The 72,089-nt window shown below is 38.1% G+C and overlaps 1 protein-coding gene across 4 annotated transcripts; it reads left to right on the forward strand.

Annotated features, from left to right (window-relative positions):
* The first annotated feature begins 26,469 nt into the window (after positions 1–26,469).
* Positions 26,470–48,572, forward strand: MGST1 (microsomal glutathione S-transferase 1). 4 transcript variants are annotated; one of them, XM_068561200.1, is made up of 4 exons: positions 26,470–26,622; positions 33,047–33,194; positions 35,395–35,489; positions 47,989–48,572. In XM_068561200.1, exons 2-4 carry the CDS (start codon positions 33,069–33,071, stop codon positions 48,233–48,235), a joined length of 468 nt encoding a protein of 155 aa, XP_068417301.1. In that variant the 5' UTR covers positions 26,470–26,622; positions 33,047–33,068; the 3' UTR covers positions 48,236–48,572. The 4 variants fall into 4 exon arrangements, with proteins under 4 accessions (XP_068417301.1, XP_068417300.1, XP_068417298.1 ...); XM_068561199.1 differs by lacking the exon at positions 26,470–26,622 and adding an exon at positions 27,039–27,107; XM_068561197.1 differs by lacking the exon at positions 26,470–26,622 and adding an exon at positions 27,061–27,139 and having other exon boundaries at positions 47,989–48,571.
* Positions 48,573–72,089: the final 23,517 nt, after the last annotated feature.

Raw genomic sequence — 72,089 nt, forward strand, 5'->3', positions numbered from 1 at the left:
CTTGAGGTGCTGGGGGACATCCAGGTGTTGAAGTCTAAGAGAAAGTTGGAAATGCGTTCTCGCAGCTAAGGTGGTGGCTTTAGTAAATGAAAGGTGGAGGTCAGCTCGCTACAGTGTGAAATTTTTATACACATAGATTTTTTATGGCCACATTTCTGGCAGACATGGAGGTGTGTTTCAGCAGTGAATATAACACCTTTTGGAAAATAAATCATCCAATAGCATTTATTTGAATGTCCCCTGCCCTAAAACATTTTAACACTCCTGTCCTTTATTTCTTCCAAATCATCTATCATTTATCCTTTCCTTGCTAAGGCCACATTTATCCACAGGGCTGGCTATGATGTGCTATCAGAGGTCCCAGTAAGGCTGCTCTGTTTCAGGAAGTATCTCTTCTACTGCCTTGCTCAAGCTTGATTTTCACAATTAGTGGTTCTACTATTGAAATGAAAGATGTAATTTATCAAAACTCGGTAAGTCATTAGTGGATTTGGAGAGACTGAAAGTAATAGATTCTCTCTGAGGGAAGAGAGAGAGAGAGAGAGAGAGAGAGAGTGTGTGTGTGTGTGTGTGTGTGTGTGACAGAAAAAGAGAGTGAGAAAGAGAGTTAGGTGATGTCATCAAGGTTGTAAAATAGTGGTTCAATTAAGATTCTTGTGTCAGTCACTTGGGTTTAATCCTAACTGTCTTGTGTCTGGCTCAATCATCTTGGAAAAGTTACTTCACTGAGATTCAATTTTACTACATCTATAAAATTGGTCATAATAATAGTAAATGCCTAAAGGGCTGTTATGTGAATTAAATGGAAAAATGAATAAAAGGCATTTCATTTATACTAAGCTCTCAAAAACTATTAACAATATTTTTAGAAGTATGAATTGTAAAGCCAAAGACAAACATTACCTACTTTATAATTCTGTCCAGAAAAAGGCTTTTGGATCATGTGCAGTCATTTGTTAGTAAATTTAGATTTGGGATACATTTTTGGTCTTAATTTGTATTCTTTATAATTTAAATAAACAGAATGATTCCAAATGACCCCTGGCCCCCCCGTGGAAGTGCCATCTACCTGCCCCGCTTCTTCTCTTCCTAAGAAAGTGGTTTCTCAGTGTTAAGGTCTCACCCATTTACTTGGCAGGTGGATGGTCTGCTTTACCTCCAAAATACACCTTAAATTGTCCATCTCTCACCATCTACATGGCCTTGACAATGGCAGGGACCTCCTGATGGGACTCCAGTTTGCATTTTTTCCCCCTACAATCTGTTCTACCCTCAACACAGAGATCGTAAATCAACTATACTCTAATTTAAAAAAAAGAACCTTTCAATTGATTTTTGTTTTGATTAGAGTAAAATCCAAACTCCTAACCGTGGTTTCCAACGTCTCCCATTAGTAGATTTCTGTCACGTCTCCCACATCATTAACAGCCACAGGATCTTATTTTACTTCTCAAAATATCAAGGCTTTTTTGCTTCTTTCTTGGTTGTTTTCTTTCTTGGGCCTTTTCACTGGTCTCATTAGCCTGAAATGCTCTCTCCCTGCTCATGATGAGTCACAAATTTGTGTTCACAAATAATCACCCCTTTCATTTTCTTTATAGCCTTTATATCACAATTTTCTTGTTTCTTTTTTATTTCACCTGTATAAGCCTCTCTCTTCTATAAGAGCTTCATGAGGTCAGATGGCTTATTCCTATCTTGTTTATTGTTGTATCTCCGAAGTTAAATGAGCCTGGCATAGAACAAGTACTCAATAAATATTTTTTAGTGAGCAAATGACTGAACAAATGAACGCGAGGAAGTATTATTGACCATCCATGCCTCCATGACTAACAGAGTCAGAAAATGAGGTGACAGTGAAGACCACCCACATGATGATAATATACTAGATGTCTCTGTGCCTACGGGTAGTTGAAAAGAAGTAAATATGAAGGTTTTAACCGTTGAGAAAGTAGTGCATAATAATTGCAAACACATTGTTTTTGTTTGTGTGTTTTGTTTGCCAAGGATTGTTCTAAGAAATGTAAGCACTTTAATTCATTTAACTCTCACTATAACCTCACCAAGTAGAAGCTGTTATTAAAATTCCTATTTTATAGATGAGGAAACAGTCACAAAGGATTTCAGTAAATTGATCCTCAAGATCACACAGTTAACAAATGTTAGGGCAGTATGTGAATCCAGCAACCTGGTGCCCATGGCTACCCTACTCTCTGATTCTCTAAAGTAGTGTAACAGGCCCGTCAATGTGACACTGATACTGAATGATGAAAGCCAGGACCATATCTCACAAATGTTCATATCCACTTAGCAGTTAATTCACTGCCTTACATGTGATGGTCGTGTATCAGACTGAATCAGAATATCAGCAGGGTAGGTGAAGAAAGAAAGGTCTTAAGCTAGACCTTAAAAATCAACAAGTTAGCTGGGAGAATATTCTAGAGATAGGCAGGAAAAAATGACGGTTAAACAAAAATGGGCAACATGGTGATAATAAATACAAACGATAAGATTTTTATAGCATCCAGAAAAAAAAGTAGGGTAAATGAATGTGTTTCCAGGGAAAGAACGACATTCAAAAGAAAGAGGGTAACTTGACTAGAGAACACAAATATATGAGAAAATTGGCAAAAAGAACCCTTCAGTGGAGAGGAATGACTCATGAGTCTTCATAGCTTGATGAAAATATCATCTCTTGGGAATACACAATTTCCATTTCTCTGATGCCAAGCAGTCATTCCTTGGTATCCATGGGAGACTGGTTCCGGGACAGCCTCCACGCCCAGCAATACCAAAAATTCCCACATGTTCAAGGCCCTTATATAAAATGGTGAAATATTAACACATAATACGCATATACTCCTGTATACATTAAATCATCTCTACTTATAAAACCTAATACAATGTAAATGCTACGTAAATAGTAGTCAATACAATGTAAATGCCATGTGAATAGTTGCCAGCATGCAGCAAATTCAAATTTTGCTTTTTAAAACTTTCTGGAGTTTTTTCCAATTATTTTCAACCTGCAGTTAGTTGAATCTGTGGATGTGGAGCCTGTGGGTACAGAGGGCCAACTGTATTTACCAAGCAACCTTTGAATTTAAATTCAATTCCTCAATGTTTCCTGACCTGGATAAGAAAGGTCTAAGATCACAGACATAGAGAACAGACTTGTGGTTGCCAAGGGGGAGGGGGTTGGGGGAGGGGGTGGGGGAGGGACGGACTGGGAGTTTGGGATTAGCAGATTCAAACTATTATGTATAGAATAGATAAACAATGAGGTCTTACTGTACAGCACAGGGAACTCTATTCAGTATCCTATAATAAACCATAATGGAAAAGAACAAGAAAATTTATATATATGTATAACTGAATCACTTTGCTGTGCAGCAGAAACTAATACAGCATTGTAAATCAACTACACTTCAATAAAATAAACTTTTTAAAAAAGGTCTAAGAAACTAAAAACACAGACAACTTGTCTGCTTTAAAGCAAAATTTTTCACAGAAAATTATTAAATTTTCCCTTGATTATCATTTCAAGCAATGCTGCTTAAGCACTTCGTTTATGCAAGGAACTCTTCCAGGCTGTGGGTGTGTTCTAAACATGGCTAGAATATCCTCCCTGTTCTCAGCTAGCTTACAAACTTGTGAGGGTGTTTGTTTGTGGCATAAATGTGAGTCTTATCAAGTAGAGGAGCTGACCATTAAATTCCTTGATGTGTAGTCGTGGAGGATCAAATTCTGGCTCCACGCTGCCTCGGGGTAATATGTGTCCACCTTAAATGCCCCTATTTCAAGGGAGGGCATCAACTTTTGCTATCAGTTTGCTCACTTGGCCCTGTTCAACCTTAATTTCTCCTCCTCCTCTACCCTGGGAACCTGTACTGACCTAGTGAACCAGCAATGAACATTCCTCAGCTAAAGACTAAGATAATGCCTGGCCTTCCGTGATAGTGACATCACAATATTGGTGCCATGATCCCCGTTTTAGATGTGGCCGGGGCGGGGGGATACTTGGGAGACAAAAGTTGTGTGATCTTGGCAATAGCTTGAAAGATTTTTATTATTTACTTGCATCAGAAAGCTATAGATGAATAAAGCATTCAAGCCGGTTTTAAGAGTTTGTATTCAATCAAAAATTATGTAACCTGATCTCTCTCTCTCTCTCTCTCTCTCTCCCGCTCTCGTACAGACACACACAAACATGCATGTGTGCACGCACACACACTGCCTTCTCCCAGCATACAATTATATAATATTCTAATGTTATCATTCCCTTGACACAGACTCAAACCACATGCATCACACAGGGTGAGTACTGGGGAAAGGAGCATGGGGGTAACAGTATTGAAAGACTTGAATGAATTTGTTTACCACTGTGACCTTCACCCTTTATCCTACTTGTCAGCTTCCAACATTGTATGATTTTCAGCATTATCCCAAGAGCTTTGGTGCATGGGTCCCTCCCAAGCTAATGTTAATAAGTTGACATAAATATACTCATAATTACCTAGATGTTAAATAAAAACTAGGATACAGATAAAACACATTCTAAGACAAAGGGAGCGGAGCTCATCACAGAATGGCTCTGTTTACTGGATAAGAAACACAGGCTGGGTGTCTGTAGCATTACTTTGTCCTCTTGCAACTGTGACCTTGACTCCCATGCATATGTGGCAAGGCCTCAAATCCTTCTCCAGTCTTGATTGAAATCAGTCTAAACTAAATACGAGGCTTTTTCTTCCCTCCCCCTTGTCTCCTTCATTCCATTACTTTTTCATAGTTAATGTCTATGTGGAACTAACTGGCTGCACTGTTTTTCAATTCGTACTCCCCAAAGCCTCCTCTGGAGCCATAAAACCATGAATAAGAGGAATTAGCAAACAGAAAGCCTATGATTTTAGAGTATCTGGGGTAAATGGAAATATAATTAGTCTGGTGCTGGTTTACAATTAGGAGAGGGATTATATCTGCCTTTGCTCACTATCTATGAAGGTAACCTGGAGAAATATGACTAATTTGGAGGAGAATTATCACTTTAGCCCATAGCTCTAGTTCGGCGTCTCTCTCCGCTAGCTGTGGTAACCCTACCAGCCCCTTCTTACAGAGAAAGCCCCGGCTACCACCCCTGCTGCTTTATAAATGCTCTCTTCAACCCGAAGGGATTGTGCTCACAGCGCAGTGCAATTTTCATTTAGAAATGGGCTTCCAGTTCTGTTGACACACCTCATTAGCTAAGCCCTACCTCTTAAGTCAGGAACTTCTATACAGGTGTTAAGTACTGGAGGAAAAAAAAAAACCTAACAAGTAAACGAAGAAAAGCTTTATTCTTCACCCAAATAAATAAGGGAAGACAGGGTTCCTTATTCCAAGTCCCTTGTACCATGTAATTTTAAGCTTTATTATTGTTGTTGTTGCTATTGTTTTATTTTATTTCATTTTTCTTCACTCTAGGGTGGAAAGTTACATTATTTGTAGATGATGAGGGTGCAGTTAGATATGGGTTCAGCTTTCTAGAATTATAGAAAAATGGCTCAATATTGTTTTTCTCTCCATGGCTTTCACCACCGTGCATTCTCCTCATTGCCGGATGTGCCGTTTGGAAGTAGTCAGTTAAATTTATTTACATGTTTTATTTTATCAGCCTCTGCTATGGGTACATTTTGCACTTTATTTTACTTATTGGTTTATCCAATGAGCTGTCTCTCAGTTGTCTAAGGGAGTTTGTGGACTGTTAACTGTGGCAGGTGTTTAAGCGTTTGGCAGGGTTTGTCACTTGGAAGGGAACCAACCCAGCTTGGGCCATGTCCTGTGGTAGTAAATTTCAGCTCCACTGTAGGTTTCTCCTACTCATCGATGATTTACATGTCAGGAAGAGCATCTAGGAGGTTCTATTGAGTTAGATGACTCTGCCGTCCTCAGAAATATTTAATGAATCAGTTCCCATTATAAGAGAAGACTGGAGACAAGCGCTCATCTGTTTTGCTCTTTTTCTTCCTGTTTCTTCCTAAGCCTTTCCCTGAGAAAGAGAATTGCATCCTAATCCTGCCGTGTGCAATTAATATGTGATTCTTGCCTTTTCTCTGGACATCTTTATATGTTTCACAATGAGCTTTTGCTAACAGCAGAAATGGGAGACAGGATGTCAGGAGGGAGAAGCTACTGGAAAGGGTTTATGTGACAAACCACATTGTCAGACATTATCGGAAAAAACATGGCTACAGAACATGGCTACAGACAAACACGGGGGGAAACACCAATGGCCACCACAGATAAACACATGCATTTAAGTTCCTTGAAGTTCTTTATTCACGGGTGAATGCGGAGCAGATTCTGGAATGCTACTGGGGTAAATTGATAGTTTTTAGAACCAGGATGTTTTTCTTAGTAAACTCAGTGTCCCCTCTCCGGTTTTCACGGAATCTTTTTTGTTTTAGCTCTCCTTCTATGTCCTTTTCACTTGACCTATTTGTAAACTGTAATATATATATATATTTTTTGGATTTTTTTAAATAAGAAATGTGTGTTCTGAGACCAGAGCACACGCTCCGCGTTCTCAGCACTAACTGCTTGGGAGAAGCTAAACTGTAATCTTGCTTCATTCTGATCCTTGGTTATCTCTAATGATGTTTCCAGAGATGACAAAGAATGACTGTACCTTTGGATTGCACCACCTCACCTAAAACAAGCAGCGACTAGCCTGCTACCTGAAACACATATCCTGTTCTGTTCAAAAACATTTTCTATGATTCAGGAATGGTGTTAAAGGCTTTATGTGTTCACTTAAGACATACAGATATCACCATAATTCTAGTCAGTCTCAAGTTGTATTCTGGAAAAAATTCTCTAGTGCAGTGTTACCAAAGCTTGAATAGCCATAAGAATCACCTTGAAAATGTAGATTCGAGCCCGACACTAGGTTGATTTGGATCAGAATCTCCAAAGGGAAGAGCCCAGGAATCTATAACTTTGACAAAAGCTTACTTTTACTATCAGACAAGTTGGAGAATCATCTCTCTGTGTCTACGAGCTACTGGGGGGAAGAAAATGGTCTATGAAGGCAGAGAGACATGGACTTGAGTCTCTGCTTTCTCATTTCCTTATTGTGTGGCCTTGGCAAGTAAACTTCTCTGAGCCTCATTTTTCTAATTTGTAGATTAAGGACAATACCTACAGGGACTGATATTAAAAATATTTGGCAGCCAGGATGGCATGGCAGCCACCAATGAGAGTCAACACTGGCCAGAGCACTGTGCCAGGCATCGACTTTTTAATTCCCATTCATGCAGAGGGCAGTTGATGGCAAGAGAACCTGGGAGCTGGGGAGTCCGATGGGGGGGGCACTTGGAAGACTGAGGCCATGGCTATTTACTAACCCATGAGAAAGTATTACAGTGTTTCCGTAATTGGGAAAGAGATGTCCTTATGCCTATCAGCAGGCTAGCAGCTCTGTATAAATTAAAAGATGGTTGCGAATATTAAAATAATACTTAACATCACAGTGCTAAGTACCTTGTAAGTAATTCAACAAATAGAAGTTACTATTAGCATTCATGCTTTTTATTACTTATTACATGTATTATACCTGTGGAACTGAACCAGGCCAGAGAAGGTCAGGTCCAAGAGTCCACAGACACTCCCAGATCTTCTATAGGCTTGTAACCAAATTATTGATCTAGCTTTGGGAGGGCAACGATGTGAATATAGAAAGGGAATCTGAAACTGGGAGATGACTCCAAGTGGGAAAAACAGCTTCGATATGAACCAAGGTTAGAGGGAACCTCATGTGTCACCTTAAGCAGAGACAGAGCAGGTAGTTATAGAGTCTCCAGAGACCCCATCCCTGTAGAGAGAGCTGGCAACAATCTAAAGAGACAGGTATTCAGATATTCAGTAGTGAATGTCAAGAACCTAGTTGCAGGGATGGGCCACAAATTAGGTGAAGGACTAGTGATAAAGATGGCTCAGAGACCGAAACCCAGCCTTGGGGAGACTTGGCTGCACTAGTCACAGGGTCATGATAGCAAACAAATTGATTTAACACCAAGCTGAAACTTAAATATGAATGCTTAAAATCCCTCTGCCTAAGGACTGGGCTGATTTCACTGTAGGAGGCAAGTCTTAGCCTACAGATGAAGGCTAAGTGGACAGTTTTCCAAGCAATAACTCTGATCTATGTGGCAAGAGATAAGCACAGTATTGCAGACTCCAGAGAGATTCTGAGAAAGGAGTGGGTGAGAGACAGTGGCGATGATTTGCGGCGGGAGGTGGGGGGCGAGAAGAGGAGAACTCAGCAGGCAAGGAGATGTCCTTCAGAGACCTGTCAGTCTTTTTCCTCCCATGCTCACCAGCTCTCTCTGCCTTTAGCCCATTTTTCTCTCATCCATTGACATTTGCTCCCCAAATAATGTAACTGTGGAAGCCAATCGCTATTGCTCTAGGAAAGTAGTATATACATTTATTAAATGGAAACAGAGCTATTTGTAGAAAGCTTAACTTTTTAAAAAAAATTGAAAATACTACTCTTCAGGTAGTAACAGCATTGTAGCCTGCAACCCTGTCATTGAACCACTGCTGGAAGGAAGAATCCAGCTGTGGGCACTTCTGTGGGGCTGGGAGAGCCATTGAAGCCAAAATTGAGAAAACTTCGTGTTTTGTAACCCACAGCAGTATTGATTCTTCTCTGCTGCCTTCTGTGGGTGGGAACCAGAAATGATTGCAGCAAGAAGGCTGACCGGGGGCAAATAGCAAAAGGGGTTTCCAAGTAGTTCAGGAAGCACCAGGGAGGGAACGTCTACCAAATGGGACCTCTGGGTCCCCTGCTGCCTTTCGCAACTGCCTCTTCCTCTATTTACCTCTGGCCAGTGTTGCTGTGGAGTAATTGGGAACATTTTTTTATTCCACTATTAGCAAACTCCAAAGGGAAGACTTATCAAACTGCCTCTCATTTCTAAATTTTGAGCTGGTGACTAGAGTGACTTACAAGGTGGGTACCTTGTCCTCAATGACTAAATAATTCATATTATTTATATCTTTAAATAAGTTTCTTTAGGCACCTGCTGTTCTTAGAACTGTCACAGTTAAGCTGAAGGGGGTGAGTTCGGGCTGGAAAGACAGTTTCTTTCTCTCGAGTTTAAATTAAATCCTTGACATTATAAAACATTACAGATACATTACCATTGTCGGTTGTGTACTGTTCCTATGTTTTTCCTATTGCATTATTCAGAATTAAGTTAAAAATTCTTTCTATTGTGTCTTAATGTTTCTGGGATGTGGACAGATCAGTATTTCCAGCCTGTGCACACACTCTACCTAAGGGCTGTGAGTCATATTTGCTTTGAAAGAAATAGCACTTAAGGACTGTCAGTCAAGTCAGTTGCAAGAAACATAGAACTCTTTAAGAATTACTCTGCCTCTTCCTCACATCTAAATGTAGCCAACCGGTTGGAGTATCTAAGGCAGATAGCTAAGCTGTATTTTAAAAATGGTGCAATTGCAATTAATCTATGCAAATAAAAAGCTCTGTGTCTTAGCACCTATACATAGCAAATATATAATCTTTGTTAAACTAAAAATTATATAACAATATGAGTAAGGAATATGTGTAAGAAAAAGACCCAGTTTCCTAAAGTCATTTGGATGTCAATATTACAGTATTTTGCTATACTAGGTCTCTATGCCCAGGTTGGGAAAGCACTGGGTAGGGTGTGTAAAATGGGATTTCTAGTCTCTGTTTGGCCACTGCTTAACTGCATGACCTTTAAAAACTACTGCCTTCATCTCTTGCTTCCCAAGGTCCGAGTCTCCTTTCAGACTGCAGGTTAAGGACTACATGTTACGAATTAACTGTATATTTTCAGATTTACTCCCTATGTCTGTGAGAAGTTGGAGTTCATATCAATTCAGCTTGATATAGAAGAAATCCACCTTTAGCATTAAAACTGGCTTGCCTCATTAGGATCTGTTTACTGTTCCTGAAAGCAAATAAAAGCAAAATTGTTCCTCTGGTATCTAATATACTAATAATGTATATTAGTACTATTATTTATCCAGTGACTACTTACCTTAGGCTCATCGTGGTGTTAGGTGTGTAGATATTTAATCTTCTCCCTGTATGAACTTCCATTTACCTACCACATAATTTATATATGCAAAGTGATATTTGGATTCTTCTGGCACGTTATTGCCAAGAGTGCCAATAAAGGAATCATACTGTGCCCTAATATCCCTGATTATATTTGTATCAGTGTCGTAGAGGTTGTATCAGCAGACGGAACAACGGACTGTACCATTAAATTAGCACAATTTTGCAGCACCGCCTGGCAGAAGCTCTCAGTTAATCCAAGAGGTTATTCAACCCTATCCAATATGATTACTCTATAAATATTTGCCCAAGCTCAGCATCAGCCGTTATATCACTAATCACACACAGGTTTGTTATAGTGAAGACCGCCAGTGTCAGCAATTTGAAAAACAAAGCTAATTAGTTTTGATTTAGGGATGGGAAGACTTGTTAAGTTGAAAGTGGAGAGTTCGCATAGTATAGCGGCTATTTAGAGCACACAGGGATATGAAGGAGATTTAGTATTTTTTGCATAGGATTTTGAGAAGGAATGGGAGGGCTGCCAGGCTAAGAATACAGGCGTGTGTGACAATGAGTGGCAACAACCAGTGATGGCTGGGGTGGGGGTGGAACAATAGAAAACCCCCCTTAAAATACGACCCCAAATAAACACACATTAAGTAAACAGTGTGCTTTCTATATAACCAGCTTTAGGTCAAGTTCCTGGCTTCCCTTTCCAAACAGATTACTGTTCTTAGACTCTTCAATAGAGAATCCTGGTACCAACAACAGTGTTGACCCATGTGGGTTGATTTGGAGGGAGGGTAGCAAAGGAGCCCCTTACCCCTACATCCCTGAGCTACGAGTCTACTACGGTAGGTAGGTTTATTATTATTATTATTATAGTCTTTGCATCCTTTAAAAAATATTTTGAATTGGAAAATTTTTACTTAGTGACATTTATCTTTATTAGCAACAAATAATGCAGTGCTATTTATTCCAGTTTTTGAAAAGCACTATTGTTTTCCATAGAAATACCTCTACTCAGACACTAAAGGAGGAGAACTAACATTAATCAAGCCTTTAAATTGGACCAAGCACTGTACTACCCTCTTTAAATATGCTCTCATTTAACACTCATAACAATTTTCTTTGGTAGGGTTCATGATTTCCCCTTTAAAGATGAGGAAACTGAGATCCAGTGGGGTTAAGTAATTTAGCTCTGGGCATCCCACACTGTCTCCCATGAACAACCAGGTTTTTCTACTCACAGTTGAGATCTTGGGTAAGTTGTTCCATTCTCTGGGCTCACTTGCTTGCTCTGTGAAGTAAGAGGAATAGGTCAGATCACTGATCTCTCAACTTTTTTGATTATACTATTCTATTAGTTAAAAAAAAATCTTGGAGCATTTACAGCCTAATACATATTTATGGTAAGTCATATATATACTACTGTCAATCCATTCATTAGATAATGAGCTTATTTTTTTCTTAAATTTTACACTAAAAATATAAATCCGAATACTTTCACCTCAGGATTGAATCAAGATATTAAGGTTGTTGTGCACCCTACTTTGTAAACTATGGGACTAGGTGATCTCCATGAGTTCTAAAAATCTGTGATTCTAAGCTGTCTGTTCAACTTTGTAAATTATAGAAAGAATGCATTGATGAATATCTTCTTGGCATGAGTAAATTCTGATAGAAGAGCCAGAAAGAGCCTGAAAAAACTAAGCCAGGAAAGTTCAGTTGAGAGCCCTGTCCAATATAATACGGAAAAACTGAAACCCAGTGAATGGGGAGGAAGAAGTAGGGATCAAATGAGGTGATGATGATGATGATGAAGATAATAATAATATTTAGTAGCATACTAGAATAATTTCTATGTTCTTGGCCCTGTTTAAATCATTTAACATGTATTTATTTTTTTATCACTGCAACAATGCTATGAGGTAGATGCTATTATCTTTAAATAGGGAACAGAGAAGGAGAAAATAAGGAACAGAGGGGTCAGGTAACTTACTGGTTGTATAGCTAACAAAAAGCTGAACTGAGATTCAAAGCCAGTCACTTGATCTCAGAAATGAGACCAAAGGTCATAGAAAATTGCTAAGTCTCAGTGGATATTTGTTCATTGTCTTATAAGGAGACACTCAGTGGTTGTACTAGTCAGAGTTCTCTAGAGACACAGTAGGATAGATAGAGAGATGACAAATAGGTAGATAGATAGATAGATAGTTGATAGATGATAGATGATGTAGATAGATAGGTGATGTACATAGATAGATGATAGATAGGTGATGTAGATAGATAGATGATAGAAAGATGATGTAGATGATAGATAGATGATAGATAGATGGATAGATAGATAGATAGATGATAGATAGATAGAGTTATTATAAGTACCTGGCTCATGTGATGATGGAGGCTGGGAAGTCCAAAATCTTCAGTGTGGGCTGGCAGCTTGGAGACCCAGGAGACCGAAGGTACAGATGAAGACCAAAGGCAGTCAACTGAAGGAGTCTTTCTTGCTCTGGGAGGCCAATTTTTTTGTTCTATTCAGGTCTTCAACTGATTGGATGAGGCCAACCTACATTATGGAGGACAATCTGCTTCTTCAAGGTTCACCAATTTAAATGTTAATCGCATTCGAAAACATCTTCCAAGTTGACATAACCAGTGTAAGCCATTCAGTGTATTTCATCTACACAATTTCCGAGATGGATATTTGACTCGATTAAAACCAATTAGGGACAAGAACGTTTACCTTGTGACTTAATGTGTTTCCAGAGACAGGACTATCTTGAAAGCATGAGGGGAAATGTTGCCTGGAATTCAGCCAACAGCAAGGAAGCAGAGCAGAGTGAAAGAGAGACATCCCAATTTTGTTTTATGAAACTTGATCCAAGTTTCCTTATGGAAACTAGATATGCCTGTGGACTACCCAATTAAGTGAGTTAATAAATCCCTTTTAATTGGATTTGAGTTGGGCATTCTGATACTTGTAGCATAAAAAGTTCTAACAAATATATACACAGAAGTTAGGCAGGGAAGGAGCCCAAACTTTTTGAGATCAACCTCAGGCTGTAGGCAGCTACCATGATTTATCACAAAAGGACTGCGGCCACTATTAGATCCAGGAAAGCAATGCAGACATTTTCATGTATTTCTAGGTTCAAAGAAAAGCCTGGCTGACCTTTTCTGCCAGATAACTATTGCCTACTTCATGGTTTCACTTAAGACCACTTAATGATAACAAATAAAGAGAAGGATGTGGCCATACATCTAAACCAGAATTTTTTGAAGGATTGGTGACTAAAATTATTTTAATGTACTCTATAAAAGAATTCATCTTAATCTCCAGCAAAAATAACCTTTCACAAATCCCCTCTACAACATTTTTCTTTTTTTCTCAATCCTGGTCAATCTCGCTGTATTTCAGACTGTTCATTTGCTCACATTGTCCCCCTCCTAACTGTCTATCTAATGGAACCAAAAAGTGCTGTCTTCTTCAAAAGCATTTTCCTGTTTTAACCCAGATTGAACTTTCCTTTTCTAAACCAGCAAAGCTGGTATTGCCTGGTCTACTCATTTGAGCACTTAGTCATTTGTTGTCTTATGTCATTACCGTGTAGACTCATGTCCCTGAAAGAAAAAGAGAGAGAGATGTACTACTCCAATTTGTAAGACCAAGATAGAATGTACTGAAGGATTTGACGTATGGGTTGGGCAAGAAAGAGAAAACAGAATGGAGGAAGATCTAGATGTATTGCTCAGCCTGGAATGGTGAATTTAGAGATAGGCACGTGGAGACTGGAGTGCTTTCAACTGCAAAATCAGGCCAAATGTGGAATAGACAGAAAAGATGTCAATACTTTTAGGTTCAAACATATCATCAGTCTGTCAAAGGAGGAACAATGTAGTGATGAGCACATGGTCCGATAACAGACCAGGCATTGAGAAGAAGCCCTGGGAAGTCAGCAAATAGCTATTTGGTGAGAGAAGTTCTTGACAGGGAAGGCTTCCCTGGGGTCTGAAATGAAAACAGGACTTTAGACATTGAGACTAGGGTGTAAGCAGAGGGTAAGGACTCGCTTGGATGTACGTCACAATCTGGAGTTAGGTCAGATACATGTAATGCTCTAAAATAATCCCAAACAAGAATCAGGACCATATGATATAAGAGCCAGAACCTTAGACTTAGAAAATGTAGGCTCTAGTTACTAGCTGATTGATCTTGGATGGCATTATAACCTCTCTGTGCCTCAATTTCCTCTCTGGTAAAATGAGAGGGTTGCACTAGATGAACCCTAAGGTTCCAAGGGGTGATTCAGGGATTTTCTAACCAAGTAAGTGCATATTTGCTCCAATTACTAAAGACTTCAGACCATTTGAGAAACCTGCACCTTGCTGTCAATTATTTTAGATATTAAGGTTCTATGTAAGATTTCTTCTGAAAATAGAATTCTACTGAAAAAAATAGTTTGGAAACCACTTGAGCAGATGCTACTAGAGTCTGTTTTCATGATATGAACTAGGATTCTTCATCCTTCTGGCAAATAACCCTAGATGATAAGTGATTTGGGTTTTATTGATATCACTTTAGAGCGTCTTGTGAAATAAAGGGCCTAAAGTATCTTTGGCCAAAGGAACTAATCAAATATTTGGATTTCTGATCAAATATATTTATTATTGTATTTTACACTAAAAAGTAATACATGTTATGATGGACACTTTCAACAATAAAGAGAAGTATAAGGAAGAAAATGGAAATCATATGGATGACTTTAAGCCAGGGAAAATAACTATCACCATTTAGTTTATTTTCTTCTGGTCTTTTTGTGTTTGTGTGTGTGTGCGTGCACACAGGCACAATGTTTTTCAACAAACTTAGGGCTCTGTACATTTATATGCCGTACATTTAAAGGTGAGTAAGAGTAGACTAGTAGGAGTGTTAAAATACAAAAGTAATTAAATTACAAGATAATGTAAACATACTATAAAGGAGGTAAATATAATCTGCTGCAAGAGTTCAGCAGAAATGAAGTCACTTTTAACTAGGTAAAAGCTTCAAAAAAAGAGGCTCTATGGATTTCAGATAGACTGATGTGAGAGAGAAGATATTCTCAGATAAGACAACAGAGGAGAGGGTATTGCAATGGAAATGGGGGGAACCAGTGTCAATTGACGAACACCGGAGTAGACAATCCATCTAGACTCTCCCCCTAGTCTCTGCTTTCTCTGTGTGGCTTGGGATTTCATACATAGGCAGATCTCATTTTATTGCACTTCACAGACTCTGCGCTTTTTACAAGTTGAAGGTTTGTGGCAACCCTGCATCGAGAAAGGCTATCAGCGCCATTTTTCCACCGGCATTTGCTCACTTCATGCCTCTGTGTCACATTTTGATAATTCTCACAATATTTTAAAGCCTCCACCAGCAAAAAGATTACAACTCACTAAAGACTTTTATGATGGTTAGCATTTTTTAGCAATAAAGTATTTTTTAAAGGTATGTACATTATTTTTTTAGACATAATACTTTGCACATTGAAGAGACTACGTATAGTGCAAATATAACTTTTACTTGCCATGGGAAACCAAAAAATTTCTGTGACTTGCTTTACTGCGATATTCACTTTATTGTGGTGGTCTGGAACTGAACCTGGAATATCTGCAAAGTATGCCTGTACAGTTAAGATAGCAGCATTATTTACAATTGCCAACGTATGGAAGCAACCTAAGTGTCCATCAACAGATGAATGGATAAAGAATAAGTATATATATATATATGTATATACACACACACATACACACACACACACACACACAATGGAATACTACTCTGCCATAAAAAAGAATGAAATTTTGCCATTTGCAGCTACATGGATGGAGAACTAAGAGGGTATTATGCTAAGTGAAATAAGTCGAAAGACAAATACTGTATGATATCACTTATATGTGGAATTAAAAAAACAAAACAAACTGGTAAATATAACAAAAAAGAAACAGACTCACAGATACAGAGAACTAACCAGTGGTTACCAGTGGAGAGGAGGGAAGAGGGGAGGGGCAACGTAGGGGTAGGGGATTAAGAGGTACAAACTACTATGTATAAAATAAATAAGCTACAGGGTTATATAGTACAATACAGGGAATATAGCTAATATTTTATAATAACTATAACAGTACCCAAAAGAGTACTTATGTATAACTCAAGTTCCTCTCTGTGAAAAGAGTATGAAAATCACTAAACAGATATTTTGAAAATAAACAATACATCTTAGTACACAAATAAAAATTGTGAAATTCGTATTAGGAAAAGTTTGCTATTTTATGATTTCCAGACACCCTCAAAAAAAGTTGGCAAATAAAAAAGAGAGAGGGTTTAAATAGTTCTATGTGAGATAGAAGACACGTAAAAAGAAGAGAGGGTTACTAGAGCAGAAACCTTACAAACCAGGGCCAGTAGGTCAGCGGGAACAGTTAATTATTTTATAATAACTATATTAAAATTGTGAATCATTACGTTGTACATCTGAAATATACATAATATTGTACATCAACTATACCTCAGAGAGTTTGTATACTGGCCCCATAAGCTATTAAAGTAGTTTGGCGTTCCTAAACCACTGCTGACAGAGATTATGGGGGATGGAAACTTCATAGAGTTGACATAAAGTGTCCTGTCACTGCCAATGTAGAGCAATCTATTTTCAGATCTCATGTGAAGCAGGAAGCAACACTTTCATCTTAATAGGGGTTTAAACCCCGCCCCTATCTTTCCTATGCCGTGTGAGTAGCAGAATAGAAGGTCATTGATCTTACAAAGAGATGGCAGACATGGAGACCGTCATTGTCTGAAGCCAGTCAGCACTTTCTATAGACGTCATATACAGACTTCCATATATATAGACTGCGCTATGAGCAAGTGTCCAAGTAAAGACTGAGACTTCACAATAAGGTTTCCAAAACAAGATGCAGCATAGGTTTTACTGGACAAAAACAGAGTAGAAATGTAGGGGAAAAGTCCATTCTGAATCAAGTTATTGCCAGTTATTGAGCCATTGAATCCAATGATTGCCAGTTTCTTCCCAAGGGGGAACTGGCCCTGTGATCAGAGCCTGCTGTGTGTTCATTGCATATTAGTTGTTTGACCAAGACATGGCTGTGCTCAGGGGGTTTCTACATTCTCAACTTGTTTGTTGGAGCCCAGCTTAGCACCTCTCATGAGTTCCTGAAGAAAAACCAATTCCTTAAGTCTTTAGAGGGTTGGATACTTTACTGAAGACTGATGGGAAGAGAAGAGGAGGGTTACGTTACATACTATGCTTAGAATCCTCATTCGAAAATCTTCATTAGCTATGTCTCTTCTCCCTCTGAAGTTCCTCTTTTTCACTAGCCACTTCCTCTCTTTCTCCATCCTTCTCCTAACTGTTCCCACTGACCTTCTGGCCCTGGTTTGTAAGGTTTCTGCTCTCGTAAGCCTGTCTGCTTTTTATGTCTCTTCTATCTCACATAGAACTATTTAAACCCTCTCTCTTTTTTATTTGCCAACTTCTTCTGAGGGTGTCTGGAAATCATAAAATTGCAAACTTTCCCTAATACGAATTTCACAATTTTTATTTGTGTACTAAGATGTATTGTTTATTTTCAAAATATCTGTTTAGTGATTTTCATACTCTTTTCACAGAGAGAAACTTGAGTTACACGTACTTATTCTTCTGCGTACTGTTATAAGTGGGTGCACGTACAGTTGACCTCACTGTCACTGTCAAGATTTTGATGCCATAGAAGTTGACCAAACCAGGTAAGAAGACTCATCCCATTTTCCGAGTACTTTAACTGTCTTCCAGTCTGATGCATCTTACAGATGAGATTGGAAAGACAGATCAGTTGAAATCATTGTTTCTTTTTTTTTCCTTGTTTATTGATTGACTGATTGATTTTTATTTTTTACATCTTTATTGGAGTATAATTGCTTTACAATGTCGTGTTAGTTTCTGCTGTACAACAAAGTGAATCAACTATATATACATATAGTTGATACATATCCCCTCCTTCTTGAACATCCCTCCCACCCTCCCTATCCCACCCCTCTAGGTCGTCGCAAAGCACCGAGCTGATCTCCCTGTGCTATGAGGCTGCTTGCCACTAGCTATCTGTTTTACATTTGGTAGTGTATATATGTCAATGCTACTCGCTCACTTCATCCCAGCTTCCCCTTCCCCACCCCCCATGTCCTCAAGTCCATTCTCTATGTCTGCATCTTTATTCCTGCCCTGCCACTAGGTTCATCAGTACCATATTTTTTAGATTCCATATATATGCGTTAGCATATGGCATTTGTTTTTCCCTTTCTGACTTACTTCAGTCTGTATGACAGACTCTAGGTCCATCCACCTCACTACAAATAACTCAATTTCGTTTCTTTTTATGGCTGAGTAACATTTCATTGTATATATGTGCCATATCTTCTTTACCCACTCATCTGTCGATAGACATTTAAGTTGCTTCCATGTCCTGGCTATTGTAAATAGTGTTGCAATGAACATTGTGGTACATGTCTCTTTTCTGAATTATGGTCTTCTTAAATGCCCCAACCAAAAGACACAGACTGGCTGAATGGATACAAAAACAAGACCCATATATATGCTGTCTACAAGAGACCCACTTCAGACCTAGGGACACATACAGATTGAAAGTGAAGGGACGGAAAAAGATATTCCATGCAAATGGAAATCAAAAGAAAGCTGGAGTAGCAGTACTAGTATCAGGCAAAAAAGATATTAAAACAAAGACTGTTACAAGAGATAAGGAAGGGCCCTGTTGGTGGAAATCATTGTTTCTTAAGTTCTACTACAAGTTTCTAGGAGAAGAGTGGATTGATCACAGCTGTGCATCAACAGGCAGTGCTGGGTAGGCTATACTAGTAGGGAAAGGCTAAAATTGGAGAATCCAGTTGAAAAATTCTGGTGTTATTTCTGTGGTTACTGGAAAGGTATCCTCTGAAGGGAACCTAAGATAATTCTCCAATTCTACTATAGCCTGAATGAGGTGTTTCTTTTGTTCTGGACCATTTATTATTTCCCATTTGGTTTTCCACCTAGGAAGGGAGCATTTCGTAAAGAAGATATGACTATCTGATCAGTGGAAAGGAACAACTCTCCTTTTTTACCTAATAAATTGAATTCTGATTTATAAATCAGCAATAATAAATCTACTAGTATGAATTAATTTTGGAGAGACTGAACACTTGTCTGAGCCAATCAAAAGGAAATATTTCAAATATTTTAATATTAAGTTAAATGCTTAAATGTAAAATAAAGACAGAGGCATCTGTGTGGCATCTTAGCCATGTTCCCACCCTCCCCTTTATTTATTTATTTAATAAATAAATAAATTAATTAATTTATTTATTTATTTATGGCTGCATAGGGTCTTTGTTGCTGTGCGTGGGCTTTCTCTAGTTGTGGCGAGTGGGGGCTACTCTTCGTTGCGGTGCACGGGCTTCTCACTGCGGTGACTTCTCTTATTGTGGAGCACGGGCTCTAGGCACACGGGCTTCAGTAGTTGTGGCACGTGGGCTTCAGTAGTTGTGGCTCACCGGCTCTAGAGTGCAGGCTCAGTAGTTGTGGCGCACGGGCTTAGTTGCTCCGCGGCATGTGGGATCTTCCCAGACGAGGGCTTGAACCCATACCCCCTGCACTGGCAGGCGGATTCTTAACCACTGCGCCACCAAGGAAGTCCCTCCCCTTTATCTTTTAATTGCCATATGCCATTTCAAGGTCATTAATCTCTGTTCTTCGGTTTCCTAATCTATGCAAGGAAGCTAATACTTGTTCTAAAGTGTTCTTTTAAGAAGCAAATTATCAGTAGAAGAAAAGACAGAGAGAAAAAAATTGAGGTGTTATAAAAATTTAAAGGGATTAAAAGTTAACTTTATAAACAGAAATTGTTTGGCCCTATGTTCCTGATAGACCATACCTGGCTGTACTGAAAAGGTATAAGACATTTAATTTATATAAAATGTATGCCCCTGTCTATGAATGTTTACTGTCACAGGCTCCATTCTTGGGCTTTGTACAATGTCGAGAAATATTTGAATTAGGTTTATATTATTTCTAGGATAAAAAATTTTAGTAGGTATAAATTGGTAACTCCATAAAAGTTTTCTGGAATAATTGGAAAGATGTGCACCCAAGATGAACCAAATCAGATGTTCTCAGTTCGGGGTAAATTGTTTTCTGCTCACCCTAAAACCAGTCCTTCCTAAAAACATTTAATAATCTCAGTGCCTGGAGTCTCCCTTTCCTACCACTCGTGCCATACCTCAGCCCTGCTTGAAAATTTGTACTGTTGCTACCACTGATACATCTGTTCCAGAAAGAAACAGGCTTTCGTTTCCAGGACTGTCAAATCAGGAGCTTTCACGAGAACACAAAGATTCACTCTATTATTGCACATCATAGAACTCATGCCTGTAGCTTGAAAATAGAAGTCTTTGGTGTAGGCATTTGCTTGTTTGACAGTTCTGTTCTAAATTTTGAAACTAGTGGTACTGTAAAGTGCCTGTCTGACAATGGTGTACCAGAGCTTAGTCATGCAAAATAATTATTGTTCACGGTTCCTTAGCTGAAGTCAATAGCTCCGTGCAAAACACAACATAATGCAGAGATCTAAAGTTACTAAATCAAAACTGAGAAAAAGAAGAATTTTAAGCAGGCTTGGCAGAAAAAAATAGGTTCTACGAGATTTGCCAAGTGATTTCTCTCAGCATACGGAAGGCTCTAATATTTTTAAAAGAACCCCCATGGTAGAAACCATGGTAACTTTTATTAGTATGTCCTGGTAATTGTTGTCAGTTAACTTACATGATGTCAAAAACACGAAAGCAATTATGGAGATAGAAAATGGTGCCTACTGCCTGTTTTCTAAACTTGAAATAATATTTTCAGGTTTGCTTCTGTCAATTCAGTGTTTTAATATCTACATCCAATATATCATCTACACTGAACGGCTTGATTAAATTAACCTAAGTGTGTATAGGACTGAATTTTTGTGACTGGAGTCTTGGGATGCCTTCCCTGGACCCATAGTAGGGCCTATGAATCAGTATAGTGGTGCATGCAGGAAAAGTGAACATCAGTCCTACAAATGAAGAGTTATCTCTCCATGTTGCCTGAAATCTTTGCCAGAGAATCTTGGCAAGATTAGGTATTGCTGCTTGAATGAAAGGGGTGATGTCCTTCTTAACCCCCGGCAGACAATTGCACTTAAGAATATCCCTCTTCTGGGAATAACAAACAGCAATATCTATCGTTTCCTTAGAAGAGGGAGAAACACAGAAATAAACCAGGAATTTCACAGACTCTGCCATAATATATTTACCTTCAACACTTTCAATCCACTATTAAGACAGAATTGATAGAGGTGGATATGTAATTATTTTAGACTTAGCTCATGGCCACTTTCCATAGAGTTCATGAGTTTTTAAAGAATAATCTGTTATTGAGGTTTAATTACTATACAGTGAAGTGCACAGATTTTAAGTATACAGTTCAATGGTTTTGACAAATGTATACTTGCATGTAACTAATATCCTGAACATTTTCATCACTCCAGAAAGTTTTCTTATGCTCCTTTTCAGCTAATTATCACCCTTATCACTAGAAACAACCACGTTTCTCATTGCTGTTATCATAGATTAGTTTGCCTGTTTTTGAACTTCATATAAATGAATCATAGAGTATGTAGTCCTTTGTGTCTCGATTTTTTTTACTTAACATAGTGTTGAGACTTAGTCATGTTATTGTGCGTATCTGTAGTTTATTATTATTTTTAAATTGTGCTGTAGGTGGTGTTTTTATATGTATATACCACAATTTGTTTTCCCATTCTTCTGCTGATGGACATTTAGGTTTTCCCAGTTTTTGGCAATTGCATATAAAGCAGCAAAGAAATTCTTAAACAATCCTTTTTGTGTCTAAATGTCCTCATTTCTCTTGAGTTATTCTTCAGAGTGGAAATGTTGGATTATAGCCTAGGTCTAAGTTTATCTTTATAAGAAACTACAAGACAGTTTTCCTAGTGTGGGTATCCCATTTTTTTACTCTCACAGGCAACATGTGAGAATCCCATTTGCTCCACACCCTTGTCAGTATTTGATCTTGTCTGTGTTTTCAATTCTTGCCATCCTAATGTTTGGGAAGAAATATCTCATTGTGATTTTTTTGATGGATATTTATAACTTTAATTCAGTTATATTATGAGGAAGGAGCAAAAAGTAAAAATATCAATGAACAAAGTAACAAGTCAAAAAGAGAACTATGGAATAATACAAAGATATTTGAAGGAAGGAAGTAAAAGAGGGAAGCATAAACTAATGAAACATGAAATAAACATTTAATAGAAAGGATCACAAAGCCAAAAATTGATCAAGAAAGAAGAGACAGCACAAATAAATTCTATTATAAATAAAATGGGACCCTAACTACTGATGCAGCAAACATTGAAAAGATGAGAAAAACATTATAATAACCTCATAGTGATAAACTGCTTAGAAAATATGACTTTCCTAAACTGACCCACAAAGGAAAAGACTGAATTCTCTTCAATAACCATTTAAAAATCTGGACTGTTAGTTAAAAAAAAAAATCCTACCAAAAGGGAAACATGAGGTCTAGAGGGCTTTACAGGTAAACTCTATAGAATAGTCAAGAAACAGATTATCCAAACCTTTATACAAACTCTTTAAATAATAGAAAAATGGTGAACACTGCCCAACACACTCTGTAAGGCTGGTATAACTTGATACCAAAACTAGACAAGGACAGTATAAAAAACCAGAAAACTACAGGCTAATCTCATCCATGAATCAAGATGCAAACTCCAAACCAAAATTAACAGCAAAGTGAACCCAGCAATATATTAAAAAACTAAAACTTCATGGCTAACTTAGGTTTATCTCAAAATGTAATCAAAATCATGACCAGGAATTGTTCATGAAACTTCAACAAAAGGGCTAAGGATAGCCAAGACTCTCCTCAAAAACTAGCTGAAAAGACTTGTCTTACTAATTATGTAATTAATAATTTAGACAGTGCATTGGTTCAGTGATAGAAAAATAGAGCTAAGGAATAAAACAGTGAGCCCAGAAAGAGACCCATGTGAGTATCTCATTGTTATCTGACGGCATATCTCTGAAGACTAATGCCACTGGACACCTTTGAATATGCTTCTTAACCATTCAGATATGTTCTTTTGTGGAGTGTCTGTTCAAATCTTTTGCATATTTTTTTCTATTTTTAATTATATATTTTGTCTCCTAATTATTGTTATAGGTATTCTTTATATATTTTGCATACAAGTTCTTTGTTAGAGAAATGTATTGAGAATATTTTCTCCCAGACTGTAGTTTGCCTATTCATCTTCTTAATGATGTCTTTTGATGAGCAGAATTCTTAATTTTGATGAAGTCCAATTTATCATTTTTATTTCTCTTACAGATACTGCTTTTTGTGTCTGGTCTCAGAAATCTTTACCTACTCCAAGGTCATGAAGATATTTTCCTATGTTTTGTTGTAGAAGTTTTATAGTGTTAGCCTTTAGGTCTATGATCCATCTTGAATTATGTAATTAATTTTTTGTGTTTGTATAATAATTTGTAATTTTTTAATTTGTAATAATAATTTGTAATTTGTGTAATAATTTGTAATTACTTTTTGTGTATGGTGTGAGCTGGGGGTTGAAGTTCCTTTTTTTCCATATGGCTCTCCATTTGTTCCAGCTCCATTCACTGAAAACTTTCCTTCCTCTATTGCATTGCTTTGGAACCTTGGCTGAAAATCAATTGATCAACTGAGTGTGATTCTATTTCTGGATTCTATTCTGTTCTTTTTTTTTTTTTTTTTTTAATTTTTCTACTGTGTAGAGGTATTGGATTTTTGTTTTTAATTTTATTTATTTATTTATGGCTGTGTTGGGTCTTCGTTTCTGTGCGAGGGCTTTCTCTAGTTGCGGCAAGTGGGGGCCACTCTTCATCGCGGTGCGCGGGCCTCTCACTATCGAGGCCTCTCTTTGTTGCGGAGCACAGGCTCCAGACGCGCAGGCTCAGTAGTTGTGGCTCACGGGCCGAGTTGCTCCGCGGCATGTGGGATCTTCCCAGACCAGGGCACGAACCCGTGTCCCCTGCATTGGCAGGCAGATTCTCAACCACTGTGCCACCAGGGAAGCCCTATTCTGTTCTTTTGACCCACTTGTTCATCCTAAACTTTTACCACATTCTCTTGATTAGCTTCATGAGTTTTATCATTTTTTTTTACTCCTGTTCCTCTCATTGTGGCTTCTTTTAACTCCAGCAGGTATGAGGTTCATATTTTATTTCAGAAGTTAGTACAATTTCCAAACTCCTCTGGATCTCAGTATCTATAAAATAGGAAAAATAAGAACTCCCTTATAGGGTTTTTTGGGAGAGATAAACAATCTAGAATACCTTTAAAAAGTATACTATAATTCTAAAATAATATTTGTATGTTTAGAATGTTGCTTATTTTTATTTCACTTTTTGCTTCCCTTAATCTTAAGACACGTTCTCACATATGTTTACTGAAATCTCCAAGAAGGGTCTGAACCCTTAGTTTCAGATTTGTGGGGGCATCTATTCTATGGATTTAGAGAAAAAAACAAAGATCTAAGATAATTAAAAGGAGTGAGGGGCACCTGATTCCTTCCCACTTTACTGGAAACCTAGTCTAATGGTGATAGCAATCCTTTCTGACATTTCTCGTTTGTCTGTTTTTCACAAGGCAAGAACGACTAGATTTCTAATGCTTTGTTCTTCCAGATCTTTCTGATTTGATCTCCCTTTTCTTTGTTGTAGCAGCTACATTTTGCTGAATGACCTTTGCTCTCCCCACCCCAAATCAGTGACCTTTTAAACTGTTTTAATATTTGCTGTGGAATTACTTGTCTTGAACTTTGGCTCGGGTTTCCCTGAAAGATTTCATTATAGGCTTAAAATGGTGGTGAGCAGAAGAGTTCAAAGTTTGTACCCTTACCTTTACCCAAACTAAAACAAGCTGAAAAATAACTCTTTCTCTTCCTTACTCATCTAAGAGCATATAACAAAGGTGAGCAGAAATCTAAATTTTTTCACAACCTTTTTCCTGTTACTGCTCTAGATCATACCCCAATTATCATTCTCATTGCTAAATTGAAATCTTTTCATCCTTAAGTTTAGTGGCAACTTCTTTTTTTCGGCTTTTGTGTCTACTTGATTGTAAACTCCTTGAGCACAATTATTTGATGTTATTTATCTTAGTTTCGGATTTTAGCATCAAACCAAGTGCCTTGCATTCACATCATAACTGTCTACTAAATTCATTCATTATAGGCAAGTGCTGATTATTGTGCCAAAGACAGTTTCATATATATAACAGACAGGCAATAATTGTACGTGGTTTATTGAGAGCAGGAATCCAGTATTTGTTCATTGATTGATTAATAGTTTGAAGTCATTTTATAATTAGAGCATCAGATGAATCTGGTGCTCCTTTCTTTTCAAAAACCTGTTAGAACCGCTCAACTGGAATTCTGTATATCAATTATTTAAATAATAGCTCTCTGTACCTTTTTCTGTAAACTTATCCACAAGATTAGAGCTGTATTACCTCATAATAAATGAAGAGAGTCTTTTAAATACTTGTAGTACTAAAAACTCTTGGCAGGAATTCAGAATTATCTCACATTCTGCCCTATTCCAGTCAGTGTCACAGCCAGGTTCCAGTGTACATTACCAAGATAGGAGAATAAATATATGTAGTTTTCAAAAGACACGGACCATGAAAACGAAGCACTAACGTCTGCTGATGCTAGATTTTCCGATACTGCTACTGATACGCTTCTATAGAAACTGTTCTCAGGCCTGTGATTAATTGCCGTTTCCTAGAGCAAACTGGTAAATCTTACATCCTTTTTTGGTAGAATATGGATTTGTCCATCAAATCTTAGCTAGTCCTGGAGGCACCCTTTAAAGTCTAAAGGAGGTAAAATTAGGACAAAAAAAAAAAAAAAAAAAAGGAAGTACACCACACATAGCGGGTGGTAAATGGGTGAGAAGTATGACCAAGTGAGAAGTAACGTAGATGGAAAGCATAAATCCTTAAACATGTTTAGATAAAGCCATGGAAGTTAGATCCATAAATACTGTTGTGGGTACTAGGAAACTTGGAAATATCCTTAACCTAGATATTGGTGTTAGAATAACTACGCCTTCTAACCCTAACTCTCCTGAAAGTCCCTGCAAAAAAACCATGCTAAACTGATTGTGTAATGAATTGTGTAATGAACTGTAATGATCCAGTTTAAGCTCTTCCAGTTCCATTTTGGACTCTGAACAGGAGGGGACAGAATGAGGAAGCAAATTGTCTAGGATCACGGATTTGGAAGACTGCAAGACTATAGGTGACCTTCACCAAATGTTACATTGTGTCAGTGCCAGCCTTCCGAGGAAGCCTTGCCGCCAGAGCAGGGAAAGAGAAGTTCAACAGAAGGTAATTTTATCAATGACTTCTAATCAGCGTCCCCCCAGCCCCCGAGATCTGAATATTCTCTAAAGCTTTCAAAATTGGGATCTTTTAAACATGTTTGCGGCTACATAAAAGTCGGCCTCCTTTCCCTCCTTTCCCACGCCCAAACTTGAAGAGTTCCAGTACAATCGCTAACGTCCCGAGGCGCTGCAGAGGGGAAATGGCCTTTCGGGAGGAGACTTTCCGCCGGCGCCAAAAAGAAGGGTTCAGAGAGGAGAACCGGTGGGCAGGGGTTACTCCGGTGGGAGAAAAATCAGGCGACTTAGGGGAGGGCCTTGGCGAGGGTGGAAGTCGTGCTTTCGGCGCCCGAGAGCAAGTTCCGAGGAAATTAACCAGAAGGGGCGTGGCGCCTGCCTCCCACCCGCCCGCCCTCGCAATGAAAGTCACCGAGCGCCTGCGCGACCCGCCTCTGGGACCAGGTCGCGGTCTTTCTCCTGCTCGGATTCACAGTACGTGCCCGGGAGGGGTGTGTAAGCAGCGGGTAAGGAGAGGGAGGCGGCGGGAAGGGGACCGGGGTGGCAGGTGTAGGCTTGAGGGTCTCTGCCGACCTGAAGCGTCTTTGTTCCATGTAGCTGCTATGTGTTTGCTTTTCAATCCATCACTTTTAAAAGGGAGTTTCATTCCTGTCCCCCTTGCAGGTAAATTGTCAAGCTCCAGGACTAAAACTTGAGAGAATAAGTCTTTTTGTGTTTAAGTGATGATTGACCCACTTTGTATTCTCAGACCAAGGTAGCATCCACTTTGAAAGGGCCCCCTTGAACTTTTGGGGAATAAAAAGTACGTGCAAGTAATAGTAATCTAGAAAGTGGCTGCAGTTTAAGCAACTTCTGTTCATCCTAAGGGTGTAAAATCCTGCAGCGGCTCTGAGTTCAAGGACAAACTGGCCTTTGTACCTCCTGAAAGACAGGACTTGCTTCTCTTGGTTTGCTTTGATAAGCCGCAGAAACATTAGCAAGTTAAAAAATAATAATAATTAACAAAGTGGAGGAGGACATGAATTAGACCCTGTTAGATGAATTGGAGATTGTTAGAGTCTGCTCACTGGAACCCTGGGAGGATTCTCAGCCCCCCAGTCTGGAGGTGAAAGCCATGTGGAAGGAGTAAAGGAGAAAGGAAGCCTTCTTTGGGAGTTCAGGCCTCAGCTATTACTGCTATTGCTGGATTGGGGTGGTGGGGACCAGGGTGCATGCAGATTTCATCTCCCTGCTTCCTTTGAAATAGTCCCAAGGCCTCTTAGTAGTCCGGGCACCACATTTATTTTCTCCTTTCTCCTCTGCCTGTTTACTCTCCAAGAATGTGCCAATTGGGCTGTAATCAAACATTGTTGAATGGCCTTGGAAACTTCTCCAGGTCTCCAGCTAACAGGCTTTAACCCAGTCTAGCCCAGTGTTCTCAGATCCCTAGCCTGCTGTGAAAACTAGACACACCTTTTGCATCCCCTGGGAGTTAGGCTGGTATTGAGTTTTACTGTCTTCTGCTCTTTCCAAAATAAGAGGCCTATGTGTGTTGACCATCTTTGTTCATCTTGAAAAATGGCAAGTCGGTCCAAATTTGAATATTACTCTCTGTGGCAGACAAGGACAGTTTTTCTGAGGGTTTGTTTGAGAGTGGAGTTTCTTAAACGCTGAGTCCAGAAAAGGTCAGCATAGGCCCCTGGTAATGGCCTCCCCCCACCTCCCCCCCGAGAGCCAGAAGCATTTTCCTCCCAACACCTGGGCCCTGAAACTTGGAGGCCTTGTCTGCAGTCACCTCAGTCTATTCAGTAAATTCTAGAACTCATAAACAGCAATGAGACCACTGAATTATCTTTTTTCTTTGTCTCATGGGTACTGTTCTGTTGCTTTAAAAAGTCTAAAATTGCACAGTCATGGCCATGGGAATTGTGTGCTCACATACTGTGTGTTGCACAATATTGATGTAGAAAGGCTGCTGTAGATAAGAGAACTTTGCTCTTTTTGGCTAAGAGCCTATAAAGAAAAGAGGAATATTTCTCAGTTGGTAGCATCTATCACTCAACTGTGATAGATACTAAGGGAGCAGGGGTGGGATTCTGTGGGGCGCGGGGGACAAGACAGGAAGGGGATTTGACAGAAAGAAGCCCCCAGAAGGCCAGGGAAATCTAGAATGTTTAGCCTTGATGGTAGATAACCCACAAGTTCAACACTTGAGAAAACTGGGTTCCAGTCTTGCGCCCTCCACTGTGAATTTGGGTCAATTACTCATTCTACCTCTCTGGGCCTCAGTTTCCTTATATGTTAAAGGTAGAGACAAATATTTGCTCTGAGTACCTTAGAGTTCTCCAAATTCTCACGTGAGATAATGTGATGGCTTTTGAAAACTCTAAAATTGTATCCTCAGTGCCTAGAACAGCACTTATTTATTTACCAAATACTTGTATAGCACTTACTGGGTCCCACTGCCCTTCTAAGCACTTTATACTTTATTCACTTAAGGCTCACAAGAGTCCTGTGAGGTAGGAAGTATTATTAACCTCATTTTTACAGGTAAGGTAAATTAATCGCAGTGGGTAAGTGGCAGAGTTGCATCCACCTGGACCACAGTCTAGTTGCACAGTCTGTGTGAGCTCGACAGGCAGCACTTTGTCCTTTGTAAAGGCATCACCTCCACATTAGGGGACTGAGCCCGCATCTCTGGCGATATAGGTAGAGATATTCTCCACTGTGCCAACCAATGCTGGACAATAAAAGGAACAATACACTGTCCAAATAGAATACATCGTTGGAATCATTTATTTTCTATAACTCATCACCAAGTTTCATGTTTTGCTCTGCTTACTTTCCTTAGATTATTTCTACTGCGTTCCTAGACTACTCAAATCACTGAACACTTTACCCTCTGAAGTATTATTACTACTATACTGCTATCCTCCCTCCTGGTGACCTTTCATGTACAAAGTTTCCAGTAACTATTTTTGGAGTGCAGTGCCCAGGCATGATGCAGGTTCAAGGCAACTTACTGACAAATTAGCTTCAAAAAAGAAAGTCTAGATCAGCACCACCTAATTTTGTGCTATAAATGACTCCTATTTCTTAGTGCCTTATCTTTAACTCTCCTTACCCCACCCTCAGATGTGCTGGGAGTGGACCATGTTGATCCTGAGAGGCGATTTGTGGACCCACAGTGTGTGATACCAGAAGCTCAGTATTGGCCTGCTCCCAAAGCCACAGACTTGAGGAGCTAAGGCACATTTTGGTGATTGAGAAACTCTGTGTAAAGTACACTTTGTGTGTTGTTCACATTTAGAGAAAAAGTCTGCCACTGACCTTTGCCTCCAACTGCTCAGGTCTTTGTGTTCTTTTCCCACCAACAGTTCTGGAAGTCTTCTACTTTTTCTCTATTCTTTCAATACCCATTTTCACTGAGAGAAAACCATCCTCTGGTTGCTAAATACACTTCATTCTGAGAACATTGCTAAATACACTTCATTCTGAGAACATTGGTGGGGACGTACAGACACTGTTTGACTTTTAAAATTATGGTTGAATAGCAGCATTTGCTACTTGATAAACTTTTCTTAAATTAAAAAAAAACTAACACCTCTGCTGTGTTTCTTCATATCTCTGTCCAGAGGCATAGGACTTAGGGATTCCTAATTAAGGCATAAATTACTCTACCTGCATGCTGAAGGAGAGTGCAGTTTATTCATGACTCCCCCACCCCTGCCATACTAGAGCAAGAGCAGATACATTAAATGTTGCTAAAAGTATTATTTTGCACTGAGAAACGTCAACTGAAAAAAACACATAACGTGAGAGCTGGGCGTTCAGCTTTAGTTGGGGCTTTCTGAGGATTGTAGCTCTTGAGGAACTGCTCTGAAGAGGTGTGGGTATCAGTATATATATGATTTCGGTGAAGGGGGTATGTGCAATCAAACACACATCTTAGTAGAAGTTTGCTGCTGGTTATGAGGAACGGATGTCTCCATTAATGATGTTAGTGCTTTTCTAGTTATGAGAAGTTGCAAAAAATTGGGCTCATAAAAATTTCTCCTGAAAATATCTAACTCTCTGAAGGCCTCTTCTGCCACTTTTTCCCAGAGCACACAGTGCCTCATTCCTGATCTGCCCTGAACTCCTTTCAGGGTGTGTTAAAGGTCAGCGACTGCATTGGCTAGTGACTTCATGCTTGTAGAATCAGATGGTGAGTGTTATTTTTAGTTGGCAGAATCTATCTAACATACTTGCTTTTAAGACTGCTGACTGTTGGAGGTGGGTTAATTTGCTACTCTGTGTGTGTGTGTGTGTATTTAAACTAAATACGGTTGACCCTTGAACAATGCGGGGGTTGGGGGGCCAGCCTTCCACACAGTCGAAAATCCACTTATGACTTATAGTCGCCCCCTCCTTTTACTCGGTTCCTCTGTATCCATGGTTCTGCATCTGCAGATTCAACCAGCTGCTAATTGTTTAGCATGCTGCTATTTAGTATTGAAAAAATCCAAATATAAGTGGACCCACACAGTACAAACCCATGTTGTTCAGGGGTCAACTGTACATTTCTATTTGTCTGAATCCAAGGAGTATATTTTTAGCCTACCTTTTAAAATAGGGGTTGCTTAGGAAGCTTTGGGTTTTTTATTTGCAAAATGGGAGTAATGCTTAACTTGTAGCATAATTGGAAGAGGAAGGAAGATAACAGATGGAAGGGGGTGCCAGCACTGCCAGCTGCAGGGTAGGCACTCAGTCAATGTTAGTTGAATCAGAATTAAGCAGTTTGCAGTCTCTTGAAGGAGACAGTGCAGTGTGGTTGGTATACAAGATGTGAGGTCAGAGACCTGGGTTTGTGTCCCAGCATGGCTGCTAAGTATCTCAAATTTCCATTTCATTCATCTGTAGAATAGATATACTTATGAGAATGATAATTTTATGGTTATGAAAATTATGTAAGGTAATGCACGTAAAGTACATGGTATAATTGGTTGTGTAGCCAAGTCTTATAAAATTAAATATATTTGTATTATATATGTGATTTATGTCCCATTCAACAGTAACATACAGACAACTTCATGACTGGTAGCAGAGTATAGAAAGATATATAGGTTTACAGATTATTGGTAGATGGATAGATTGGTCAGAATGATCACTCTAGGTTGCGTGCAGGGGTTGAGTTTTAAAGGCAGGAACAGATGTGTCTACAAGAGACAACACTCCATGCTAAGCCTGTAAAATAGCGTTCAAGCTTGGGTATGAGAAAAGATATTTGTTTATGTAGAAGACATAGAAGATGTAGGTAGTGGGGCTGATAATAGAACAGAGGAGGTTAAAAAGAATGACTCTCAGATAGTGCGGAATTTCAGCTTTACCCTAAGTTTCTACCTGCTTGGACTTCATCATCACCCGTGTGTGCCTCTGTCTCCTTCCTGAGCACTTTCCCGGTTATACTTCCGACACCAGACTCAGGGAGTTACCTTCAGTTTACTCCTGACCGCTTTTAGGTGGAAGTAAATATGGAATGTGAAGTGACCTGAAGACTTACGTAAAGTTAATCCGCCTCCCCTTGTGCCTTCTACAAAAGCATCATAAATGCCAATTTTTCACCTTGCATTTGCAAGCCTTGTTATTTTATGTTTCCATTATCCTGCCTCACTCTCTTCACTTGTGTTGATGTGAATGATGACCATGGTCTTGATGACGGCGATGATCGTGATCAGGAGATCGTAAACTTTATTGAGGGTTTTCGTGGGCCAGGCACTGTGCTAGGTATGTTCCACATGCTATCTCAATTAAATCCTGACAACAACCCACTAAGTTAGGAGGTATTACTATTCCTATCTTATAAATGAAGAAATTCAGTTTCACAGAGGCTAAGTCTCTCAACCAAGGTTAATAGCAAAATGGTGTGACTGGAATTAGAATCCTGGAGTCCGAGATCTTGAATACGACTGAAAGGACAAAAGGCTGTTAAATTGGGTTTGTAAAGGAGGACATATGTTAGAACTTAAGCATTTCTAATCAAACATTAATGATACTAAATACTATGGACATAGTTTGATGTTTCTGAAGAGACCCATGGATTCTGTTTTTGTGTGTGTCCAACTTGTGGCTCATCTTGATGCAAAAATATGATTTTATTTCTATCTTTAGAGCAGTTCGCCTGTTTATTTTTGCTTGTAATACCCCCTGCATTTTCATTTTCACTCAGTACTTGTTTGATGTCTTCAAGCTTAATGGTATAGAACTAGACAAAACCATAATAGTATTCATTTTGGAATTAAAAAAAACCTAACTGATTATTTCTTCTTCAAATAACCCAAGATATCTTTAAGAACAGTGTGGTTAATGCTGCAGTATAAGCGCATCAAGTGACCGTCAAGTTATTTGGGGTGTTTCTGTCTGCTTTATCCCATCTTGTCTAAAATTTTTTTAAGATTCCAGACCAAAATTGAAAAAATGGTCGAGCTCACGCAGCTAATGGACAATGAAGTATTCATGGCCTTTGCCTCCTACACAACGATTGTTCTTTCAAAAATGATGTTTATGAGCACTGCAACCGCATTCTATAGATTGACAAGAAAGGTAAGACATTGGAGGCAATATTTTCTTTTAAGAGTTGAGATTCTGGAAGGCAATTGTCTTAAATTAGTTTTTGTAAAGCCCAGTGGCATATTGTCTAATACTGCAAATGAAGTATGCAATCATTTGGTACAGGTGGTCCTGATATATTTATGGAATGGGTGCTTTTTCCTAGAAACTAGTAAATAGTTTTTTCATTGTAGCTTTTACCTTTTGTCATGCCACTTAGCATATGAGATTTCTGGAGTATCAAAGTTTTCAAGGAAACTTTTTGTGATTTTGAAGTTAATTTTGCCTACTAGAGTTTAGAAAATAGTCATTTTCTAGACAGTGAACTGGTGTTTTCAGCTCTGTTACAGGTCAAGGATATGCCTTTGGGGACAGAATTAAAGTTCTTATTATCAGCAGAACCTCTTATGATTGGGATAAGGCATTTGAATTTTGTGTGGTTATGAATTCTTAAGTGGATCATATTTCTACCCGTCATGATAAGAATTATTTTTTTTAAAACTGGAGGCTTGGGGAAGGTGGTAGAAAGTTTTTGAAACACATAACCTATACTCAGGCAGGGTTTATGACAACAGTGATGGCGGTAAAGCAAAGCTACGTTGACAAAATTAAATGCTTTTTCATTGGTGTGGTCCCTGTGCCTATTCAGCCGCTTCTTTCTGGAAACCATCGTTTCTCTTTTAGTCCCTGTCCTGAGTTTTTGTCCTCCAGAGCCTTGCTTTTATCTAGAAGTCACAGTGCTCCCTAAGGTATTTCCTCATTACTGTCTTGAGGCGTCATTTCTTCCCAAGGATATTTGCATTTTAATGGGGGCACATACCCACATGTTTAACTCTCTAATGGGGCAAGGTGTTAGAGCTGCAGTCTATGAAGTGGCTGCTACCACCAGAGCCACACTGTCCTCTAGAAATCTCATGGCACCAAGGATAGCAGAAATGTTGCTTGTCTTAAAAGGAGAAGGGAATTCCAATTTGTGGAGAGCCTGTGACATATGTTAGGAGCCATGACACTCTGTGTGTGTGTCAGATCATGGAAGCATTTTACATAATTGTTAGCATTATCATGTGAGATGAGCATTACTGTTCCCATTTTATAGATGAGGAAATACAAGTCAGAGAGATTAAATAGCTTTCCCAAGGTTACACACCAATAAAGGGTGAGGCTGAGATTCAAATTCAGATTGGTTTCAATGAAAATCTCATGCACTTTACGTTGTCATACCTTTATTTACTTATTCAAAATATATTTATTGAACATCCACTGTGTGCCAGGCAATTATTTAAGAACAAGACAGACAGATCTGACCTCAAGAGCTGATACTGTATCACACTGCTGCCCATCAGTTCTCCTCAACATCTTTACCTGCAATAAATGCTCATGTCATATTAAGAAAAATATTATAATATTTATGAGGTTCCTCAGCTTAAACTAAGGCTAATTTTAGAGTTCGTGTTTTTCTTTATTATATATTATTAAATACTGGGACATACTTAAATATTTTTAAATGCATGTTTCAAGTTTCAGGGAATGGGGAAATCATTTCAAACATCATAATAATGGCAGGAAGGAATACATGAAATATGCCCTAGAACATGTACTTGGTGTTTATAGGAATGCGATTCAACTTCTTATATTTCACTGTATTGTTCAACACAAACTTCTAGTTAATTCAGAAAAAGAAAAGAGGCACACATATCTTAACAAAGTACAAAATACTTTTCCTGCCCCTCACTCTTTTATGCTGCATGCCTGTTCTCTGATATCCTTGGCAAGTAAACTTATGACTTTCATATGAGCCAACCAGTTAGAAATATCAATACTCTTGAGGGCAAGTGCATCAACATTACTGTAAAAAAATGCCAGTTCACCGTAATAGTCAATGAGGACTTAGAATTATGCTCTTTTTTCCCATTTTTGCTTCCTTTTCGCTATTTTTATACATTGGTTTTTATTTACGTTCTTATTTATGCTTCTCTTAAAATTTTTTTTTACACTGTTAATAAAAATTCAGATTTTAAGAAGAGATGCTTTCTGCTACCCGTGGGTTTGATATATTGCTCCCATTTTTTTTTTCATAATGGCCAACTTGGATGCCTGTATTTCCTTCCATTAAAATGTAAATAACTTATCAGATAGAGTTACCCCCATGTTACTTGGCATTTGAAATAGGTTTTTTCCTCATTATTTGGAATAGGTTTTTGCCAACCCAGAAGACTGCGCAGGCTTTGGCAAAGGAGAGAATGCCAAGAAGTATCTTCGGACAGATGACAGAGTGGAACGTGTACGAAGGTGAACCCACTGTCTCCTGAAATGATTTACTTGATCAAAGAATTTTGGTACCAGAGTTAAGTGAGGATGTTGGGGTCTAGAAGAAAGAAGGAAGAAAAGTCAATCATTTTACCTAGTCCATATAATTATAGAAAATTAGCGATCTAGATGTCTCCAGCTATCACTGTGATTGCACATATTTCCAGTTTAGCTTTTCTGTGCACTTTGTTGGGGTTAATGACTTTGTTCTGTGTAGGGATTTATCAAAAGTAATGACAGGTAGGAGGTGAAATGAGGGTGGTAGATTCTTGCAGTTTTTGTCATCTTTCTCCAGAGGTGAAACTGTCAGCTTGTGTAAAAGGTTGAAGAACTAGGTATTTTCGCATAAGATTCAAAATATGAACTTGGGAAATCTCTCCCTTTCCAATCTCTCTCTCTTCTTTGTCGATATTATGTTTAATATACTGAGAATGCAATGAACAATGAAAAGCAGTAAGCCAAGATACCATCTACACAGTTTCCTAATAATACCATGAATATACTTATTTTAAAAGCACATTGAATTCTAGTTCTGGAGTATATTTCTTAATCCTTGTCATAAAGTCATGTAAATTGCAAACTCTTTTTCATCTTTACAGAGGTATTACTGACAAATAAAATTGTAAGATGTTTGAAGTGTACAATGTCATTTGATATATGTATATGTTGTGAAAGGATTCCCTCTATTGAGTTCATTAACACATCCATCACCTCACATATTTCATCTCCCCTCCTCTCTTTTTTGGTGAGAACATTTCATTTCTACTCCTATAGCAACTTTCAGTTATACAATAACACAATACAGTGTTATCAACTATAGTCAGCATGTTATACTTTAGATCCTCAGACCTTGTTCATCTTATGACTGACGGTTCGTACCTTTTTATCAACCTCTCCATATTTCTCCCAACCCCTAGCGCCCTGGCTGCCACTACTTTCTGTTTCTATGAGTTTGATTTTTTTTCCTTTTGGTAGATTCCGTGTATAAGTAATACCATATAATATTTGTCTTTCTCTGTCTTAATTATTTCATTTAGCCTAATGCCCTCCAGTTTCATCCAAATGACAGGATTTCCTTTTTTTTTTTTTAAGGCTGAATAATATTCCATTGTGTGTGTGTGTGTGTGTGTGTGTATTGTTAGGTTGTTTCCATGTCTTGGCTGTTGTGAATAATGCTGCAATGAATGTGGGAGTGCAGACATCTCTTTGGGATAATGGTAGTTCTCTTTTTAATTGTTTGAGGACCTTCCATACTGTTTTCCATAGTGGTTGTACCAGTTTACATTCCCAACAACAGTGTGGAAGAGTTCCCTTTTCTCCATATCCTGGCAAGCATTTTCTATCTCTTGTCCTTTTCACAGTAGCCATCCTAACAGGTATAATGTGATAACTCATTTTGATTTAGGATGATTGGTGATGTTGACCACCTTTCATGTACCTCTTGGCCAGCTGGATGTCTTCTTTGGAAAAATGGCTAATTGGGTCTCTTTTTTTAATTGGGTTATTTTTACTTGCTTGTTTATTTGTTTTGGGCTATGGAATTGTATGAGTTCCTTATATATTTTGAATATAAGCCCTTATCAGATATGTGGTTTGCAAATATTTTCTCCCATTCCATAAGTTGCCTTTCAATTTTGTTGATGGTTTCTTTTGCTGAGCAGAAGCTTTTTGATTTGATGTAGTGTCATTTGTTTGTTTTTGCTTTTGTTGTCTTTGCTTTTGGTGTCAAATCTAAAAAATCATTGCTAAGGCCAATGTCAAAGAGCTTACTGACTATCTTTTCCTTGTAGAAGTTTTATGGTTTCAGGTCTTACGTTCAAGTCTTTAATCCATTTTGAGTTGATTTTTGTGTATGGTGTAAGATAGGGTCCAGTTTCATTCTTTTGCTTGTGGAAATGTAGTTTTCCTGGCACAATTTATTGCAGAGGCTGTCCTTCCTTATTGTATATTCTTGGCTCCTTTGTAAAAAATTAATTGACTACATATGTATGGGTTTATTTCTGGACTCTCTATTCTGTTCCTTTGATCGATGTGTCTGCTTTTATGCCAATACAATACTGCCCGGATTACTATAGTTTTTAAATGTAGTTTGAAATCAGGAAGTATGATGCCTCCAGCTTTGTTTTTATTTCTCAAGATTGCTTTGGATATTCAGGGTCATTTGTGGTTTCACACAAATTTTGGAATTTTAAAAAAGTTCTCTAAAAATGCCACTGGGATTTTGAGAGGGAGTACAATAAATCTGTAGATTGCTTTGGGTAGTGTGGGCATTTTAGCAATATTAATATTAATTCTTCCAATCTATGAGCAGAGAATATCTTTTCATTTATTTACGTCTTTTATTTCTTTCATCAGTGTCTTACAGTTTTCAGTGTATAGGTCTTTCACCTCTGGTTAAATTAATTCCTAAGTATTTTATTCTTTTTGCTGCTATTTTAAATGGAATTGTTTTAAGTTTCTCTTTCTGATAGTTCATTGTTAGTGTATAGAAATGCAACTGATTTTTTTCATTGTAGTTTTATTGAAATTTGAGCAAGAATTTGGCTTTGATATTCTCCAACATAATATTTTTGTATATTGATTTCATATCCTGAGACTATCTATACTGAATTCATTTATTACTTCTAACAGTTTTTGGTGGAATTAGGTGAGTATTTTTGATATAATATCATATCATCTACAAATAGAGGCAGTTTTACTTCTTTCTTTCTGATTTGGATGACTATTTCTTTTTCTTGATTAATTGCTCTGACTAGGATTTCCAGTACTATGTTGAATAAAAGTGATGAGGGTGGGCATCCTTGTCTTGTTCCTGATCTTAGAGGAAAAATTTTTGGCTTTTCACCATTGAGTACCATGTTAGCTGTGGACTTGTCATATATAGCCTTTATTACATTGAAGTACATTCCATCTACAACAAGTTTGTTGTGGGCCTGTAATTTTCTTTTCTTGTAGTGTCCTTATCTGACTTGGATATCAGGGTAATGCTGGATTTATAAAATGAGTTTGTAAATGTTCCCTCCTCTTTTATTTTTTGGAAGAGTTTGAGAAGGATTGGTTTTAATTCTTCTTAGGGTGTTTGGTAGAATTCACCAGTGAAGCTGTCTGGTCCTGGATTTCTTTGTTGGGAGGTCTGTAATTACTGATTCAATCTTCCTACTAGTAATTGGTCTGTCCAGATTTTCTATTTCCTCATGATTCAGTCTTGGTAGTTTGTATTTTACTAAGAATGTAACCATTTCTTCTAGGTTGTCCAATTTGTTGGTGTATAATTGTTCATGAGTCTATTTTGACCCTTTGTACTTCTGTGGTATCAGTTTGAATGGCTTCTTTTTTAATTCTAATTTTATTTATTTGAGTCCTCTCCCTTTTTTTCTTGGTAAGTCTTGCTAAAGGTTCGTTTATTTTATCTTTTCAAAAAAATCAGCTCTTAGTTTCTTTGATCTTTTTACTGTCTTTTTAGTCTATTTCATTTATTTCTACTCTGATCTTTGTTATTTCTTTCCTTTTACTAATTTTGGGCTTAGTTTGCTTTTCTTTTTTTAGCTTCTTGAGGTGTAAAGTTAGGTTGTTTATTTGAGATCTTTCTTTTTTCTTAATGTAGGTATTTATCACTTGTATAAGCTTCCCTTTTAGAACTGCTTTTGCTGCATTCCATGAATTTTGGCATATTCTGTTTCTGTCTTTGTCTCAAGACATTTTTTGATTTCTCTTGATTTTTTCTTTGACCCCTTGGTTGTTTAGTAGCATGTTGTTTAATCTTCACATTTGTGAATTTTCCAGGTTTTTTCTTTTTTCTTCTTTTTGTAGTTGATCTTTAGTATCATACTGTTGTGGTTGGAATAGATGCTTGATATGATTTCCCACTTCTTAAATTTATTAAGGCTTGCTTTTTGGCCTAACATATGATCTGTCCTGGATAATGTTCCATGTGTTCTTGGGAAGAATGTGTATTCTGTGGCTTTTGGATGTAAAGTTCTGTAAATGTCTTTTTAGGTCCATCTGATCTAAAGTATAGTTTAAGTTCAATGTTCCCTTATTGATTTTCTTTCTGGATGGTCTATCCACTGTTGAAATTGGGATATTGAAGTCCTCTACAATTATGGCATTGTTCTTTCTCCTTCAGATCTGTTAATATTTGCTTTATATATTTAGGTGTCCTATGTTGGGTGCATAAACATTTACCAGTGTTATATCCCCTTGATGAATTGACCCACTTTATCATTATATAATGACCTTGTTTGTCTCTTGTCACAGTCTTAGGCTTAAAGTCTGTTTTGCCTGATATAAGTATAGCTACTTAGCTTTCTTATGGCTTCCGTTTGCATGGAGTGTCTTTTCCCATCCCTTCACTTTGAGTGTATGTGTGTCCTTAAAGCTGAAATTAGTCTCTTTATAGGCAACATGTTGTTAGGTCTTGTTTTATTTTTATCTATTCAATCATTCTGTGTCTTTTGATTGGACAATTTAGCCCATTTTCATTTAAAGTAATTACAGATAGCTATGTACTTATTGCCATTTTGTTAATTTTTTTCTGGTTGTTTTGGAATGCCTTTGTTCCTTTGTTTCTCTCTTCCTTTGTGATTTGATGATTTTCTCTAATGGTAAGCTTTGATTGCTTTCTCTTTATCTTTTGTGTATCTACTGTAAGTTTTTACTTTGTGGTCACCCTGAGTCTTACATAAAACATCTTGTGTTTATAATAGTCTATTTTAAGTTGATAACAACTTAGCTTTGAATGCATACAAATGCTCTACATTTTTACACTCCTCCCTCCACATTTTATGTTTTTGATGTCACAATTTTCATCTTGTTATTTTGTGTATCCACTGACAAATTATTGTAGTTACAGTTATTTTTAATACTTTTGTCTTTTAATCTTTATACTAGAGTTATAGGTGATTTAACCACCACCGTTATATTAGAGTATTTTGACTTTAACTATATGTTTACTTTTACAAGTGAATTTTGTACTTTCATGTTTTCCTCTTTAGTGTCCTTCAGTTTCAACTTGAAGAACTTGAACACTTTTTTATAGGGTTGGTCTAGTGGTGATAAACTCCTTTAGCTTTTGTTTGTCTGGAAAACTCTATCTCTCCTTCTATTCTGAAGGACAGCTTTGTTGGGTAGTGTATTCTTAGTTGGTAGTTTTTTCTTACAGAACTGTGAATGTATCATCCCACTCTCTCTGGCTTGCAAAATTTCTGATAAAAAAATCTGATAATCTTACGTGGGTTCCCTTGTATGAAACAAGTTGCTTTTTTCTCTTGCTGCCTTTAAGCTTCTCTCCTTGTCTTTAACTTTTGATAAGTTAATTATAATGTGTCTTGGTGTGGGTCTCTTTGGATTCATCTGTTTTGGTACTTTCTGAGGTTTTTGTAGCTGAATGTCTATTTCTTTCTTCAGATTAGGAACATTTTCAGCCATTACTTCTTTGGATAAGTTTCTGCCCCCTTTTCAGTCTCATACTTCTGGTACCTCTATAATGCATATATTGGTCTTTTTGAGGGTTTTCCATAAGTTCCTTAAGCGATTGTCACCCTTTTTCATTATTTTTTCTTTTTGTTTCTCTGATGGATGAATTCCGCTGCACTGTCTTCAAGTTTGCTGAACCTTTCTTCTGCTTGATCTAATCTGTTGTGACCTCCTTTATTGAATTTTTTAATTCAGTCATATTCTTCAGCTCTGTGATTTCTGTTTGTTACTTTAAAACTATTTTCTATTTCTGTTGAAATTCTCACTTTGCTCATGCATTGCTCTCCTGACCTTGATGAGCGTCTTATGACCATTATTTCCATCAGGTAAATCACTTATCTCTGTTTCAGTAAGATCTGTTTCTGTAGATTTATCTTGTTCTTTTGTTTGGAACATATTTCTCTGTTTCTTTATTTTTCTTTATTCTCTGTGTTGGTTTCTGTGCATTAGATAAAACAACCACCACTCCCAGTCTTGACAGAGTGGTCTCATGTGGGAGATGAACCTTGTCAATTAGCTTGAGCTCCTGGTTGTCTCTCAAACCTTTGTGATTGTCCAAGCTGCCTTCTTTGTTTCTACTGGCTCCCAGTTTTTGAGTGTGTGCCAAGACTTTTCAAGTGTTCCAAAGGGGAGGATCACAGTCAGCAGCTAGCTGCAAGCTGATTGGAAGCTGGACTCTCAAACAACAGCTGGGAAAGTAGGTAGTTAAGCCCCTTCCAGAGAGAAACTGGGATTTGGGCATTTTTCCTGGGCTCAGGTGTATAGCTGTGGGGAGAGCTCTTGTACCTATTAAGAAACTGCTTCCTTGTTTGCTATAGTCCTGTGGAAGTCATGAATGCAAGCCCCATTGGTTAACAGAGCCAGGCAATCCAGGAGCCTGTCCCTTCTGTAGTAGCTGCAAAAGTTGGGGTGCCAGAAGTGCATACAAGCTCCTTCCAAGGAGATACTGGCAACTTGGAGTGGGCTAGAGGGAGAAGGTGAGGGATGTGTCTTCTGGCTTCTCCAGTCTCTGAGGAGGATTATAGCCAGCCCCTAGATGCATACTGAATTAGAAGCCTGACCCTCAGCAGTAGCTTTAAAGTATACAGATGAATGCCTTTTAGGGAAAGAGTGGAAGATGGACATTTTTGCCTGCTCCCTCTTCACTGAGCCTTGGGGGTGGGGGTAGCTGTGGCAAGTGCTTGTGCTTGTTGAGAACTGCTTCTTTGTTTGCTATATTCCTGTGGGACTTGTGAATGGTAGCACTATTGGCTGTCAGAGCCAGGTGATCCAGAGACCCATCACTTGGGCTGAAGCCATAAAAGCTGAGGTGCAGATGTGTATAAGCTCCTTCTGGGGAGATACTGGCAACTTGTTTTGGGCTAGAAGGAGAAGATGGAGGAGGTGTCTACTGGCTTTCCTAGGAAGGATCAAAGCCAGACCTTAGATGCAGGCTAACTGGAAGCTTGACCTTTAGGTAGCAGTTTTTAAAGTATGCAGGTGGATCTCTATCTGGGAAAGACTGGGAGGTGGGCATTTTTGCCTGTTCCCTCTGTGCTGAGTCCTGGGGGAATAGCTACAACAAGTCTCATGCACCTGTTAACAACTTTGCTTTTGTTTGCTATAGTCCTTTGGGTCTCCAAAATGCAATCCTCACTGACTTACAGAGTTAGGTGTTTTGGTGGGGGCCTGCTCTTGGGTGAAAGTCTTAAAGGTTGGGGCACTAAATATGAGGTCTAAACCCTTTTCTCCTCAGGGAGAAGCTGGGAGTTGAGAATTCCCTTCCGACTGTATGGTGCTGTTCTGGGGGTGGGGTTTATAGCAAGATTTTCTCAGCCTTTCCTTATCCATTTCGATGTGGGTATTTTCTCATTCTCTCAGTGGGTAGAAGTTGCTCAGCTAGTTTCTGGATTTCTTTCAGAGGTAATTGCTCCATGTGTAACTGTCCATTTGGTGTATCTGTGGAAAGAGGGGAGTTCAGGAGCCCCCTATGTCACCATCTTGGCCGACCTTCTCCCCACCACAAAATTTTTTATATTGAGATTCCATTCCCAATCCATTAGTTACCTTTTTCTAACATGTGAAACATTAAAGTTATGTACCGTCTTCATTTAGTATTTTCTAATGCTCATCTAAACTGTAGTACAATTCTACACACATTTCACGGGATAAGCAAAATTATATAAAATTAAAGAAGCAGTGAAGAGTTTTCATAGCCATACTTAAACATTTAGATATTTAGTTTTGTGATGAATAGTTAAGATATGAAACATCATGAATATATTTGACTACACTTCTTCAATTTGGTGAGTATAAATAGGTAATGAAATGGGGACTGAAAGAAAAAATTTTACTTCTGTAATTCACGTATCTGCTGCAGCATCAAATCCCTTTGGAATCTAGATCATATTTGCATCATCACTTTTGACTTCCTGGAAAGTCTAAAGCCCCTCCCAAGATTTCTGCAGATTCCCTTATGGTATATAGTCTCAAGATTAACTCAGTCTGCAATCCTGCATTTGTGCATGTTTCCATACTCTGCATTTTGTTAGGCTGATGTAAACTTGGTTCTTTCCTCAACTCTCTCAACAAATCAAGTTAAAAATGTGATAAAAATAGCCCTGACTAAATCAAGGTGCAGAGTTTACAGTATGGCAACACAAACATTTCAAGTTGTATGTTACAGTGCTCTGTCCTTCAGCATCCTCTCCCTGGGGAAGTTGCATTGTGCCCTCCTCACCTCACAGAATGGTCAGCATTACACCATTGTGCAGGCTATTCTTTTACCCCATGTACCTCTCTGCTCCTCCAGTACCGAAATTTATTTTTTTTATTTATGCAAAAGTTTAATCTCAAATTATTTATCAAGCAAGAATGGCTTTTTCTAAGAGGAAGTCTATGCTAGATAGTTAGAATAAGATTTTAACTTTTGCTTCACTTAGTTATATATTTGTTAATTCAGCAGTCCTACTGATTAAAGTGGCCAGTTTTAAAATGGATTGTGTCAAGAATATGGATCGAAAATAGTCTCAGGAATCTCTCAAAGAATCAATGTGAAAATTTCAAACAGTATCAGAGGAAAATTATATGTGTTATGATGAAAAAGAATAAAAATTAGAAAAGGTGAATAAAGCTTTGTGGAGTTATCAAAACCACTAAAGAGAAAGTAAGCAGTTTAAAGCTTTGTCTCATCCTTTTCGTGCATCCCTTTTAGGGAAGGTAATCAAATACATGATGCTAATCATGACCCTATGCTCATAAAATTGCCCAGAACTTGAAAGTGACAACAATTAGACCTTTAGTAGCATTAGTAAGTTTGAAAGGAAGATCAAAGTAAGTCTCACCTATGAAAACTTAGCAACAGATATTTTATTTGGGAATTTTTAGATTCCTCCCCACTCTCCCTTCCCAGCCCCTACTTCTGTCTCTCCTTGCCCATGGGATTGTATTTCTAAAGGAGAAAGCCATTATCTAAGCTGATCTTCTCATCAGGTTGTGAACAACAAATAAAATTTAGTGAGAATGATTGACCTTAGCTATGAAAGGAGTCAGTGTCCTTGAGGAGGTGCAGCCACTGTGTGTCCAGCGCCTCCTGGCGATCAGACACTGGCTTTTCAGTGCAGCAAGAAAGAGAGTGTCCAGGAAAGACAAGGCATCCAGTTTCCAGGTGTATGTTTTTGAGATCGGATCAGTCCCATCAAAAAATTTCCTACTAACAAATCTCTTTTGGAGATACTTTTCAGAGAAAGAGTTTCCAGAATCTCCACTTTCCATTTTTAACCTAGAATTTTTCTTTTTCATTACTTCCACATGCAATTATCACGTTATTTCTATTAGCATATTTCAGTGACAGGGACAGAATTTGGCTACAAAGGAAGTGAAAATTATGCTTTCAGGTATGCAGTAGTGAGAAAATTAATACATTCTACACATATGGAACACTTAATTAAAAATATAAAGTAATATGTGTAGAAATGTCAAGATAAGTAGCCTAAAGTTAGTTATTTATATTCTGGGCAGACAGAAATCAGTGATGATTAGAAAACCTTTTACATTATGCATTTATTTAATCCTATCCCATCTCGTTGTAGAAATAATTCAAGACCAAATGTGTTCCCTACAACAAGGTAAAAAGAAAGTTGTACAGTAATCAGGGCAGCTGGAGAAGTACAGGGTAGCATTCAAAAGAGGAAAAGGGGGGTGGTACTTAGGAAGAGGAGAGATGTTCAGAATAGGCTATGTTCAAAGGTAGAGAATACCCCTTCACTGAAACTGTTCAGTGGAGTCCAGGTGATACTCGCTGGGGATTCTTCAAGGAACTGGAGCCTGGGCTAGGATTTGAGCCAGATGACTTCCCTTCTGGCCCCAATGCATGAAGGAAGCATTTATTGAGAGATTACTGTGTGTGTCTCACTGTCACTTCTTTTACTGGAGTGCTATAAAATAGCTTTAAGACTGGGTTCCTGCCCTTGAGGGGGTTTATAACTTTTCCCCTACAAATAAGACCAACATTCATGTAGTACTTAGAGAATGATATAAAGCAGTCTCCCATTAGATGTTAAGTCGTGAGGTACAGGGTATTAGTTCCTAGGGTATTTAGGAATATTTCATAAAGGAAGAAGCTGAAGAATGTTAGGACTTGAGGAGAAGGAGAGGAGAGATCACGTCAATTTGGGAAAATTTCTTTGTGGGAATTTGGACATACTGCTGCTGTATGCTGAGCATGAAGAACTTTGGGTAAGAGAAGGGAGTCAGCAAGTCTGGTGTGAAGCTCCTTTTGTAGTTGGCCATCCCCTGATAATTCTCAAAGATGTCTACAAGTCTGGTCTAGGTCAGGGCGATGCTGAGATCCGAGTGGTTCTGATCTGACTAGGAAGGTGTGACTGGTGCATCATAAGCACAGAGCAGGGCTGATGGGAAGGTCAGCCCAGAGCAAGCTTGCCCCAAGGAGCATCTGCCTGAAGGAGAAAGGAAACAGGAACACAGGATGACGGAGAGGGGGAAATAGACCCCGGTAGAAGGTGGTCACACATAAAGATGGATGTCCACCAGTTACTAGATTTTGGTAGCTGTCTAGGAATGACATGAAAACGAAGGAAGCTGCCCCTCTAGGATGAGTTCTGTTGTTTGAGCAGAGAAAGGGTCATGGTGGAAGGGTGATACTGAACTACAGCAGGAGCTGACTGGGAGAGTTGGGTAAGCATGTGCCTGGCTCAGGGTCTAAAAAAGAAGAGCATATAAAATAGCATAAATTAACATAGAGTGTGAGGCTCCATTGAAAACAGGCCTTACTAGGACAATAAGGAGTGCTATCTCTGAGACCATTTCGAGGGCCAAGGACAGGGAAAGAGAATTGAAGAGAGAAATAAGATAAAGAGAGAGAGGGAAGCCAGAAAAAAATGGAGGGGCCAGTAAGGTCCAAGGAAGCCCTGCCTTTGAACTTCCTTCCCTCTCCCTCCACTGGAGCTCTTTACCCCTTATTGTCTTTGACTTTCTTCTCTTCTATTTGCCAATTGCTTAATACAGGCTTAGAAGTAAACACATTTCCACAGGGTCTCACCATTATAGGTTCTTTCCCAACTTTAAAATGTCTGTCCTTTTAGAATGTTGTGAAGGAGAAAAGTAACATGGCCAAGATGGGAGGTGAAGATATATCTGTGGTCCAGCAGGAGAGTTCAAAGGACCCAAACAAATACCCTTGGTGTAATTGGTGAAGCGGGCTCTTCTTTAGTAGAAAATAGTATTCCTGTCCTTTCTTGCCCACCTCACTCTCAGTAACCCTTGGGTTGTTCCATGAAAGAGAAGGGACAAGAACTCCCATACCTTTCTGTCTTGGCTTTTATTCAGGAACAGGCAGTTGTTTATTTAAATCTTTCAAAACTGTTACTTACCTAGGTTACTGTCACATTCTTCATACCTTTATGTTGTCATCTTTGTCAAAAAGGTGATGAGAAAGGATAATCTACAGGAAACAGGAGAAAGGAAAGGAAGGGAGGAGAATGGTGATCATTGAGCAGGCAATATGTAATAGTTACATTTTTTGCTAAAAGAAAAGAGAGTAACATAAAACAAATATTTTTCATTTTGAAATATGTATCGATAGCTGATAAGCTCTATCAAAATCTCAATTTCTAGTCTAGATTCTTAAGCAGTTTTTAACTCTGGAGACTTGAACAGGGGTACCAGATTTTTGAAGATTAAGCAGTTTAAAAAAATGTCAAGTCAATAATAGATGTGCCTTGTATTCACAATCCTAGCCAGAGGTGCCATGAATTGGAGGAAAACTTGTGTCTAAGCCATGCTTTCTGTTTTCTTATAGCTGTGGTATGAAATTCCAATCAAGGAAATATGTCTTTCTCTTTATTGTCTATCAATTTTGTGTATACTTTGCACTTTGCTCCATCACTACTAACTAATTCCTTTTGCAATTTTAGGATAGGTTGGCTAAATTTTTCCCCATGTTTGAAAGACTAGTTATGTATTCTGTTATATGGATGTGGAGAGCATGAATTTCTTGATACTAAATTAGTAAATTGATTCTTGGCAACCTAGTGGATTGGGTGAATGGGCAAGGGTGGTCTCAGTAACCATTTTGCAGACTAGCACAAGTGAGGGAGGAGTCTTAAGAAAGGTCATAACCAAAAGGGTTTTCTTCTTTTGGGAAGAAGAGTTTTCATAAGAAGAATCTTGAATTGCTGTTGTGTGGACCTTAGAAGAAAAAGTATTTTATATGTATAAAAATAGAGTGAGTTTTATATAGATGCAGTTTTGATAGTCTTGAAAGTGCAACAAGCCTTCTCTGTTGTATGTTGAGATACACTACAAATAAAAGAAACAAGATAACGAGGCATTCTAAATAAGAGTCAAGTGTGTAAGGAAGCAAGGGAATTTGAGAGAAATAAAATGAATCTTACTTTGCATGTTTAAGATCCATTAACACTTCTATTTAGTTTCAGAAGAGAGGGGAAAATGAATATATTTCTGCTGATTTTGAAATTTGTGTTTTACAAGTCATCTTTTTCCACAGAGCCCACTTGAATGACCTCGAAAATATTGTGCCATTTCTTGGTATTGGCCTTCTGTATTCCTTGAGTGGTCCAGATCTCTCTACTGCCATCCTGCACTTCAGACTCTTTGTTGGAGCACGAATCTACCACACAATTGCATATTTGATACCCCTTCCCCAGCCAAATCGCGCTTTGGCTTTTTTCCTTGGATATGGAGTTACACTGTCAATGGCTTACAGATTGCTGAGAAGTAGGTTGTACCTGTAAAGAGAATCATACAACTCATCATCCAGTGATTTTCTAACAATTCTGTACTTCCAATTTATAACAAATACTTTTTAAGGTTTTAAGTGGGAAAGGAGCAGAGAAATTAAGATAGGGAAAACCTAGTCTGAATATTAATGTCACCAATATCCTTTATTCTTTTTTAATATTTGCACTAGAAATTTAACATAATTTTTAGCTCTTTTGTCTTATTCTTAAAGTACTTTGTTTTAAATTTTGATTGTAATTTGTAACATTATTCAACATTTCATATTTTAAATCTTTAGAAAGAGTAAGTACATGTATGTTAAACTTGTATTTCAGTATTGCTGAAATCGGCATATGAAATAAAGAATTTAAAGAACGATTTCATTTGGTTTTATTTTTCCCAACGTATTTTCAAAAGTTTCAAACCTACAGAAAAGTAGAAAAGTAGTACAATGAACTTCTATATGTCTTTCACCTAGATTTACCGGTTGTAAACATTTCCCCATATTTGCTTTAGCTCTATCACTCAATGTTTTTTCTGAACAATTGAAAGTAAGCTGCAGATACTGTATCATGCAAGATACTTCACTCCTAAATACTTCAACATGTATCTCCTGTGTACAAAGCAGTCTCCAAATAACCATACCATTCCCACACCAAAGAAATTTAACTCTAATACAATATTTATTTAACATACACAGTTCATATTTAAATTCCCCAATTTTTCCAATAATGTCTTTTATAACTGCTTTATTTTTGATCCAGGAATCAAACAAGGACGTCACACTGCCTTTTGTTATTATTTCTATTTAGTTTTCAATAAAATGGATGAGTTCTTTCATTTTTTTTCATCTTTTATGACTGGCGTTTTTTGAGAAGTTTAGGCTGGTGGTTTAATAGAATGATCCTTAATCTGATTTGGTTTTGTATATTATTTTCTCATTCTTTGATTCTAATTAAACATTTTTGTTAATGTTGTGTTCTTCAGATTACAGCACATTAATAGACATATGATGTCAGTTTGTCCCGTTAGTGGTGATCAGTTCAGTAAGGTAGTATCGACCAGATTTATTCACTGTAAAGCTATCTTTTTATAATCGTATTTAGGGTGATAAATTGAGACTGTGCAAATCCTGTCCTCCTACAAACTTTCACCCAATGGATTTAGCATCAAATAATGCTCAGCTTTGTTTCTATATAAAAATATAAATATATAAACATAAAAATTCATAAAGCATATGTTTACAAACGTATAAACACTATATACATCCATACATATTTAGATTTTTTTGTCTTGAATTATGTGTACTTAAACCTTTGTAATAAAGGATGAACTTTTAAAATATTGATATTTATACTCGCCATTTATATTATTAGTTTTTCTATCTCTTGATTACTCTTAATTTTAATACATATTTCTTAAATAGTGCTTTTAGTGGCTCTCATAATGGTTCATTTAGGTTTACCACACAAATGAAAAGTCACTGTGTTTATATTTTAAGTTTCATAATTTGAGCAGCTCTTAAGTCCATAAAACATACTGGACAATTGACTATGGAGAATTCTGTACAAGTTTCTTTTCACTTCTTTTCCTAATGTTAAAAGCGGCTTTGCATATCAGGAAAGTTTTGTGGTATAATTAATGGAAAAGATCATGAGCTCAGAAGTGAAAAGTTCAAAATTTAAGGATTAGATCTGCCTGCATAAACACATACACACAGACACACACACAGACACCCTACCCTCTGGATTTGGGTAACCTATTTACTCTGTCCAATCTGTAGTTTCCTTAAACTTTTGTGAGATTTTTTGAAGGTCAAATGATCTATGTATGTGAAAAAAAGATATTCTAAACAATAAAGTGTCCTCCATATGGAAGTTATTTGAGTAATCTATCGAGCACAAAGATTCAGTTAGCTGAGTTTTGTGTAAGATACTTGTTTAACCATCGTCACTTCTGTAATTGTTCTCATAAATTTTCTACTTCCCTGGTAATGCTTCTCAAGAGTAGTAGCAGAATGTACTGTGTTTATTGGTTACCCACTCAGCTACTAATATTTGATATCCATTACTTAACAACTATCAGGAAAAACAAAGGACATTTAAATTATATGTTCTTAGAGGTATAAAAACTATGTATATGTGCAGAACATGTTTAAGAAAAAATGAAAATGTCTAGAGATCACCTACTTCAATTTCCAAGTTTGAATAATAGTTGTAAAGACAATTTAAAATGGTTTCTAACTGTATTTTCACTCAGAAGAGAAGCTGTAGATGTTGGGGAATTTATTAGTGAAACTGTTGCAATGGAGAAGGATGGATGAAGGAAAGAATATTTACTGGTCCAGTGTCTCCTGTACCAAGGAATCCCCACCTGACCACATGACACACTGGACTCTGGAGGGACGTCTGTGCTATAAGTGGCTTTGACTTGTGATGGGACAGATGTGGAGAAGAGATTGCACAGTTTGTATTAACGCTGTTACCTAGGAGGGATGTGATGGATATGTTCACGTTTCTACCACTTAATTAGAACTCTTTGAACACAAGGATTGTGTTTTCTTTGTCTTTGTATATACATTCTCATTCATGTACGCAAACATACACATCTGCATTCACACACCTCATTCTCAGACTCCACACTCACCACACACACACACACACACACACACACACACACACACACACACATACACACAGGAGTTAGTACCACCACCATCACCAGTACTAACCATTATGTATGCACTTAATAATTAGGTAACAAGTTACTTCTTCAAATTTCACCACTCCCTTCACTCAAGCCTTGGTCTCTCCTCACCAACCCTAAACTAACTCTACCATAAGTAAGTCAAGTTTCTTCTGCAGAAATCAGAAGGTATTTATCTGAAATTCTTATAGAAGCATCATCTAGGGCGGTGATGGGAGTTTTAGTGAGAGGGTGCAGTGACTCTCAAATGGGGCTGGAGGGTGGGGCAGATTTTATCAAAATCTCTACAGCTAGCATCTACACATACACACAATATACTGAATCAATATTATTTAGGACATAAGCCCTATGGTTATTTCACGTAGTACTACGTAGAGTAGAATCTTCTTAGCAGGTGGGGATATCTATCTCTAAGATGTACTTATTTGGCTTGGACATGTTGAAAGATGGTGGTGGGACATCAGAATTTGACATATATTAAAGGGCTCTGTGGTTTTAAAAGACGGAGAAAACCTTATCTAAGCAGTGCCAAATGGGTGGGACCCTCTGCTTTGAAAACTCAAACACATACTCTTTCAGGGTATTGATGTGACTAGGCCCTGAGAGGTAGACTCATAAATGAGACTTGAGTGTAAACCATAATAGCAAGGAATTCATTGAAACTCAGTCCTGTAACTGTCCCATGGTCTAGTGGTCTTGAATCCCAGGGATCACTCCATTCTGGCCCTGTGGTCAAGCTGCCTTGGAAGTTAAATCGTGATCAGAAATCCTCTCTTGATTTTCTCTGGGGGAGCACTGCCAAAGGTACCAAAGTTACTCCACGACTCAGTGCTCTGCACACTATAGGAAGGCTTGTGTGGCAAAAAAAAAAGGCTTGTGTGGCTAGGAGAGCATGGGTTCACATCAAAGAGAGTTGGATGAGTCAAATGTTCAATGGCATAAGACTAAGGTAATCTGATATATCCGTTTCAAGATAGAGGTGATGTCATGAATGGGACTAAAAATACTCATAGTTCATTGGCTACAGTACCCCACATTCATCTCCACACTTGGACCAGCCTTGTAAGTGGGACTGAAAGACCAAGGCTAATGACACAAGCTCCTCACCATTGTGGGTGCTTAGGCACAATCAACTCTTATCTTTGTATTCTTCCTTTTCTCTGTTTCCTTGGCTATCTAATACCTCTTCAGAGTGAAACATTCTTCTTTACACCATATTAAAGGACAAAGAGTCTACTTCTTGGGTCTTCTTGACCTGGAAGTGAGCAGCTTGCCATATCTATGCTGTGTTCAGCTAGGAGATTAACTATCAAAGGCCAAATGTACAACTTCCGGTTCCTATTTATTTTTATTTTTCCTACCTTCCCACTCTTAACATTCAATGATTCTAAGCCCAGACATTTCTCCAGGCAGTGGGAAGACAAGCTGAGAGATTCTGGTGTCCAAAGCATTAAACTTTAATGTAGAGAGACTCAAGCCTAGGGAATCCTGTATAAGTTCTAGAAACCATTCACCTGAGGGTTCTACTTTATAAATACCAAAAAAAAATTATTTTTTGAGTTGCATAGTTGCTTCACACTGACTCTTTTTGGAGACAGATGGTGAGAAGTGAGGCAATTTGCCTTGAAAGTCTCTACAATCCATTTAGAAACAGCAGCACAGGAATCCTATGGTCATCTCCCCACTGCCAGCCTAAAATGTCAGCCCTGTGGGAAGCTGATAGGTGTTCCTGCTATCAGCGGAAGCAGCACCTCTACATTCGTATCTTTCAGAGTACTTTATTCACTATATATCCTATGTAAACTGTTGGATTTGACAAGGAGGGGTTGTCAAAGGCAGACTACTGGGAAGGGGCTATGTTGGGTTGAATTTGGCACCAATCTCTCACACTTGACAGCTCAAGTACAAGATTGGGGATGAGCTATAGGACCTATGAGACTCTTCAGTCAGCAAGCGCTGGCCCTAAGTCACATTTAATTCAGAAAGCCCCGACAGCCCTGCATGAAATGGGAGCAGTAAAATGGAGAGATAGGAGCTGCGTGCAAGAGTAGGTCATTTAAGTTATTTCCTCTGACTGGAGTTTCGGAAAATAAGAACCAGGGTGATATAGACTGTGCTACACCACAAAGAGATCTGCATTAGCAACTTAAAGAAAATCATCCAGATTTTAAGGCTGGGTGACATGATTTTCCATAGCTACAAGCTAAGAGGGGAATCAGTGGAGAGTCAGAGCTGCCTAAAATTCTTCATCTTTTACCCTAAATTATACGTATCTATATCTATATTGCTATATAAATAAAACCATCTAAAATAAAGAGAAGAGTAAAGGATTGAAGCAGCTTTACCTAGTGGATAGAACAATAGATTTGAAAGTACTTAAATTTGAATCTTGGCTCTGACACTTTCTGGCTGCCCGAGACAATGACCAAGATATTTAACTTCCTTAAGCCCCATCTTTAATTCTAAAATGGCAAAATTAAGACTTTACCTACAGTATTAATATTCTTTTGCCACAATAATTCTATGTAACAAATCATCCATGACTCAGGGGCTTGGCAAATGATTCTGCAGGGTTGGGCTGATGTTGGCTGGGTTTGCTCATGTGTCTGCTGTGAGCTACAGGTTGGCTAAGTGATTCTCGTGGACGTGTGTCTGTCTCACATATCTAGGAATTGGCTGGAGCTTGGGTGATTCCAAATGATCTAAACTAGGATTACTGGGGCAACTCAACTCTATTCCATGTGTCTCATCCTCTAGTATGGGGGTCAGCAAACTATGGCTCACTGGCCAAATCCAGCCCATGTATTGTTTCTATAAATAACGTTTTATCAGAACACAATTTTGCTCATTCATTTTCATATTTGCTACGGCTACTTTCATGTCACAATGGCAGTGTTGAGTAGTTGAATAGTAGCAGTAGAGACCACATGGCCCACAAAACCAAAAAGATTTACTATCTGATCTTTTACAGAAACAGCGTGCTGACTCTTGCTTTCGTAGGCTAGCCTGGATATGTTAACATGGCCACGGCAAAGAGCAAGAGAGGGAACGGAAATGCGTTAGCACCTTTTCAAGATTCTGCACGTATCACATCTGCTAACATGCTACTGGCCAAAGAAAGTCATATGTATGACTGCAGAATTAAAACTCTAGGACACAGACAACCTTATTAGTGAGAAGAACTGCAAAGTCATGTGACCCAGGGGCCTGGATTCCCGAAGAGATGAAGAATTTAGGCTATTTTTGCAACCAATTTACTGCACCTGCCCACTTCATGATATTGTGATGAGGTTCAGGTCAGACACATGTAAAACATCTTATAAACTCTACCACAGTATGCAATTAAAACAGCATTCATTCTAATGTGTCATAATTTTATCAGATTAGTGGTAATCTGTTATATCCTCAGTATGATAAGAATAGTTATAACTAAATATGTGGTATGTGAACTTGACCTTCTCGTTCTCATTTGCAATGCGCTGCCTTAGAGAGACAGATGGGACAAGGAACAAATATTTGGATAACCTTATCGCTTCTTTAATCAAGTTGGTTCCCAAACTGTGCCCAGTCTGTTCTCTTGAAATTGTCATCTGCACCCTGCTCCCAACCAAGTGTTTCAACAAAATTAATCAAGTTCTGATTACTGATGTATTGAGTGTAGCACAGACAATATTAGTAGCCCAAATGTAAAATTTTTGTGTTAGTATTTGCTGAAGTAATTGTATTTTATCTTCCCATGGGTTGAATTAATCACGAAGATAAGGGCTGTGCTAAATCCTTGTCTGAGCTACTACGTCTGTAACTCGATAGCTAAAGGAATGTAATTTACTCTTTCTTTATAACTCATCTTTCATGACAAGACAGAGTTGAGAACCAAGAATTGGTTCTAATGATAGCTTTCCACTAACTTGCATGAGACACAGGCAAATCACATACTCTTGCTCTCTCCATGTCTTCACATTTAAAATCAAGAGATTAAGTTAGAAAAATATTTGAAATATTCTCTGACTCCAAAAATTCTATTTGTTCTGGAGGCAGGTGTTGGTCTCCTCTTTTTCCAGTGATAAAATATGAAAAGCAAGATGTGGGAATAATCATAGTAGGAAGCTTGTAGCCTCTATTAATGAGGTCAAAGCTAAACTTGCGTGTTAAATAGCATTTTGTGGTTTAGTGCCTTAGGATAATAATCTTTAAATTAATTTTTCTCTGAATCACCAACATGATGCCACCAAAACCAAATTATCATTTGTTAATTTTCAGAAATAAATAAACAAATGCATGGAGTTACCCCCACTTTAAGACTTCCTTCTATTCAATTTTCTTCAGACACTGAACGTGCTGCCACTTGAGTAGATCAGTCGCTAGTAGCAGTGATTGTGGGACAAACAAATAGAATGCCCAGAAATAAGTGAAGTAGGGTTTCTTGTTTTTTTTTCATCCTGGGCTCCCAGAATCTTGACTCTATGAGTTGGCTAGGTTCCACTTAGTCCAAATAACTATATATAAAATAAATATTTTATGTATTTTACCTATTGTTTCATGAAAGAAATATTTACTATGGGCCTCCTATGTGCCAGGCGCTGTTCTAGATGTTTGGCATACATCAATGAATAGACACATGGAGGGTTTGCCTTCTAGTGGTGATTCTTTAATTTAGGGATTGTAAAGAAAGCAAAAGGATCTGTTGAACTGATTGAACCCATACTATCATGAGAATTTTCTATGCCAGCGGTCAGTCCACTAGGCCCTGTGGACCAAATCTGGCCTTCCACTTGTTTTTGTTTGGCCGACAAGCTAAAAGTGTTTTTTTTTCCTAATGAACATTTGCAATAAATTTGATGATTGAGAACGCTAACCTTGAAACCCACTTAAGCAAAATATTATCCTTTGAATAAAATTCCATTCTTTTCACTAGTAGATCTGAATTACAAAAACTTGTGCTCCATCATTATTATTTTTTGAATTTCAACAATAAAAAATGTGGAAATTTGTTTTCTCATTTGTTGTATAAGTTCCTACATAACACACTTGATTTTGCCTCTTGGCTCACTCAGTGTAATATTTGCTGTCTGGCCTTTTACAGAAAAAGTTTGTCAATGCCTGATCTATACAATTGAATATAAAGAATATGAATGGATACAGAAAATTTTTCTAGTTCTTTTTCATTAAATAACTGAATTTAATCAAAATGACTAAGAAAAGTTTATTTCAACATTGATCCTTTTATATTTAAATTATTATCTATTTTTGTTCTAAATTATTATGTCCTATATGGTATGTTATATGCTGGAATATTTGTAATCTTATAAGCATTTTCTCAATTGTTAAAGGATTGAGATATCGTTAATTGACCTCTATGAAAACACAGCTTCGGGCTTCCCTGGTGGCGCAGTGGTTGAGAATCTGCCTGCCAATGCAGGCGACACGGGTTCGAGCCCTGGTCTGGGAAGGTCCCACATGCCGCGGAGCAACTAGGCCCATGAGCCACAATTACTGAGCCAGCACGTCTGGAGCCTGTGCTCCGCAACAAGAGAGGCCGCGATAGTGAGAGGCCCGTGCACCGCGATGAAGAGTGGCCCCCGCTTGCCACAACTACAGGAAGCCCTAGCACAGAAACGAAGACCCAACACAGCCATAAATAAATAAATAAAAATTAAAAACAAAACCAAAAAACCACAGCTTCTTACCAGCATGCTTTGAGTCTGTATGTGCTCTCTCCCTGGTAGCTGAGTTTTCTCTCTGACATCAGTGCTGTTTTTTAAAAAATTTTATTGAAGTATAGTTGATTTACAATGTTGTGCTTAATTTCTGCTGTACAGCAAAGTGACTCAGTTTTATAAATATATATATATATACATATATATATAAATATATTCATTTTCATATTCTTTTCCATTATGGTTTAACACAGGATATTGAATATAGTTCCCTGTGCTATACAGTAGGACCTTGTTGTTTATCCATCCTATATATAATAGCTTGCATCTGTTAATCCCAAATTCCCTGTCCTTCCCTCCCTCACCCCCTTCCCCCTTGGCAACCACAGGTCTGTTTATGTCTGTAAGTCTGTTTTTGTTTTGTAGATAGGTTCATTTCCGTTGTATTTTAGAATCCACATGTAAGTGATATCATATGGTATTTGTCTTCTGAGATCAGTGCTCCTGATGTTACTGTGATGGATATTGAAATTTTAAAGCCCCCTTGGCTGGAAAAATCTCCTTTTGCTTGGAGTAGATATATAGAAATCATGACACTTCCAGTGTAACTCCATTATTACATCACTCACTTCTCAGAAATGATAGTTAAAACCATTAATGTTTAATCACTTCATACCCAATGCCAAGTAGTTTACACTAATAGAGAGCAGAATAAGCTATGGCCAAACGAGACTGAACGGAAAACTCAGAAACAGCTGATGAGGTCTAATTTAACATCTTTGTTTTTTCCTGGGACATTTATGCTCATGATGGTGATTTTATATTGCATGCATATAACATAGTCACAGTTATTGCTTTTAGAAATGCCCTAGTTTCTTTGATGGATTTATATTTATTACTCTTTTACGGAGAAATAGTACACTATTCCACTAGGAAAATCGTGACTGCTCTGCCACACAAACAAATTTTAAATTTACTAATTCAAAAATTACCCCAAGCCCTTTACCAAAACCAAAAACCAATAACTATTATATTTAGAATTCGGAGTTAGTATTGTAAATTATATTTCAAAATATGAACTAGAAAAACTACATAGATTTCCATTTTTAGGAATCTATTCCAAAGATACATGGGTCAAAAATATAAAAGTACTTGTGAACAAGGCTATTCACTGAAGCACCATTTATAACAGCAAAATACCGCAAATAATTCAAATACTCACCAATAAGAAATGGTTGAATAAACTATGATGTATTCACACAATGGATTATTATGCAGGTGTAAAAAAAGAATGAGAAAAATCTCTACGTTACTATGGAATAATCTCCAGGATATAAGAATGTGTGTTTGTGTGTGAGTGTGTGTGTGTGTGTGAGTGTGTGATTATAATTTAAAACTCAGTGAAAAGACAAACCATAAAGTTTAAAAAAATAGCTAACTATGGGAGAAGGAGGGAAGAGATGGAAGGAAGGGGGATAGAAACTATTTGTTTTTCTTTAGATATCTTGTTTTGAAGATGCAACTTTGGAAATGTAAATATCTTACATAATAAAAAAATAAAATTAAACACAAAATGCAACTCCTAAATATCGAAAGTGAAAAGAAAAAGAAACCTCGAAGTGTATCCTGTTGATCCTCCCACAGAGAAATTATCCCAAGTGACTTTAAGGCATAACGGTTGGATTGTACATCCCCAGTGGGACAAAATAAACTGAAAAAGAAAAAAACCCTATTTACAGTAATGATATAGTTGACAGTAGTGTTTATATTATTCTGAGACCATCGTGTATATAGTATTGATAAAGCAAATAAATAATTATATTGGTGTCATTGAAACCAGGGTTTGGGGCATGGCAGAAGAGAGAAACAGATATGAAATCAGCTAGGTTAAGTAAAAACCTCGTATTCTTGAATTTGAATTGGAAGTATTAGTTTGAACTTATGATGTGTTTTATCTAAAACAAAACAAAGATAACAATATTTTCTATCTATAGCCACTGAAAAGACCTCGCAGCCAGTTGTAGGAAATGCAAGATGAATCTTGTCACATCAGAAAATAAGGATGCTATTCAAGACTACTAGCGTCATCCCAAAAGGACAGAAGTCTAAGTGAAGAGACCCCCTTGTCAAAGGGAGGATGACTTGAGTATCACTAAGTATAATAATTGCAATATGTTGTAAGGCATCAAAGATGTTTAAATCCATGTGTTAATAAAATACATACATATACATATACGCACACATACATGTATGTATATACATATTATATATATATATATTATATATAATATTATATATATAGAAGACCGCATATATATAAAAAAAGAACCAAGCATTCATCTTGCTTCTCCTATGCAAACTGTACCTCAGCATAAACAATTGCTCTTGAGGGTGAAATATCTCTTAGAAGCTTACCAGCTAAGAATTAAAGAAATAATTTATCATTTTAACACCTTAAGAATTATTGGATCTAAGCAATGATTATCAATGTCTGCTAACATCAGAAAAAGAAGACAACCAGGAATTATTCATCCCTGAGGGTATTATACAATATCACCTCTGTGGTTGTCTGGACAAAAAAATCCCTCATAAATCTCCACTCGTCTCTTATTTAAAATACAAATTTACAGAAAATACAAAGGACAAAAATCACCAAGAGGATAAAGTCAGAAAAATTCAGACAGAAAAATTCATAGGACAAACCACCCATTTCTTCAACAAAAACTTCAAGAGAGAAGAGGAAAAGAGGGAGACAGACACACACAGACAGAGAGCCTAAAGACGGAAAGAAATTTGAGACATTTATCATCTCTCAATGAATAGATGTCATTTGGATTCTAATTCAAAAAACAAGCTAAAAACAAAGTGAAAATGATAAAATATAAAACTGGGGAAATGTGAGCATGATTGAATATTTGATATTAAAGAATATTTTAACATTTTCAGGTATGATCATGTTACTGAATATGCAAAAAAGGGTCTCTATCTTTTAGAAAAATCTATGAAATATTTACAGATGATGTGATGTCTAAGATAACCTCAAAATTCAGGGATGGGATAGAGAGAGACATGAAGGTATCAAGTATAAGGCAGCAAAGTTGGTCATGAGTTATGAACTGTTGAAGCTGAGTGATAGGTACATGAATTGTTATACTGTTTTCTCTACTTTTATGTATATTTGAGATGTTCTAAAATAAAATATTAAAACATAGAGGGTAGAGGTGAGCAAATTCTTCCAAGACCTAGAACTATAGCTTATCAAAACCTATAGCTTATCAATTACAGTGCCTGTTGAACTAATACTTTAACAATATTTTGTCCTCTAGAGAGGAAGATTATATATAAGCTGAGTTGTATTAGTGGGTGCTTGTGATCATCTTTTTTATACATAGTAAATCTTTAGATTATTTTCCAAGTCTGGATTTCTCCTTTAAAGTTTTGGTTAAGATGTTGTCATGGGGGGCCAATGTCTTAATATAACAGACTCTGTGTATGTCTGTATATATATAATGGAGATAATGTTTTTGAAATATGTTCACAAATAATATAATCTCTCTCTTAAACCACACTTTTTTTTGCCACTAGTGCATGCCTTGAGTCTTTATCAGCCCAGGGAAGAGGAAAGTAGGTACCTTCTAGAAAAAAGAGGCCCAGAGGTAAGAAGAGGGCAGATATGACAGGTGAATTCCTCATAGAAAAGGGACAGGAAGAGAAACAATTCTGGTGCAAAAAGGAAGGGGTTCAGAGAGGATGGATCTGGGATTGGGATGCTACTGGGATCCCCTGGAGGGACCTACATACCTCTGGCCTTCGTGAGAAGGTAGAGGCCCCAGTGAGGCCCACACCCCAAAAAATTGTTTAAATACTGCACCCCCCCACCCGAAAAAAAGAGATGTGTATAGGTCCTAACCGCTGGAACCCATAAATGTGACCTTATGGAATAAAGGGTTTTTGCAGATATAATTAAATTAATGATCTCGAGATGAGATTATTCTGGACTAGGATGGGCTTTAAATCCAATGGCAAATCCTTATAAGAGATGAGAAGGGAAAACAGACACAGATAGAGAGAGAAGAAGATAATGAGGAGAAGGAGGCAGCGACCGGAGTTATGCAGCCCCATGCCAAGGAATGCCAAGGGTCGCCAGAAGCCGGCAGAAGCTAGGACAGAGGCATAGACCGGATTCTCCCTCAGAGCCTCCAGGGAGAACCCACCCTGCTGACCCCTTGATTTCAGACTCTGGCCTCCAGAATGGGAAGAGAATCAATGTTCTGTTGCTTTAGGCCACTGAATTCGTGATAATTTGCTATTGCAGCCCTAGGAAACAAACACACCCTGCTACTCATAGGGAACTGTGGGAGGAGCGCATCTCACAGGGTCCTCCGAAGTGACATGAGAGGCCGAAAGAGTAGTAATATCAGTGTCATGGGAGTGGTTTGGGAGAGGTCCAGAAATAAGAGCTCCAGATCTCCATTGGCTCACTTTCACAGACTGTTTCCTGGAGTTCTGACATGCTCTTGGTGGCATCGCTGAGAAACCGGTGGACCCGTCAAGAGATCCCTGTGGTGAGGGATGACTTCATTGAGGGTTGCAGCAGGGACTGCAGGGAGAGGTAGATAGAAGAGGTGGGGACCTAAGAAAAGGTTGGTTGGGAAGAGTGAGATAATACCAGGCACAAAAGGAGCTGACAGTACAGACCATGGATTTCCCCAGGGTGGACTTAGTGTGGATTTAGATAGGACAGTCTGAGAGCAGACAGCAGGAGAAACCAGTTACAACTCAGAGAAGCAGGAGCCCGGAGAGAAATACAACACAGGGACTAAAGACCACCTCCCCAGTTTAATCTTCTTGTGCCCAAATTTCATCTGGGAAAGGGGGAGAAACTTGAGTTGTTAGAATAAATAGTTTGAACTGCAATACAAGTTCAACCGCAATGGGTGATTGTAATCAAGAAGGGGGCTAGTGAGCATGAATGGACAAGTTCAAGAGTTTTCTTGTCATTAGATGGGTGGGGATAGGTGGGTCGAAAGAAGGACTTTGTTATTACATCAATTAGATACTTTTCTAAAGTTACGTTAGGATGCATGAGTTGTAGTATGTAAAATTTGACCTTGCTACACATAGAAGAGGCAAAAATCAGCAGTTATAGACTTTAGATATGTTTTTCATGGTAAAATCATGATTTTTACCAGCTAATTTAGACCTAATTTAATTTATTTACACATCTGTCAGCCTGTGAAAGAGTCAGCTTGACAACAAAAATCTGGTGCAACTGTATGTATTTTATCTTCAGTCTTTCCATCAAAGGCCAGGAGAAACGTGCTTCTTCTAAGGGCTTTGTTTTTTATCAGTCTGGGTGGCTAGCTTTGATTTGGCTTTGTCATCTTGCTGGGGAGCTCACAAGTAACTCTCATGAAGAGTTCTGCTGATGCTTATTTATAGGTCAGCAAGTTTGGAGGACTGTTCTTAATGTAGTCAGTTTATTTTGGAGCTTTGCCTCTTTTCTACTTCTCTGGGGTCAGGTCTGTTTTACAGCCAGCTCGAAAGACACTGCTGAAGTAATTGTCCATAAAATGAGGGTCTCCTATCTGTATTCTCTCCTCAGCACCCTCGCCTGAAGAATCTGTCTACTGCCTTCACTCTTTGCTTCATTCTGGGTGTACAGACACTTGTTAGAGGTGTCCTAACAGGTGGCCAGGGTGTCCAGCTTCATTTCCGGGGCCGCACATCACACTGATTAGTACCTTCAAATGCAGTGACTGATTTGCTAGGGTGTGAGGTAAAATTCAATAAATGAATCTAAAGTCCCCAAGCAGCTTGTAGTTTGGAAATTCTTGGACTCCTCTGGAGCAGGTTGGCAATTTCCTCTTACCACTAGATGTCCCTGTGTGGCTTTTCTTTTGGACACCAGTGCTGTACAAGCTGCAAGTTATTTCTGCTCTCCTGGATGGAAAGAAAGTGCATCACAGTCTCTGAAGAGGCTGTTTACAGTGGAATATCATCCAAGCTGGGACCCAACACAACTTAGCCCTAGTACACTAATTTCAAGTCTCAGGGCATGGCAAAGCTGGAGAGTACTCTGAGACTGTGCAGAAATCAGGACTATCTCTACAGAGGTCCCAGGTTCTTTCCAATTTGCCTTCATTCAATTTTCCCTGCCTTCCAGCTCCTTCTCGGTAGCCTAGACCAAAGCTTTAAAAATGATCATGGAGGACTAGTTAAAAAAAATTTTTTTTTCGCACTTCTGCTTTCTTGCAGACCAGCACATGGTCTTGCTGCACAGGACATCACAGGTTACTCACTTTGGGAGTTTGATAACAACCAAACTGTCTGTTCCCCCCAACAAAATGATGGGTTATGTACTTAGATGTGACATTGCACAGCAATGTCAGCTGACTACAAAAGGTTTTTTAAAGCATTCTCTCAATTTCTGTGTTTCCTTTGTCTTTGACTGGCAACAGCTTGTGGCCCAGCACTGGCTGAGGATCATGCTTTGGGCGGCACTGGCCTAGGCGTCATCATAAGGCTCAGTTCTACATCTTTGAATTAAAACTAATGGACCATGGGGAACTGGAGTGGCTCAAGGCAGCTTTAGAAGACTTGAACGGAGACTCCTGCAATGTGCAGAGAGTCGTGGTCTCTGTCCTTCTACCCCAGGTCAGGCCTGGACCTTCCACTGACCTACTGCACTGAATCTCAGATTAAGGCAACATTAAACAGAAAACAGTGGGTGATCGATCCCCAGAGGCCACAGCAGTGGAGAGGGAATGAGAGTTCTTGCAGCTTCTGAACCTGTTACCGAGTCCAAGCTCGTACTGCTTGCCGTGTGACAGGCCAATAAATCGAGAGACGAGTTGTTAGGGCAAGGAATAGCGACTTTTTTCAGAAAGCCAGCAAACCGAGAAGATAGTGGACTCACGTCCCAAAGAACCATCTTGCCTGAGTTAGAATTCAGCCTTCTTTTATACTAAAAGGGAAGGGAATAAAGTCCACCATTTCCTGGCTCCAGTCAGCCTCTGGAGGGGATGTGCTAATTTCTTCCTGCCTGCAGTCATTCACACGTGGGCCTGGTCAGGATGTTTCCTGTGAGCAAAAGGTATTTTAGCTTAATGATCATTACCTGGGAGGCAGGGTTCCCAGAGATGGGCCATTGTGTATTATTTAAGCTTATAGGTGACATCCCTTTAGTGATTAACTTGTAATAGAATGCAAAGGTTCTTCCCCATTACGAACCTTCTTGCAGAAATTAAGTGAACCGTGTCAAGGTCTACTCTATACTTTAGAAGAGAAATAAAGGTGGTGAAGGATGGTAAATACCATGTACTTGGATTCGTCTTAATAATTAGCCATAGTGACACCTGGGTGATCAATCCTGTGATGTCTTATGTCACAACCAGCTCCAATTACAGGAAGAGCGGGAAAGAGTTTTAGCTTCACAAACTGAAAAGAAACAGTTTGTTTACTCAATGCACCAACAGTTTGTGTCCCAACAATCATTTATTAAGACAGTTATTTGTAATGTAAGAGCACAATTTGCCTTCAAAACAATGTTGAGAATGGTGGTTAATTTTCCTGTTTACTCACAGAAAACCATTTAAGCCAGGCAGTAATTGACTTAAACACTATTTTTCTCTTTTTTATGATTCCATGGGTCAGGTCAAGTCAAGCAGCAAAGAACATTGCTCTCTCTGTTATAAGCTCTTGAGATCCAAGTTCGAAATTTTGATAGAAGGGGTTTCCCCTCTCTTTCTCAGGATGCCTCATGGAGAAACAGGATTTGTCTGGACTTCCTTGTTCTGGAAAGGACAACAAGATGACTCGAGTCCCTTGTAGCGGTAACCAGCAAGGAGGCAGGATTCCCGATGAAGGGTTCCATTAGCTGTGTCTTTAAGGCTTGGAGTATGAAACCATGTTTGATGAGCAGTGTTTGATGAGCAGGGACCTTCGTGGTAAAAGCTTCCAGGAGTGGCTGGGAGTGAGGCATGAGATCTCTTAGAGAAGGAAAAGTCACGTGGTGAGAGCCAGAAGCACTGGATCAAGGGTCACCAAGTGGAAGACTGGGATGAAGCCACAAGAGTGAAAAAGGAAGAAGAAAGACACACTCACATGACAAGAGTTGAAGGGCAATATATGCAGCTCTGTCAGCTGGGGATCGAAATTCCACAGGTGAAGGCTCATTTTCATATGTCCACATTTATGCGGCAGAGGCCTTGAAGGAGAGGCCCTAAATATGTCCTTCTGGAAAGATGACTACATCTTTAGTGTCTCCTGTGGGAAATGTAATAGAGGTGGGACAGATCCAAGTTTCATGGAGCCTGAAGCTTATGCAAGTTGTGGATACTTTAGAAAAAAAAAGCAAACTTAAAAATATAAAATTAGGTACGAATATAAATATCTATTTAGATAAGAAAATAAATTTTAAAAATATCCATTTTAAAAAGCTAGCAAATACAGGCATACCTCAGAGATATTGTGGGTTTGGTTCCAGACCACTGCAATAAAGCGTATATCACCATAAAGCAAGTCAAATGGATTTTGGTTTCCCAGTGCATACAAAAATTATGTCCACACTGTACTGTAGCCTATTAAGTGTGCCATAGCATTATGTCTAAAAATGTACATACCTTAATTAAAAAATACTTTTTTGCTAAAAAATGTTAACCATTATCTGAGCTTTCAGTCAGTCATAATCTTTTTGCTGGTGGAGGGTCTTGCCTCCATGTTGACAGCTGCTGACTGATCAGGGTGGTGGTTACTGAAGGGTAGAGTAATTGTGGCAACTTCTTAAAATAAGACATCGATGAAGTTTGCCACATCGATTGACTCTTCCTTTCATGAACGGTTTCTTGGTGGCATGCAATGCTGTTTGATAGCATTTTACCCACACTAGAACGTCTTTCATAAGTAGAGTCAATCTCTCAAACCCTGCTTCTGCTTTATCAACTAAGTTTATGTCATATTCTGGATCCTTTGTTGCATTTTAACAATCTTCACAACATCTTCACCAAGAGTAGATTCCATCTCAATAAACCACCTTCTTTGTTCATCCATAAGAAGCAATCCCTCATCAGTTCAAGTTTCATCATGAGATTGCAGTGATTCAGTCCATCTTCCGGCTCTACTTTTTTTTTTTTTTTTTCTGAGAAAAGAATCTCTTTTTATTTAACATTGCAGGGTTAGAAAGTAAGAATCAGGCAGAGCAGGAGACAGTACAAATAATCAAGTTGGATATAACCCTTACATTTTCATTTGAAAGAGAGAAAAAAATAAGCTTTAAAGTGGCATGTGTTTATTGTATGCCATATCAAAGCAAAAGATATGGACATAGATATATAGACATAGATATAGATATCACGTTTTCTTTACCTGTTCATTCATCAATTGACAATTAGATTGTTACCATGTCATGGCTGTTGTGAATAATGCTACAGTGAACATGGGGGTGAAGATATCTCCTCAAGATACTGATTTTGTTTCCTTCAGACATATACCCAGAAATGAGACTTCTGGATAATATGGCAGTTCTGTTTTTAATTTTTTAAAGAACCACCATAATGTTTTCCACAGTGGCAGCACCAATTTAAATTCCCATCATCAGTGTTCAAGGGTCCCTTTTTCTCTACATCTTTGCCTACCTTTTTTATCTTTTTAAAATTATTATCATAGCCATCCTAACAGATGTGAAATGATATGTCATTGTGGTTTGTTTTTTTTTTAAACATCTTTATTGAAGTATGGTGTGTTAGTTTCTGCTTTATAACAAAGTGAATCAGCTACACATATACACACGTTCCCATATCTCCTCCCTCCTGCATCTCCCTCCCTCCCACCCTCCCCATCCCACCCCCCCAGGCGGTCACAAAGCACTGAGCTGATCTCCCTGTGCTATGCGGCTGCTTCCCACTAGCTATCTATTTTACATTTGGTAGTGTATATATGTCCATGCCACTCTCTCACCCTGTCACATCTCACCCCTCCCCCTCCCCATATCCTCAAGTCCATTCTTTAGTAGGTCTGTGTCTTTATTCCCATCTTGCCACTAGGTTCTTCATGACCTTTTTTTTTTTTTTTTTTCCTTAGATATCATATATATGTGTTAGCATACTGTATTTGTTTTTCTCTTTCTGACTTACTTCACTCTGTATGACAGACTCTAACTCCATCCACCTCATTACAAATACCTCCATTTCATTTCTTTTTATGGCTGAGTAATATTCCATTGTATATATGTGCCACATCTTCTTTATCCATTCATCTGTCGATGGACATTTAGGTTGCTTCCATGTCCTGGCTATTGTAAATAGAGCTGCAATGAACATTTTGGTACATGACTCTTTTTGAATTATGGTTTTCTCAGGGTATATGCCCAGTAGTGGGATTGCTGGGTCGTATGGTAGTTCTATTTGTAGTTTTTTAAGGAACCTCTATACTGTTCTCCATAGTGGCTGTATCAATTTACATTCCCACCAACAGTGCAAGAGTGTTCCCTTTTCTCCACACCCTCTCCAGCATTTACTGTTTGTAGATTTTTTGATGATGGCCATTCTGACCAGTGTGAGATGATACCTCATTGTAGTTTTGATTTGCATTTCTCTAATGATTAATGATGTTGAGCATTCTTTCATGTGTCTGTTGACCATCTGTATATCTTCTTTGGAGAAATGTCTATTTAGGTCTTCTGCCCATTTTTGGATTGGGTTGTTTGTTTTTTTGTTATTGAGCTGCATGAGCTGCTTGTAAATCTTGGAGATTAATCCTTTGTCAGTTGCTTCATTTGCAAATATTTTCTCCCATTCTGAGGGTTGTCTTTTGGTCTTGTTTATGGTTTCCTTTGCTGTGCAAAAGCTTTTAAGTTTCATTAGGTCCCATTTGTTTATTTGTGTTTTTATTTCCATTTCTCTAGGAGCTGGGTCAAAAAGGATCTTGCTGTGATTTATGTCATAGAGTGTTCTGCCTATGTTTTCCTCTAAGAGTTTGATAGTGTCTGGCTTTACACTTAGGTCTTTAATCCATTTTGAGTTTATTTTTGTGTATGGTGTCAGGGAGTGTTCTAATTTCATACTTTTACATGTACCTGTCCAATTTTCCCAGCACCACTTATTGAAGAGACTGTCTTTTCTCCACTGTATATGCTTGCCTCCTTTATCAAAGATAAGGTGACCATATGTGCGTGGGTTTATCTCTGGGCTTTCTATCCTGTTCCATTGATCTATATTTCTGTTTTTGTGCCAGTACCAAACTGTCTTGATTACTGTAGCTTTGTAATATAGTCTGAAGTCAGGGAGCCTGATTCCTCCAGCTCCATTTTTCGTTCTCAAGATTGCTTTGGCTATTCGGGGTCTTTTGTGTCTCCATAAAAATTGTGAAATTTTTTGTTCTAGTTCTGTGAAAAATGCCAGTGGTAGTTTGATACGGATTGCATTGAATCTGTAGATTGCTTTGGGTAGTAGAGTCATTTTCACAATGTTGATTCTTCCAATCCAAGAACATGGTATATCTCTCCATCTATTTGTATCATCTTTAATTTCTTTCATCAGTGTCCTATAATTTTCTGCATACAGGTCTTTTGTCTCCTTAGGTAGGTTTATTCCTAGATATTTTATTCTTTTTGTTGCAATGGTAAACGGGAGTGTTTTCTTAATTTCACTTTCAGATTTTTCATCATTAGTATATAGGAATGCAAGAGATTTCTGTGCATTAATTTTGCATCCTGCTACTTGACCAAATTCATTGATTAGCTCTAGTAGTTTTCTGGTGGCAGTTTTAGGATTCTCTATGTATAGTATCATGTCATCTGCAAACAGTGACAGCTTTACTTCTTCTTTTCCGATTTGGATTCCTTTTCTTTCTTTTTCTTCTCTGATTGCTGTGGCTAACACTTCCAAAACTATGTTGAATAATAGTGGTGAGAGTGGGCAACCTTGTCTTGTTCCTGATCTTAGTGGAAATGGTTTCAGTTTTCCACCATTGAGGACAATGTTGGCTGTGGGTTTGTCATATATGGCCTTTATTATGTTGAGGAAAGTTCCCTCTATGCCTACTTTCTGCAGGGCTTTAATCATAAATGGGTGTTGAATTTTGTCGAAAGCTTTCTCTGCATCTATTGAGATGATCACATGGTTTTTCTCCTTCAATTTGTTAATATGATGTATCACGTTGATTGATTTGCGTATATTGAAGAATCCTTGCATTCCTGGAATAAACCCCACTTGATCATGGTGTATAATCCTTTTAATGTGCTGTTGGATTCTGTTTGCTAGCATTTTGTTGAGGATTTTTGCATCTATGTTCATCAGTGATATTGGCCTGTAGTTTTCTTTCTTTGTGACATCTTTGTCTGGTTTTGGTATCAGGGTGATGGTGGCCTCGTAGAATGAGTTGGGGAGTGTTCCTCCCTCTGCAATATTTTGGAAGAGTTTGAGAAAGATAGGTGTTAGCTCTTCTCTAAATGTTTGATAGAATTCGCCTGTGAAGCCATCTGGTCCTGGGCTTTTGTTTGTTGGAAGATTTTTAATCACAGTTTCAATTTCAGTGCTTGTGATTGGTCTATTCATATTTTCTATTTCTTCCTGGTTCAGTCTCGGTAGGTTGTGCATTTCTAAGAATCTGTCCATTTCTTCCAGGTTGTCCATTTTATTGGCATAGAGTTGCTTGTAGTAATCTCTCATGATCGTTTGTATTTCTGCAGTGTCAGTGGTTACTTCTCCTTTTTCATTTCTAATTCTATTGATTTGAGTCTTCTCCCTTTTTCTCTTGATGAGTCTGGCTAATGGTTTATCAATTTTGTTTATCTTCTCGAAGAACCAGCTTTTAGTTTCATTGATTTTTGCTATTGTTTCCTTCATTTCTTTTTCATTTATTTCTGATCTGATCATTATGATTTCTTTCCTTCTGCTAGCTTTGGGGTTTTTTTGTTCTTCTTTCTCTAATCGCTTTAGATGCAAGGTTAGGTTGTTTATTCGAGATGTTTCCTGTTTCTTGATGTAGGCTTGTATTGCTATAAACTTCCCTCTTAGCACTGCTTTTGCTGCATCCCATAGGTTTTGGGTCGTCGTGTCTCCATTGTCATTTGTTTCTAGGTATTTTTTGATTTCCCCTTTGATTTCTTCAGTGATCACTTCGTTATTAAGTAGTGTATTGTGTAGCCTCCATGTGTTTGTATTTTTTACAGATCTTTTCCTGTAATTGATATCTAGTCTCATAGCGTTGTGGTCGGAAAAGATACTTGATACTATTTCAATTTTCTTAAATTTACCAAGGCTTGATTTGTGACCCAAGATATGATCTATCCTGGAGAATGTTTCATGAGCACTTGAGAAAAATGTGTATTCTGTTGTTTTTGGGTGGAATGTCCTATAAATATCAATTAAGTCCATCTTGTTTAATGTATCATTTAAAGCTTGTGTTTCCTTATTTATTTTCATTTTGGATGATCTGTCCATTGGTGAAAGCGGGGTGTTAAAGTCCCCTACTATGATTGTGTTACTGTCTATTTCCCCTTTTATGGCTGTTAGTATTTGCCTTATGTATTGAGGTGCTCCTATGTTGGGTGCATAAATATTTACAATTGTTATACTTTCCTCTTGGATCGATACCTTGATCATTATATAGTGTCCTTCTTTGTCTCTTGTAATAGTCTTTATTTTAAAGTCTATTTTGTCTGATATGAGAATTGCTACTCCAGCTTTCTTTTGATTTCCATTTGCATGGAATATCTTTTTCCATCCCCTCACTTTCAGTCTGTATGTGTCTCTAGGTCTGAAGTGGGTCTCTTGTAGACAGCATATATATGGATCTTGCTTTTGTATCCATTCAGCCAGTCTGTGTCTTTTGGTGGGAGCATTTAATCCATTTACATTTAAGGTAATTATCTATATGTATGTTCCTATTCCCATTTTCTTAGATATTTTGTGTTTGTTATTGTAGGTGTTTTCCTTCTCTTGTGTTTCTTGCCTAGAGAAGTTCCTTTAGCATTTGTTGTAAAGCTGGTTTGGTGGTGCTGAACTCTCTCAGCTTTTGCTTGTCTGTAAAGGTTTTAATTTCTCCATCAAATCTGAATGAGATCCTTGCTGGGTAGAGTAACCTTGGTTGTAGGTTTTTCTCCTTCAACACTTTAAGTATATCCTGCCACTCCCTTCTGGCTTACAGAGTTTCTGCTGAAAGATCAGCTGTTAACCTTATGGGGATTCCCTTGTGTGTTATTTGTTGTTTTTCCCTTGCTGCTTTTAATATGTTTTCTTTATATTTAATTTTTGATAGTTTGATTAATATGTGTCTTGGCGTGTTTCTCCTTGGATTTATCCTGTATGGGACTCTCTGTGCTTCCAGGACTTGATTAACTATTTCCTTTCCCATATTAGGGAAGTTTTCAACTATAATCTCTTCAAATATTTTCTCAGTCCCTTTCTTTTTCTCTTCTTCTTCTGGGACCCCTATAATTCGAATGTTGGTGCGTTTAATGTTGTCCCAGAGGTCTCTGAGACTGTCCTCAGTTCTTTTCATTCTTTTTTCTTTATTCTGCTCTGCAGTAGTTATTTCCACTATTTTATCTTCCAGGTCACTTATCCGTTCTTCTGCCTCAGTTATTCTGCTATTGATCCCGTCTAGAGTATTTTTAATTTCATTTATTGTGTTTTTCATCGTTGCTTGGTTCCTCTTTAGTTCTTCTACATCCTTGTTAAATGTTTCTTACATTTTGTCTATTCTATTTCCAAGATTTTGGATCATCTTTACTATCATTATTCTGAATTCTTTTTCAGGTGGACTGCCTATTTCCTCTTCATTTGTTAGGTCTGGTGTGTTTTGACCCTGCTCCTTCACCTGCTGTGTGGTTTTTTGTCTTCTCATTTTGCTTATCTTACTGTGTTTGGGGTCTCCTTTTCACAGGCTGCAGGTTCGTAGTTCCCGTTGTTTTTGGTATCTGTCCCCAGTGGCTAAGGTTGGTTCAGTGAGTTGTGTAGGCTTCCTGGTGGAGGGGACTAGTGCCTGTGTTCTGGTGGATGAGGTTGGATCTTGTCTTTCTGGTGGGCAGGTCCACGTCTGGTGGTGTGTTTTGGGGTGTCTGTGGCCTTATTATGATTTTAGGCAGCCTCTCTGCTAATGGATGGGGCTGTGTTCCTGTCTTGCTAGTTGTTTGGCATAGGGTGTCCAGCACTGTAGCTTGCTGGTCGTTGAGTGAAGCTGGGTCTTGATGTTGAGATGGAGATCTCTGAGAGATTTTCGCCATTTGGTATTACGTGGAGCTGGGAGGTCTCTTGTGGACCAGTGTCCTGAAGTTGGCTCTCCCACCTCAGAGGCACAGCCCTGATGCCTGGCTGGAGCACCAAGAGCCTTTCATCCACATGGCTCAGAATAAAAGGGGGAAAAAAATAGAAAGAAAGAAAGAAAGAGGATAAAATAAAATAAAATAAAGCTATTATAATAAAAAATAAGAGAAAAAATTATTAAGAATAAATGTATTCAGAAAAAAATTTTTTTTTAATTTTTAAAAATAGATTTATTAATT

Source organism: Eschrichtius robustus, chromosome 13, assembly GCF_028021215.1.
Source record: "Eschrichtius robustus isolate mEscRob2 chromosome 13, mEscRob2.pri, whole genome shotgun sequence".
NCBI classification, from domain to species: domain Eukaryota; kingdom Metazoa; phylum Chordata; class Mammalia; order Artiodactyla; family Eschrichtiidae; genus Eschrichtius; species Eschrichtius robustus.

Excerpts from the sequence above, each read along its gene's own strand:
- MGST1 (XM_068561200.1), top strand. The coding sequence starts at position 33,069 with ATGGTCGAGCTCACGCAGCTAATGGACAATGAAGTATTCATGGCCTTT. Across the intron at positions 33,195-35,394 it reads TCTATAGATTGACAAGAAAG|GTTTTTGCCAACCCAGAAGA; the intron begins GTAAGACATTGG and ends TATTTGGAATAG. Across the intron at positions 35,490-47,988 it reads AGAGTGGAACGTGTACGAAG|AGCCCACTTGAATGACCTCG; the intron begins GTGAACCCACTG and ends CTTTTTCCACAG.